General features: G+C 41.4%; 1 protein-coding gene across 1 annotated transcript; it reads right to left on the bottom strand.

Annotated features, from left to right (window-relative positions):
- Positions 1 to 4,428: 4,428 nt before the first annotated feature.
- Positions 4,429 to 60,383, bottom strand: rxfp2a (relaxin family peptide receptor 2a). Its single transcript, XM_084564433.1, has 20 exons — positions 60,210 to 60,383; positions 52,642 to 52,785; positions 47,158 to 47,241; positions 46,146 to 46,251; positions 39,643 to 39,714; positions 35,999 to 36,070; positions 35,480 to 35,551; positions 32,348 to 32,419; positions 28,042 to 28,116; positions 27,376 to 27,447; positions 22,195 to 22,266; positions 20,451 to 20,525; positions 16,554 to 16,625; positions 16,348 to 16,419; positions 16,011 to 16,240; positions 11,617 to 11,762; positions 9,558 to 9,653; positions 8,435 to 8,603; positions 7,011 to 7,229; positions 4,429 to 6,871 (listed from the first exon to the last, which is right to left on the bottom strand). Exons 1-20 carry the CDS (start codon positions 60,262 to 60,264, stop codon positions 6,606 to 6,608), a joined length of 2,241 nt encoding a protein of 746 aa, XP_084420559.1. The 5' UTR covers positions 60,265 to 60,383; the 3' UTR covers positions 4,429 to 6,605.
- Between the last annotated feature and the right edge of the window lie 205 nt (positions 60,384 to 60,588).

The following is a 60,588-nucleotide window of genomic DNA, read 5'->3' as shown; positions in this document are numbered from 1 at the left end:
CTGAGTTTAGCATTGGTTTTGGACAATATACTCGTGTTTGTTTAAATGTAGAAGTCCGGCATTACAGCATTCCTAAGACTGGTTTTAACAAGTGCAGCAACTGACGCGTTTACTTTTACTGCCATGTTTGTACTGGCATAACGCTCAGGGTGAAAGTGAAACTTTCGCTTTTATTTCACCTGCCTGTGCAGTGCGTTTATTTTTTGTGCAACAGTCCTGCACACACGTTTTGAAGCTTACATTTCAAAGATATTGTCTTCAAGTTGCAATATTCACAGTGCAGAAACACTGCACTTTGTTACAAATAAAAGAACTGCATTCCATCTAAATCTGTGTGATTGTCATTACCAAGTGCCTTAATGACAGGCTCGATTATTTGACTCACTGGAGGAGAAAAGCAATCATGACGCAGGTATTAAGAAAGCATAATGAACAAGCTTTTAAATGTTTAAAACACAATGCATGTGCAGCTCGGTTGCATCGGCCCTTGCAGCAGATTAACAGTCGCACATCCTTCACCTTCATCATCAAACCTACGCACCGGCTCTACAATGGTGCCCCCTTGAGCCCATTGTAGAAATAATCATTTGCAATCACACAATCACAATCATTACGCAGTTAATGTGGCTTTGTTTTGTTTATGTTTAAACACTATTACTCCTGACACAATATAAAAAAAAATATATATAAATAAAATAACAATCTCTGTACTTACCAGTAGCTCAGAGCCAAACGGTATTAAAACATCTCTGTGACTAAGGAGAAGGAATATGCTTTGTGACATTCCCTAATTCAAGCACAAGTATCTAACTAAACGCAACCAGAACAGCATGCCCACTGGCATTTCCATACATGTACAGAGTTGTGTTATGTAACACCATCTCTAGGGTCCCTAATATGCAGACTGACTAATGCATCAACAAACATCCTCAGAGGTCGATCAAATCCAGGCGTAAAAAAAAAACCCATTCCCTAACCAATTATCTGAACTCTTAAAACAAACACAAAAAAAAGACTAAGAAATTAATTTACTACTAAAACTCAACATCATTTAAGTCAGGGGATGGCTTAAACAGACATTAAACGATCGTGAAAGGTAAACAAGCAGACCCGTAAAATAAGCATGTATTTCTATAAATGCAACAGAACCACTGTGTGTGTGTGTGTGTTTGTGCGTTTGAGCACCGATGTCTCTACTGTACATTAGTGAACTCGTATCTGGCAGAAACACGGGGTTATGTAAGCCAGTGGGAGTGAGGTGCCGACCGGTATCTATGGAAACAATGATAGCGAGAAAAAACAGTTCACCAGCTAAGGTCCACCGGTCTGGAGCGTGTGAGGTCAAACACAGTTTCTGCTGCTTTCACGCATGCACACGAAGCTCAATAACACGTTTACAGTGAACTAACTGATCAATGACCTTGTCACACAAACCGCAAACCGTGTCTAACCAGGCAACAACAGTACCCCTAGTTTTATTTGTCCTTTCACACTACAGCCAAGTAGCCAAAAACAAAATTTTATGGCTGTTTGAATTATTTCTTGCACAGATTTAAGCTGAACTGACGTTTCATCCCACAAAGCCTTTGCATAAAGAACGACAGCTTGGTGATGCTCAATCACACGGCGCCACCGTAATTAAGCTGCCAAAAATAGATATTCGAAACTAATAGCACCATTATACTCTGGAAATGAGGAGATACAAGAGAGGGGAATAAATCTATGTAGATTAATCTGCGTCACACAGGTCGGAAGATGTCAAACACGGTGCGCAACAATTGACGATTGTAGAACTGTAGCAGACAATACACAACACAACGGTACACAGGAGTTACAGTCAGATCAACACAGGCGTCAGGAAGGAATCGAAACACGCGGTTCTCCAGTCGGTCACGGTGTTAAGAGCTGCAGGTACCGGGCTTTTGCCAAAGCGAGCCCTTCTGCACCTCAGGGTCCCGCACCTGCACCCAGAGGGCCGTAGAGTGAAGCGGCGATGAAGATACTCTTACTGCTAGTACCTGCGAGCATCAGAGTTATATGAATTAATAAAACTTTGAAGCTTTAAAAACTGGATATACTATCAAATACATGGTGGCTGATAGCAAATCTATTCAAGATACATCAGCAGAAAATAGCTGATTACCCAGTTGGTGATTTTTAGATTGTGGAAAAAGCAAATCTGATTTATATCCAATTTATCTCTGTATATATAAAATACATAAAATAACAAAGGAGAAATCACGCCCAGATAGGCTTTGTATTTGGGCAGAAAAACGGAGAAGTCGGGGGAACATCGGAGAAGCACAGTGGCTGTGACACACACGACAAGCCGTCTGTGTGTGTGTGCGTGTGTGTGTGTGAGAGTTACTTGTAGCGTGAGTCCAGACAGCGAACAATGGAGTTAACTGGGTCGCCGTTGCCGACTGACTGTGCCAAACAGCTGGAGAGATGAAGAGGGAGTGTGATTGAGTCTTGAGGGAGGAGGAGGACGAGGAGGAGAAGGAGAAGGAGGGAGGAAGGGTCAGGAACAAGGGGGAAGGGGGAGCCAGGCAGGGGGAGTTCGGGCCGGGCCGAGAGGAGAACCCTGATCATCCTAGAGAACAAACTACGTACAGCGAGTGGATTTTCATTGCAACAACATGTTAACATGGAAATATAAAGAAAAAAAAAACAATATATATATAACATGATTCAGTTTTGCAGCAAGATGACAAGAAATGAAGTGTGCTGTCTGGCTGTGCGTGTAAATAATTCATGCTCAAACACAGGCTTTCTCTCACAAAAACATTCAAGCTGACTCCCAAACATCTCAGGTGCAGAATATTAAAGTGCAGGGAGGCCACTGGACAAACAAACACCATAAATATGACACGTCGAAGGCTGTGCTTTAATCCACAAAACATCACATCTGTCAGTGATCCAAAAAGGCTCAGACACGGTCCCAGACAGACACCTGAACTGCGAGACATGCACATGGTCCACCACGATATATTTTATTTACGCCCCCCCTCCCAACATATATTCTTTAGCAGCTAGCACTGCCGGCGTGATTTCATTAAGGCTGATAGCTGGCGGCTAACATGCAGAGTGGTACATTATCTCCCACCGCCATCACGAAGCGTGTATTTACAACCAGCGTCTCTGTTATCATAAAGACTGTTGCTTAGCTAGCCTGCCTCACAAAGCAACGCGGGCATTGTCCGCTGAATGAGTGCTACCAAGGAAACCAGGAAGCACGTTTAAGGTTATTTTCTTTCCTACAACTGTCTGGTGTTGCCCACTATAACCAGCTACAGCTAACCCGGTAGCCGAGGAGCTAGTAGAAGCCCCCCCCCGTTAAAGCTATCGATGTCTTATGAAGACATTGCTCCGTTGTCTTTGTAGTCAACACGGCAACAATAAAACAGCACCAGACACGGCGCCAACGCGGCGTCAAACCGAACCGTACCTTTTCTGCGTCGAGCCCGGCGACTACAGGATCATTCCCTGGCACCAATTCTTTTGTTTATTTGGTCCGGTGGCTGTGTTTTCATCAATCCGCCTCGTCGCTCTCCTCCAGGAGTCGTGCCGCCCCGGCTGACAGCGCTACTGCTCGGGGATGACAGCGCCCCGCCCCTAGCAACCAATCGGAGGCCGAGGAGCTGGAAACGGAGGCAGAGCGCGTTTCCTATTGGTCAGAGGCCGCGTCCGTCAAGGTGTCGCTAGGGGCGCACCTCGGTCCAAGGGCAGGACACCTGCCGGGGAAGGATGCTGAGCGCCGCAGGTGCGAGCAAATCAAGCGGGGAAAGGAAGAAGCTGCAGGAAAAAATATAAAAAATAAACAGAAGGCGCAACATGATAATAGAAGCGGATAAATGGTGAGGTAAATTTAAATAATTGATAACCTCTTTAATATATTAATTAAAACTGCTTCCTTTATAAGGTGAATGCTATCTCTTGCCAGATATCGACAATAAACATTAATGAAACGCCTGTATTGTTAAATGATTCATATTTCTCAGTTGAATTAGCCACTGATGTAGATGTACCTAATTGTTGCCCCTGTTCATACAGCACCATTAAACAGCTCTGGTGAGGGTCCGAGAGCTCATAGATGTTTTATTATTATCATTATTATTCCTTGGCTAAATGACAATGTGTTTAAATGTCATTGCACTGCACAGACACGTGTTTATCTTGACACATGACTACAAAAGTTATCTCTCATGCCCCAGCTTTTTAGAAAAGCAAGTGAAAATAAACGGGAAATTTGGAAAATCCTTTCGTTCTATTCTGCTTCATGGAATAAAGTTCACCGCCGCCTGTTTTGCTGCTTTTGTTGTGTTTCTTTTTAGGTTGCAGATGGATTACTCCCCAAACAAAAAAAAGCAAAAATGTTTCAACGTTCTTCATATTTGTCATCGTCATTTTCTTTTTCTTTTTTTATTTAAGACAAAAAGCCATGTCTGTGGGGCTACACATAACTGGCCAACAAACACAGTGATATACAGTACATACACTGAGAAGACAGTCTCCTGTACCAAACTTTACACAATAAAAATATGCACATCTATACAGCATAACAGGAAATGCTAGTCCTTATTTCATCCATGGAGATTCCACTGCTTGGTATAATAAGGACTACAGTATAATAAGCTGAAATGTATACAGTCGTTAAGCCACCCATTTTTATTCATCTGTAAAGCTTTCCATTTGTTGTTCTCTTTCTTTAGTTTTTATTTTGTAATGATTGTCACTGAGCCAAAGCAGCGGTCAAATAGGAATGGTATACATCAGTATAAAACAAAATCTGTATCATCAAAACATGAACCAAAGCTAAAACAGTACAGGTGACGTCTGACATGCAGAACATAAGAAAAGTGTGTTAACCGAGTGTTTTAGTCCAGTCTGAGTCAGTCATGTAATGAGGAGGTATGAAGACGCTGCAGCATGTTGGTTTTGTTTCATTACTAGAAAGAGCTGACACTGTACATGCAGATGGAGGGTACAAAATGACATGCGACAAACGGAAAAAGAACATACAAAAAAAACTATGGCACAAATGTATACAGTCAGTGAACGGGGAGAAAGTGAAGCACAGCACGCTTTAACTTGGGCCATTTATAAAACAACTCTGCACGGTCACAAATCCATCTGGATCGAATCCACATGCACCTCTTACTTTGCAACTTCACTTCCACATTTCTGTGAGGGGGAGGCTTCAGAAAAGAAACATCACCAGGGATTGAATAAGGCCAGTAACACCTTAAAAACAAAAAAGACCATAAACGCAACAAACATCAATACAGTCGGAGAAAACAGAGTGTGACAAATCTAATGGATCATTTGGCTACCATAATAAGTGTGTATCTTGGCGTGCGTTAATAGTTTGAATTGTATCATGGAAGATATTAGAACAAGATTGACTTCAAATTTGCATTTTAATTGGTAAATGAGATGTGAAATAGTCGAGTGCTACATTTTAGACAGCCCAAGACTCCTTCACTGCTTCTTTTTTTGCAGCTGAAAGCATTTATCCTTGAACTAATTTCTCATCTCGAGGTCTGATGAGCAAGGCCTATGAGCTTTTTTCTTCAGTTTCTTCGTGGAAAACCGTGTCAGTGACTGTGAAATACAAGAGATATTTGACTCTACAGCTGCGTAATCTCAGTAAGAGGTCATTAAAGTAATGTACGCCGATCAGCCACAACACTGAAACCACTGACAGGAGCAGGAAATAACATTAACCATCTTGTGACAGTTCAGTGTTCTGCTGGGAAACTTTTGGACCTGGCATTCATTCATGTGGATGTTACTTAGACATGTACCACCCACCTAGATCAGACAAGGCACCCCCACCCCATATAGCAATGACACTCCTTGATGACATCATCCATCCCCAGCAGGATGCACAGACACAGGCACACACACGAAAACAGTTTAGGAACAACTCAAAGAAACAGCACAAGGTGTTGACCTGGCCTCCAAATTCACAAACTGATCAGAGGCCCCTCCCCTCAACCCATAGGACCCAAAGGCCCCCACTAACAACATTGTGTTGCCAGTCACCACAGGACACCCTCAGAAGGTCCATTCTCTGGTCACAACTGTTTTGGAGGCACAAGGGAGACCTACACAATATTAGGAAGTTGGTCATAATGTTATGCCTGATCAGTGTATGTATTATATAAGGACGTTTCTTATCAGACATTGTTCCATGTTCCATGTCTTCATGTCCAGTATGTGTTTGTCAAATTGATCGTCATTCATATTTTCACGTCACTGTACCCTCGTCTGGAATAATCTCAAATGTGTAGCCATATGAACATGCAAATATGGCGCCAAGTGTAGCTCAAACGGCACAGAGACTCCTCCGCTAAATGTAAGGTTGGAGGTATGATCCCTGCTTCCCCACGCCTACAAGCTGAAGTGACTTTCAGAAGACACTTAACCCCCAGAGGCGCTTTCTGTTTGTATTTGCGAGGGGAGAAAACGAAGCATCACATTTTACGAAGCATGATGACTACTCCCGCTCGCGCTGTTGTCACGTAAGGAGCCTAAAGATGGGACAAGAAATAGGCCCATGACGTGTAGTTTACAAAAGTTTACAAAATGCTGTCTCAGTCTCAGGCGTAGCGGGGGTCTGGGCCGATGAGTGACACCCGCTGGAGGTAGACCGGTGGCTGGTAGCAAGGAGGCCGTGACGAATCCATGAAGATAGTGGAGGAGGTGAGGCTTTTGCGGTCTTTCTTCAAAGTGTGTCTTCTCTGCCAGCGACAGAGTAAAACCTCCACCTGCTCTCTGAAGAAGCTTGTGGTCAAGGTGTACAGGATGGGGTTCAAGGCACTGTTGATGGGAAGGATGAAGATGACCACCCAGCTGGAGATAGTGCCTAAAGGAGCCAAAACATTTAAATTCAAGTCAGCTGTACCTTTTAAGATGTTAGTCAACAAGTTAAATTGCTACTTAGCGATTGATGACACATTACAGAAATGTCTAAATGTCTAATAACGCCGTGTTTCCTTTCTTACCAGGTATCTCCACCTCCATCAGGGAGAGGACTTTCACTAAAAATATGGGGATCCAGCAGAGGGCGTCAGAGAACACTATGAAGAAAAACCTGTTGGCCACGGCCACGTCTTTGTGCAGTCTGCTCCTCAGGTCTGTCGCGTTGAGGCCAGTTTTGTAGATGGAGTAGAACATGCTGGAGTAGGAGACGACGATCACCAGGAATGCCACCAGGTTCAGACCTGAGGAAACGTACATGCTGTTCACACAAATGAATGCAGCGGTGGAAGGACTAATGAGGAATTCAAGCAAAAAAAAACTGTGCTACCAGCAAACGCTACTGCAAGAATATAAAGCAGAAAAGTGTCCCCTGTCACTGATGTATTATATATTAATATAAAGGTATAATATTACATTATTAATCTATTAATACTGTTGCGTCAATATATGAGCATTTAAATGTCGTCGCCGGTTAGGGTGGAGTTAGTTTAGGTTATTTTATGCTGTAAATATTCATTGCAGTGGTTCCCACCTCGGGGACTGACACCGTTTAAAAGCGATGTTAGATATATTAGAGTCTATAAGATGATTAATGTGGCAGGAAGGAAGAAAAAAAGTGCAGTAGAAATTTGAACTGTATATCTGGAGCCTCGGTTCTCGTGCCTCTGGGCCTCGAAACTGTCTGACTGAAAACACGTGAGAAGATTCTAGTGGAAAGATCTCTATGGCAGAAATGCTAATGACTCAGTGTCACGTGAAAGGAGAAAAGGACCGGACACTGGATGCTTATCATTGGGTCAAAAAGGGTTGGAAAGTTTCAAATTTAATAAGTAAGATCTGGTACAAGTGCAATTTAATATAAAGTATATCTCTTTCCCTTTGAAATGTAAGTGGAGTAGAATATACAATCTTTGTGAATGCAACACACGCCTCCATTTTGACACGCATGCACTGATATGCAGATCTTCGCTGATTTTTACACACAGATGACCAACTGCGTCACAGCATGAACTCACTCACAGTTGATTTTGATCATCAACAGCGCCTGTGATTTAAATGCTGGAGCCCCTTTAGACAGACTGCCAACATAATTCATGCACCCCTGGTGCCTGACCTCCGCCCGAGATCAATGAGAACACAGAGTAATAAGAACTCAGACTAATCATGCATTGTTGATAGAGCCATGGGGTTCTGTTTTGTGCACCGTCTATGGTGCAACACTGTTCCCTGTTCTGTTAGTTCGCTGGCACGCGGCAAACAATAACAACAACGCTGCTCTTGCAAGAAGATGAAAAATTAAATCTGTGTCTCAGTCACCTACATATGCTTTTATACGCTTACAAATCACACTGAGCTATCATCTTCGCCTTCTCAAAATATTACATGTGATAATTACTGTATAATGAGCTTTCAGGACAAAAAAAAATTAACTTTTTCTTCAATTTACCCAGAAAAATCCCTGTGGAATATCCTTTGGCAGTAGGTTTTTCTTGCCTGTCAGAGTGCAGGGGAAAGCAGACGCCATTACGTCCGTAGTAGTTCCCAAAGACGTCCTCATTCATTAGGGGAACGGCGGCGATAATGAAGCCCAGCAGCCAGATAGAAGACAGGACCACCTTGCGGCAGGAACAACAAACATGCTGGTCAGACACTTTTCAAAGCCTGAAAATTAAAATGATTTGAGGGAACTGATCGCTTGTTTTTCACACTCTCACTGACGTTTCGTTAAACACTGCGTACTAAGCATTTAGCTCAGTTTAGTGTTGGCTGACAAGTAATTTCAGGTGCTGCCTCCATCCATCCAGCAGTAGGTGGTGGAGCTTTCTCACGGAGCAGAGAGGCCTAGTTTCAGTGAGATGGATGAAGCAGCATTTATAGTAAATGATAACGCAGTTAGGTTTGACTAAAAAAAATGTGCTCCTCTCTCTCTCCCTCCCTCTCTTTGCTCAAGCTCTGAATTATTCCACACAGTAAATAGGGCCCTGTTGAAGAATGAGTCCCCTGTGACGAACGTTAGATGTTAGTTAAATCGACAAAAACTAAAAATATAGCACACAAACGTTAGCTGTGGCAGCAGAAAGCAAATGAAACATGTGGTCATTAAGTTTCTCCACAAAGCATTTACGAAGTTAAGCTAAAACTCAACTTTATTTTAAAGCACTTTAAAAACAACACACTTGACCAAAGTGCTGCACAAAATGCTCAAGTGGGCTCACTTGAATCACCTTGTGTGGATTTGTTTCCACGGATTAGTTGCAAAAATGATCTAAGTCCAACATGTATCGACTTTTGCAGCCTACAAATAAAGCAAACCTTCTCTGACCTAAATCTGAAGTGCTGGCTCTCAAATGTTCTCTATTCTTGCCGTAATGACAATCTGTACTTTTTGAATTTATACATCAAAAAAAGGCCGCTGAGCATCTTTACGGGTACCATCCCAGCTCAAACTATTACAGCAGAGCTAATCCGATGCTTTCACACCGTATGGTCGTTTTATTATTTTATACACGCAACCTGTAAACTTCTTTTTTCCCTTTATTTATTCCCTTTAGTCATTAAGTATGACTCACCCCTGTTTGAAATTTGCCTGGGCGCAGATTGCTGAACGGGAACACGATGACCAGGAACTTCTCCAGGGTCAGGTAGGTCAGGAGGAGAACAGACACCTGGAGGAAGACGGTCACAGTAAATAAGAGAGGTGCTCTTAGCTTAAAGCTAAAACAAAGGCAACTCTTGTTGAGTTTTCCTGGAGGAGCATCTTCAGTTCCAAAGGTTTGGGATGTTTTTTATTACAAACATCTGTGGGTGGTGCACACTTACTTATAAATTCGCATGACTCAGGCCTGTAACGCCAAATAATTACCTGTAATTGGAGCAATCAGGTTTGGTGAGGTGGGCTCCTTTACTCCACTTCAAACCATCTGTCTTCTCTGGGTAAAAGCCAGCCTAAAGCCAGAAGAAGCTACGTGGATGAGCCGTGAAACCTCTTCAAGAAAACTCAAACAAGTAACAGTTGCTGGAGCGTGGAGCTTGGAGCTTGGAGCAAGAATACATGTTTCGTCACCCTCGTCTTTGTCTCTGCACCAAATCAAACAAACTTAACAGCTTTGTTTCATAGCGCCACCAGGGTCAAATACTTTTAAATACTTGGATTTGTGTGATTTTTGGCAAACTGATGAGGTATCTGAATTGGTATCAAGAGAGAAACATAAAGGCAACTAAAGCAGTAATGGAAGTGGCTGATCTGGGATCAGTGAAAAAGCAAAACCAGCAGGACCTGTCATGCCCTCTGCCTCCTAGGCTGTTTTTCTTTTTTCACTTTTCCGTTTCTTGTGCATAATTACAGGAGTGGAGTCACATGTGGAGACCACTACTTATACCAGGCTTCAAATCAATCTCATCACCAGGTAGCAGCCTCCATCACCTGGCAGGCATATTTAGCCAACTTCCAAGTTCCTGTTCATATTTTTGTGAGTTGAAAACACTAATATTTTCCCTGTCGTTGTTGTTGTTGCTAAACTATACCCTTCTGTTGCTGGTTTCTGGCAACCTCCTGCTTGTTTTTTTTGTTTTTTTTTCCTGTGCCTGTAAATCACAAGAACAGAAAAGGAGCAATCTCCACTCTGCTCAACAGCTTTTAAGAGAATAAACACAAGTTGAAATCAGAAATGACGCTTGATTTGTTCTGATACTGGGTTCAGTGGTTAACCTCCAACCTGACAGGATCCTGTATGTATGAAATTCATAGCAACCAACGTCCTGTTCATCACAAATCTGTGAATTTAAACGTTCAAACCATAGACTGTATAAAGATGGAAGGCGGAACTGCTTTTCAAAAATGAAGCCAAAGCAAGTAGAGCTCCCCCTGGTGGCTGGCTGCAGTATAGGTCATAAGCTCCACCCCCTCCATGTTAGTGGGTGGGACTTGGGCCAAACTAAAACACTAAAATACCCATCAAATCATTTTTTTTTTCAAGGATGGTTTCTGTCATTTTAGGTAGTTAATATAAGGTTGATGCATGTCACTAATTTGGATAAATTTCGTTTTAGTTATTTTGTTTAGTTATTTGGTGCTATAGAAACAGGATGTGACATAATGGCAACTACCAGAGCAACAACTGCTCCGTAAAGCGGTCCCCTGGGACTGTGAGAGTTGTAAAAAATTAATATAGTGTATAATCCAACATTTTTTGTAAATGGTGGAGGCAGAGCAGAACACAGTATTAATTCAACAAAAACGCCTGGAGGAAGTGTGGTCGGCTCATAGGGATATCGCGGCTCCGCATCACAAGATGACCCGATGACCCGATGACCCGATGACCCGACCACACTTCCTCCAGATAGTGTCAGTTTGGCCAGTGCAAGGAAGTGGGGACACGTTGTCCATATTTATATACAGTCTATGGTTCCAACCCACAAAACAAAATTTAATCTTGGGCGAGTTTGTGCTCCAGACATAAAGAAGAGCTTGTGTCTGAATAAAGTGAACATTGTATAGATTTAATGAAGAGCTGGAACATGCTGACCCTGACAGGCATAAGATGATTTTAAAGCTTTATAAAGGAAAAATGCATGTGGAGAGGGTTAAGAGTGGAGCTCTGTGAGTGTATGAACAGTGTTTTATCGTACCTCTGAGGAGAGCATGGCCAGGAATCCAATGGTCCGACACGCCACACTCTCCATCCACAGCAGGGCATTGCGATTGTACTGCCCGCGGAATTTCACATCAAACACGCCGACGAAGAACAAGTACACACCCATGAGGCAGTCTGCACCTGGACGATAAGACACAAATGAGTCGATTTACAGAGAGACGTGGCCTGCGTGAGTTTGCAGAATGGGGCCATCTGTCAGCTGCTGGTGCGTCCCGACAGCTTAACTGAAAATATTACTCATTAGAGGAAGAGTGTAGGACGTTATTTCTGCCAGAGTAACCACAGGTATTCACGCACATACGGACACGTATGTGCATGGATGCCTGGGTGAGTGAACGAGGAAACAGGTGAGTCACCGTGTTATTGTAAAAATTAAAGAAGCCAAGTTTCTGCTTCTTCTTCTGCGTCTTCACATCCAGAATAAATAAAACCAGAATTAAAAATAATAAATCCTTATTCTTTCTAAGGCTGAAGTTGGCATATTGTTTGGAAAGAAATATTATTAATGAAGGCTTAGAGAGCATACCGTAGGAGTGAGGCCTGGAGATATGTACAAAATTCTGAAGGAGGAAAAGGCAAAATAGAGAGAGGGGGTCGAAGAGTGACAGGGCGGCGTAATTACAAATGACACAAGACAGCTAAAGAAAATAGAACTGATGGAGAACAGAAAGCTGAGACAAGGAGCAGGAACACATTGTGCACAGTCAGGGAGAGAAGTCAAAATGTTTGTTAGACAGCAGTCAAAATGAATATATGGATTATTTTAGAAGCGCCTCCTTGAGTATTTCCACTCTGTTAAAAATTGTCTTTTGAAGTTTATTTTATACAAATATGGAGGACGGACTTGAGAAATGACTCAATTAATACATTAATATGCAATCAAAAGCTAAATGCAGGCATTAACTCATTTAGAAACTCTGGCAGGATTTATTAACTTGTAATTTCCCATTTAATCTTCCATTTTATTAGTTCATTTTTGAATGTATGTAATTAACTGAATTGTAATATTTCTTTATAAATTTCTGCTCCTCGAAGCAAATGAGCGGGCTGTTATTCAATCTGGCTGCAAATACTAATGCTGTCCGGACTATTTACCAGTTTGTGGTGGAGACTGCGGCATACATTGACACAAGGGTTGACCTTTTTGTTTTCAATAATTTGGAGGAAATGGGAAAATTAGTTATTTTTCATTTTGGCAGATACCCGCTCTGCATAATTATTTGCTGGGGAGACCAACAAGTTTCTTCTTTCGAGAATACCTCCAACCCCTTTTAAAGCTGTATTTATAATGATTTAATCTTATTATTGGCTATTTAACATTTAAAATTTAACGGAAATTAGACTCACTCGGCGTCTTTATGGTGGAGTTTCTGTTCACATGAGTGATAAAAACAAGCACGCGTGAACTTATCTGCAATTACTGAAAGATTATTTGAGTATTTGTAGTCCGATGATGGGTGGTGATGCAGTTAAATATGCAACAATGACTGCAAGAAGAACAAGGCAGCTTTGACAATAACAGGATGTTATGTGAGTGTAAGTCAGAATCCGTAACTTGTAACCCAGGAGCCTCTGAGGACATGAGTTGTGTTCTGCTTTTTATCAACATCTTTTCACTGCAAGTTATTTTTTCTCTCCTCTGTGAATCACGAAAGATCCCTCTGAATTAAAAACTACACAGCGTGAAAAGTGAACAGCATGAGCGCTCACTGCCCTAATCTCCATGCGACATTAATTACAGTATCGCTGCTCAAGATTTCAGAAGCGGTGTCCAATTCTGAGGTAATTACTGCTAAATCTCACAACCCAAGTTTCTTTTCCACTTTAATTATCCTCCTGTGACTGTGACAAACCCTGAATTCCTTTTTGAGATCTGACACGACCTTAACCATCGCCTCGCATTTATAATTTAACTCAGAGTGTGAATGCAGGGTGTTTATTCACACGGTGATGTGTTTAAAGTCTTGCACCAGCCAAACAAAAAAGTGATCCACTGGTGTCTGTTTACTGCACAGTGTGAGCGGCTCACTCTGTGCTGCCTGTCTGACAAATTATTTCAAATGTGCACTCGTGGGAGAGCTGCTTAGAGAGCCGGGCCCAGATGTCCTCAAGCATTAGGCTCATTCCCATTTTTCCCCTGCTCAATTATTGCAACCTTACAGTGTACACCGACCACTGGCAAGTCTCTAAAGGTTTCAGTTTTGCTCTTTCTGGCATCTCATTTTAACAACAAGATTTACAACGAGATTTTTATTGCCTTATAAGCCCCTTCGCTATGTTAACTTTGGAAGCTTGTCTTTGACCTATTCATGACCACCTTTCCACATTTATTTGTCTCCTGATAGACTTATTGCTTTGTATTTGTTGGGGGAAAAAAAGAGACGGAGCAGTACTTATCAAAGTAAAACAAATGTTATTTTTCTTGCGATTTATCTGCACACTGACATTTGTGGGGGCCTGTGCAAGTGACCTACAACACTGTGTACACAGTATATTTGTGTAACCAGTATGTCAGCGCTGCTAATCAGTGGCTAGTCAGCTGTGTGCTTCAAACAACGGCGATCAGAAGCGAGCGACTCATGTCGGAGTCAGAGCCAATGACCGCTGAGCAACAGCAACTTTTACTGAAATGCCTGCAACACACAAGAGAGAAAACGTCTGAGCAGATGGCATCTACGGCCGTCGGACGGAGGCAGAAGGAGAGGGAACTTTCTTTGCTCGTGTAGTTACCGATGAGCAAACGCATTCCAGATCACAGCTGTCGTGGGCCGCGTCACTGCAATGTGAAGTAACAGCTGCACACTGGGCGAAAGCATGGGGAGCTGGGATACGGGAGCTTAGATCTGGCTTTGGGTGGGGTTACAGCTCAAAACCTTGGGAAACTGTTTAGGCACTGGAGATAGATAAAGCTATCCCCAGAGGGTTTGCTGTATTTACCCACAAAAACAGAATTAGCTGATTAAGTTCTGCTATTACATTTTTTCAATGCACGGTTTTAAGTGTAAAAATTAATTGGATCCCCCTTTGCGGCATTACTATAGGCTTACTCAAGACGGAAAGCCTTCGAGAGCGTTTGGGGATATGACAAGACCCTGTGGCAGGAAAGTTTTCTCACTCATGTGCACAAGCCAAGTATACTTTACAGTGTGAAGGCTTCTTAATCAATCAGTGCAGATAATCGCTAAGTATTGCCACCAAGATGAACAAACTGTTGAATTGCTTCCCGGCGGAGAGATTAAGTGTTCTTTGAGGTATTTGGGAGAGAGACCTGGGGCTGACCTTAGAAAAACAAGCTGAATGTCAGCGAAGTCTTATGCAGGATACTTCATCCAGGTGACAAAATTGGATTGTTGCACGCTGATGTGTGCTGTCACAGCCGGCGGGACGGGGCGATTTTCTATCACATGGTCTGATCATGTCCAGAAATTAAATCTCAGTGGGATAGTGATTTTTTATTTTTCCTCTTTCCTCTTATCCACCCACCTCCCCACCCAAACATTATACAGGAGTATTAACCATTGATTTTATGACAGACAGAAGACATACACTGATCAGGCATAACATTATGACCACGTTCCTAATATTGTGTAGGTCTCCCTTGTGCCTCCAAAACAGCTGTGACTCATCAGAGAATGGACATGGGCCTTCTGAGGGTGTCCTGTGGTGTCTGGTAACAGATTGTTGTTAGTGGGGGCCTTTGTCTCCTATGGGTTGAGGAGAGGGGCCTCCGTGGATCATCACAGATACTTGATCAGTTTGGGATCTAGGGAATTTAGAGGCCAGGTCAACACTTTGTGCTGTTCTTCATGTTTTTTTAGTTGTTCCTAAACCGTTTTTGTGTGTGTGTGTGTCTGTGTCAGGCTGCATCCTGCTGGGGATGGCTGGTGCCATCAAGGAGTGTCACTGCTATGGGGTGTGGGTGCCTGGTCTGGTCTAGGTGGGTGCTACATGTCTAAGTAACAGCCACACGAATACCAGGTCCAAAGGTTTCCCAGCAGAACATTGAATTATCACAAGACGGTCAATGTTATTTACTTCTCCTGTCAGTGGTTTTAATGTTGTGGCAGATCGGTGTATTGTTCCGTGCTACAAATCTACAGATTTCCTGGACAGTGATCAGTGGCTGAGGCCATTTCTCGACATGCTTGTCATAGTGGAGGCTGCCGCTAACCTTGCCGACTGGTCCAAGGTGTTTCAACCGGTTATAAAAATTTCAGTTGCTCATAGATTGGACTTCCATTCAACCGTGACATGACTTGTCTCACCTCCGTAACACCTCTGTTGTATTTATATATTATTTATACCTGCTTATACGAGAGTCACACTTTTGCAAGAGTCTGTGGTATGTAGTAGCGTGTGGTTACTCACAGCAGAGGACCTTGATGCAGGCGGCATGCAAGGTGTTCTCAGCGCGTATCAGTGACCTCATGCCGATGACTAAGAGGTTGCCAAAGCAGGTGATGAAGGCCATGACCCAGACGGACACCCGCAGCACTACGTTAGCTAAAAGGTCCTCGAAGGATGAGATGCCGTCGGTGTTGGGCTTACAGGACCTCACATGAGGTGCGTAGGAACAGTACTGGAACGTCTTAAAGTAGCTGGCAGGGAAAACCAAACAAAAACAAGAGAATAATGTCAGCAAAAAGGAAGAAACCGAATTAATGACAGTCATGTGTGAGGATTCTTTGTGTAGCATCGTACGTACATGTGGGAGAGGTTCTTCATAGGTAGAAACATCTTCGTCTGAATATCTGGGATATCAATCCCCTCCAGCGCCCTGTGGGAAACAGCTGACATTAATTCACCAACCTTTGTGTTTGAGTGTGCATGCGTGTGCACTGCCATCTCTGGGAGTTTTAAACACAGAGACAACATTTCTGCGCGATGACAAGCGTATGCATGTGTACTTACAGAGACTGAAGATGCGTCAGGTGGTTGAAGTGGCTCGGGTGAATGTGGAGAAGGGGATTGTGGGAGATATTTCTGCAACAAAAACCAACAACGGCAAACTCAAAAAGGCCTGTCAGGATAAAATGCAACACACATGTTTTTTGGGTTTTTTTCTAACTCCGGCATCCCAAAAGATTTATATCATGTCTTCCTCATGTTTTTAAGTTAATTTTACACCGGATTACTTTTTAAAAATGTGCTGACATGGGTTTGAATCAGTATTTGATTTGAATTTATGGTGGTGTTTCTCAGCCGGGCCAAGCATAAAGAACAAGATCACATGGACGCATTGTTGCTGCGAATGTGACCTCCGGGACATTCAACCCACAAACTTCCTAAAGTGCCGCCGGATCAAACAACACCCCTGCAGATCAAGCAGATGTTGAGTTACTCTCCCACTACGAAACCACCGACACATTAAATCTGTATATTCTCACTTCATTTTAATGTGCTAACAGATATTGGAACAAATCACAGCATGACAAGGTACGACTACCAATGTTCTGAGGGTACTTTATGCCTTCAATTTCTGGTTATATACCGCAAGATATTAGTTGCACGGAGCGGCGTACATTGTCCTGACAGTCTTCTTGCCTTCTCAATGCTCCAATTCAATCTCAGCCATGGAAATAATTTCATCAGAAGAATCTTATGTCAGCAGTTGCCGTGCTTCCATAACATCCAAAAACAAACTAGTAACAACCTTAATTTTGTTTCTCTTTCCACGTCTGCACGCTCGTGGATGTGTGCAGGGAGGGACTGACGTCTTGCTTGCTGGTACACTCAATTCCGATGTGAACTTTACAGCATGTCCTCTCAGCGGGGGTCATTTGTCGCGGTTGTGCCGTGTAAAATGCCAACGAGTTTAAAAGTTTTGACAAGGCCGCTCAGCTCACGACAAGTGAAAAATGTTATTTATTCCACGGTCGCCACATTTTCTACCCAACACATCTTTCCAACAAATGATGGGTTGGAATCACTGTAGATTTATGCTGCGCTTTGATGAGCTTGCCACATCGGTGTTTACTCCAGTGAATTTTAAAGTAGGCTGACAGCTGTTGATGCTGGGCACCATCCAAACAGAAAGCACCACTCCAACCCCTCAATTACTCTTAAGCCCCACGCAGAGCACAGACCACACAAACACATAAATACGGCCTGCGTGAAAAAGCTTTTTTGTCAAGCTGGTTCAGACCGCGCTTGAAACGCGTATGATTTCCGACTTGATGTGAGGTGGGGGACTGCGTAGGTGCACAGGTGTTTTTGCATCTTTGACATTTTCGTTCACTAAAAGTATTTTGTTTTCCAGTTTGACACACCCGCCACTAATGAACAAACAGTCTGCAGCTCGTTAATTTCATAAGAGGATTATTCATGAAGCAGTCCTCTGCCTCAGCGGACGGGCAGTATCACCGGTCTTGCCCCCATCCTATCATAGAAACAGCAGCTGTTTACAAGCATCTATGTCATGAGCTCTGTCCTTTCTTGTGTCTTAATTCATGCCACGTTGTACCAAAAAGCAGCAGCACAGACAAGTTTAATGGAGTTTAACAAATGAAAGGTAAGAGTATGCGTTGACAATGGGCAGACAGATGACCTCTAAAACATCGTAATGGCCCCATAAATCTTTGTACCCAGAGGACGGAGTGTATCAGATGAGCAGCAGCCCTCCTGGACAAATGCACCACACTGCAGCAAAAGCACAAAGTGTGAGTGACATGGATGTGCTGTATTGAGAGGAACAGATCCTCCGTTCCAGATAACTTCCATTTATGTCTGCTTACCATGTACTGTATGGCAAAAAAAAAAAAACATCCTCGCGTGCTTCTGCTGCAATTTTTGGGGTGTTCTTTCTTTGTACTTTCTTTGGCCCACCCTCTGCACACATGGGCAGAAACGTCTCTCTCTTCTAATCTGTTAATTTGCATAAATGTTCATTTCAGCCAAGCGGCTCCAACTGTGATAATACAAAGACTGGATTCTCAGTGTGTGGTGCACCCGCTGCTGCACAGCATGGTGCTTGCTCTGCTCCTGTCAGGTTTGCCATTTCCTGGGTCCTTGTGTTGTGCACGCTGTCACACTAGTAAGAAAACTGCTGTAACAAAGCCATAATTTTAGTTAAACTTTCCCGTGACGAGTCAAAATGTCTCTGGTTAAAAAAACTAACTAAAGTTATATTTTGATGGGGGGAAAAAAACACATTTCTTCTGAAAATGTCCTTTCATATATAGGAAATTGAAACATCCATCACTGACAGCCCTTTCCTCCACTTTATTGCCCGTAATATTATTTTGAACAGCACAGGACACTGCAACCGTTTTCATCCTTTGGGGACCATCTGCTACAGCTGTGATAAGTCTGTTTAACTCATACGAGTGATAGAAGACGCATTCTTTACTTAATACCACAGTAACACACCACAGTGCAAAAATAGTCCTTTAAGTGAAAGCATTGCAAGTATAAGTATGTAAATAACAGGGATGTGGTAAAATAAATCATACTACGTGTCCATTGGTCTGTGATATAAATGAATTTCTGTATGATTCCCGTCATTTCGATCATTTTTATAGTCAAAATCAGCGAATTTACGTATTTCCTGTGTGAATACAGAGCTGAGCCTCACCTGGAGTTGCGCAATCTCTAGGCCTGCGCTCTCCGTATTTTATCAATATAACGGTTTTGCACATTTTTATCATGCGTCCTAATTTTCTATAGTCTAGTTAATGTATTTCATGCACGAGTGTAACACATTTAGTCTTGTTGATCTGACATTGAACCGCACAGAATAAGCACGAGATGAGGCAGCCAGTACTTCTGCCTCATGGAAGAGGGCGCTAGTGAGCCATGGGTTCACGCTGTCGCTCTTATTATTCTACGCTGAGTCAACTCTACGGCCACGGTCCTTTTATTGGGAACTTTTCTCTGTGTGAAAGCCAAAAATAGAAGATTGTATGTCTAAGGTTAAAACCTTTTCAAAACTAGACCTTCAGTCAAAACAGGAAGTGGTAAATGATTGAAGATATTTTGTTGAACAGTCTGTATTACAAATGGATCAGATTGTCAGAAGATTTAATGACTCCATATGTAATATATATTTGATTAAGGTGATGTTTTTTTCTTACTGGGTACCCATGTTGAATGAGTATGAATATACTGTGGAATTGCAACGGCTAACGCTCTTCCTCTCTTTTTCTTTCTCTTAACCACTATGGATTTGACATTGTTCCTTTGGCCAAATGTGTACCTTATGCCTATATGTGTGTAAAGAATGAGTTTGAGATATGAAACGTAACCAGTCAGTGTGGAATGGCGAATTTAAGCTATTCCCTTGGGTTCATAATTGTAAATCTGTGCCTCACCAGCCACGAACCTCGCCGCGCGTCACTGGTAAATAACTTAAAACTGGTAAGTAAATTAGGTCTTTTAGAAATTCAAATTTGAAATTAACCACAGTATTATAACAAATGTACTTGCTTTTTTTGCAATACTTATGGAGTATGCAGATTTTGCACATAGCTAGGTACAAAATACAAACCAGCGTCTGACCCCAAATGTGAACAAATATGATATGATGCGCTTAGTATGTAATCCCAGTGAGACATTGCCTGGTGGACCAGTTTGTTACAGAACTACCTTCACATTAGGTTCCAGCACAAGACAAAAAGCCCATTGTTCTGCAATACAGTCCCATGAGCTTCTTTCCATGAACATCAAGACAAAGTCACGATCTCTGATTCCTTCCTTAAACCTGGAGAAAGTGTTTTTTACCCTTAAAATACTCAATTTCCACCTAATCCGTTTCACCCTATAATCCTCACATAATGAAGAACACCTTTCCCCCGGGGCTAAGTTACTCACAGTTTAAGGAGGGACTTGGCAAGGCTTTTAAAGGTGTTTTTCGGCAGCTCCCTGATCTTGTTGCTGGACAGATTCCTAAACAGGACGGAGGGGATTAAAAACAGACAAAACACAATGAAACAAGATTCATTTACAGTACATTTATAGTTTCCCCCACGGTACCAAACATAGAGACAAGATGAAATTACAACAAGCACTGATATGTTATATTTGCAGGAAATGCACAAAAGACATGTTCAGGTATTAAAATGCGTGAAGGTGAAGGTGTCTTCATGACTGGCATTAAAATACATTTCCACCTGTCTCGAGCCAGCAGAAAACGCAGATGCTACAACAGAATTACACACAGCATATTCACAAATTTCATTGTTAAGTCTTTTTCCCATTTATTGTTCGCTTACACACAGGAAATCAGGCAGGTAGGTGGACTGTCAGGTGACACATGACGGGTTGTGTGTTCAAGCTACTAAATGAATGTGGTCAGAAGTAGCCCAGCGATCAGATCTCAAATGTGTCCTCAAGTGTGTCTTGGGTGTGTTCACACCTGTAGCCTACTTTAAAGGGGATGTACCGTTTTTTACAACCTGGACCTTATTTCTGGCATAAAATACAATTGTTTACTCACCCATATAACTTTGGTGTCATTTGGAGTCGTTCGGACGATATTTAGATCCAGTGGTGCGTTGCGTATATCCATATAGTGGGAGTGACTGGGGCACTGAAACGCAGCCTCTAAATAACGCATTATCTGCTGTGAAACCCGTTCATTTCACCAATATTTTGTTATGATACGCTAGTGCTATTCCCCGTTGAGTTTTTTGCAAGATGGCTGAATATTTTTCTGAGGTTGTGTTTATGATGGACATCCTTATCGTTTTGAGCCAGAGTATACGGATGAGGAGCTTGTTGAAAGGAGGGATGCGGAGGCAGAGAGAGGAACAGCTGGCCAAAGAACAACAAACCGCTGCACGTCCGCGAATAGATAACAGGTAACTCCAGACTCAACTGGGAATAGCACTAGCATATCATAACAAAATATTGGTGAAATGAACGAGTTTCATGGCAGATAATGCGTTATTCAGAGGCTGTGTTTCGGTGCCCCAGTCACTCCCACTATATGGATATACGCGGCGCTCCAATGGAGTTAAATATCTTCCGAAGGACTCCAAATGACACCAAAGTTATATTTATGAGTAAACAATCGTATTTTATGCCAGAAATAAGGTCCAGGTTTTAAAAAACTGTAATTTCCCTTTAAGCTGGTCGCTTGTGATAGGATCACTTAAAATGCAAGTTAATACCAAGTCTGAACAGGGCCCATAACTTACTTTTTCTTTAACTTGTATCTTGTATCTTGTATGTTTCTTTAACTTATTGTGGGTTTAAACAACAAATGATAAATCAGGCCTTTCAGTCAATGCTCTGCTTTCTTGTATCTTCTTGTATAATCAATCAAATTATGCCTCTTATTCTGGATCTTCTTTCATTTCTTTCTTTTTGTTTTGTTCATAAAAATCTGCAGCTGTTTTATAAATTAATTAAATATGACTCAGGCTTTGAAAAAATAAATTAAAAAAACATTTCTTAATCAGCAGTAAGAAACTTTCCAGAGGATTTTGAGGTTTTCAAACAGACTTTTTAATCTCCACTGAAAACCAGTGATTGTTTAGACTAATCACCTGTCATCTGATATAAAATGTGGGAAAATAATGAGCGGAATACAAATAAAGTGGCTGGTACTCACAGTTCGGCCAGCTTCCACAGAGACTGGAAGGTGTTTTCGGGGACTCTTCGGATCCTGTTGTCCATTAGTAATCTGTGGAGGGGATAGTTGGTGTCAGAAAGTGGTGCAAACTGCTGTTGTTTAACCTTCCTATTGGATACCTGCTGTGACTCATTTACTTCAGTAATTGGATATATGGCTACCAATTAATTCAGTTAAAAGTGGCTCAGAGCTGACGTAACAGCTAAGATGAAAAGACAACAGCGTCTGCCCTGTGTATGAAAGTTTTCTAACCTTCACTTACACATTCAGGTGGCGCCCCGAGCTACAAAGCAACACTAGCTAATAAATGCCTTGCTCACGGACAATTAAGGGAGAAACAAGAGAAACCTGTCAATTGCCCTGCCAAAAGTACATTTACAGTGCTTTTGAGGGATAATCTTGTCAACATGACACCTGAACAACAGAAAGGTCAACCCTCACTGACACCCTTCTCACTCTGAAGCTTAGGGCTGACATAATACGAGTGAAAAGCTCAGTGTGCTTGAAAAGGAATCTTGTCATGTTTGAACCAAGCGGACAAGCAGAATGGCTCCTTAAAGGTGAAGCCAAAGCAAGTAGAGCTCCCCCTGGTGACTGGCTGCAGTATAGGTCATAATTTCCACCTCTCCCATGTTAGTGGATGGGACTTGGGCCAAATTAAAACACGAAAATACACGCCATATAAATTTTAGGTAGTTAATATAATGGTGATGCATGCTCAAGTGTCCATTTTTCTGAGTTTTTTTTTTAATTAGTTATTTGACGCTATAGAAACAGGATGTGACATCATGATCACTCCAAGTACCCATGCCAACCAGCCACAAAGTGGTCCAGTAGGGCTGTGAGAGTGAGAAAAAATAATTAAACAAATAAGGACAGTGTATAATCCAACATTTCTTTGTAACTGGTGGAGGTAGAGCGGAGCATAGTATTAAGTAAACCAAAACGCAATGGCGTCTGGAGGAAGTGTGGTCGGGTATTTATATCGTTGCTCAGCGTGGCTCCACTCTCAGACCAAATGGCTCAGACTCTGGCTCCAAAGTCGCAAGATGGTGCTGCCCGCATCCCCAGGGAAATAGCGTCGGTTTGGCCAGTGCAACGATGTGGGGGCACATTGTCCATGTTTATATACAGTCGAGGGTTTGAACATGGGGCACAATGAATGAAATCTATATATATAAAATAAGGCATTTTCATCTAGCGGGATCAATTTCATCATGTAATTTTTCTTTTAGTCTTCTTTTAGCTTAATCGTCTTTAAGGGCGACTAAGGTAAGGGCAAATAAATGATCATTGAGAAAGACACAGCACATTTGTCTGGTTTAAATGAAAATCAGGAACAGACATTTAAAGCAAGGCAGTAATGCGCACAGAGGACATTTAGTATGACTCCTCTTCTCTGATAAAACGCAGGGGTAGACAGAATATATAACTTCTGCTAGTTTAAATATGCCTTTCACTGTTTCAAGAATGGAAAAAAAAAAAAAAAAAAAGATGGGACGACCTTTTAAAGCAGGCTCTAAATTATAGCCGACACATACATATCTCCCAAGGACTGTTATAACTTGAGCACGGAAGCTCATAAATTCACAAGACCAACTATTGTGCCGAGTACAGAGGAGTGATGGAGAGCTTCGTCACACAGTGCAAAGACATGATCCTTAAGATGAGTATCAGCAAAACTAATGAGCCTGTAGTGGATTATCTGATCTGATGGGAGAAAGTGGACTCCTATTACACATTTGTGTGCAACTCTCTTATAATCAGCCCATAATTAGTCCTATTCATACCGGTCTAGTATTACCTGGGGACCTCTAGTAATTTAAAACCCCATGTGATCTTAATATCTGATCTAATCTTGTCTATGCCAGTAGTTTATAAGGTAAAAATGATCTTGCACATATTTCTCTGAACACAACAAGTCCTGTGATAATACTAATCCAGTTTTCATCCTCTGTCTTGCTTTCTTGAGACATATAAAGGATCTGTTGTCATCTCTAAATGAAAGTCTGGACAGCAGGGGGCACATTCAGGAGGATATTGCTGCACAGCACAGAGATTCATTTAGAGAAAAAGCACGCTCACAAAGTCTGAATGGACGAAGAGATGGATGACATGCACTGCAGCATAGTCTGATGGGCCGGATTTTATATGTTGATGTATTATTATATTCATCACATCGTGGAGCTGATTTACATACAGCTATACAGCTCATGAATTCTCTCCGTGGAATCAAAACACCTTATCACATCGTGTTTTTTGAATATGTTAAATTAACATCCAAAGTAAGTAAAGCTGTCAAAAGCTGGAGTGATGTAAAAGGTACAATATTAAGAAAGTAGCAGAGCCTCATATCTGGGGATAATAGAATTATTTTTAGCCACACACAACGCAGATGTAGGGAGGCAGTTTCTACATCACATGATGTCCCCAGGTAAGACTGATCTGGTGCAAATAGGGCTTAATTCCTGAATTATGGCCTTTTTATACCTTTACATTTTCACCACCAAATTCTAATCTGTTTATCCGAGCGAACATTTGTGCCATATCTGTTAAGAATTCCTCAAGGGCTTCCTGAGATATCACACGAACAAGCGTGGAATGAAACCACGATGCCCTTAGTCACAGCTGTCAGCAGTGCACAGGCATGAAAACAAATCTGGATGACATGGAAACTACAAACAGATTGAAACCCCTTCTGCAAGACTCAAACCATATTTCTCATCAGCAGAATAGAGTACGGTGGAAGTGTTTTAAAGTACTTCTCTGACATCAGTGCTGCGTGGAAATCAGTCTCGACTAAAACCTGGCGAGTCAGATAGTGTCTCATCCATCTTGTTGTGTTTGTTAAACATTAGCCAACACACAAATCCTTCTGTTTGTTCTTGGTAACGTAATCAGCTAGTTTGAATGCCCTTTCCTCTGGCTGTTGGCTATAATTTCGGTGCAGTTTCAGATTGGGATTTCTCCTTTGATGTTCATTGTGACAAGGTTGTAAATTGAAAAGTTGAGGGGCAGCTCTTAGCATGAATCATGTTCCCTTTTCCTTTCAGGAACCTGAAAATGTCACACGGGCAATTATTTGACACAAACTTTGATTACTGTAATTCCCCTCACTTTGGACTCGCACCCTCTGTCTGCCCCCGAAAAGAAATTTGTACTCCTGTCTGGCAGTAGACCTCAGCTTAGCCCGTTCTGAGGCTTCTTGAGCTTCCTGTCTGATTAGACGTCTGTTAATACTTCAGGTAAGTTCATCTTTTATATATATATATATATACAGGCACTACATTAAGTTTTAACTTACTTTTAAGAACCTTTCGTTGTTTTAACTTACTAAAATCTGTTTCAACAGGCCACAAACTGTCAGTCTTTTGTGTTTTATGCTCTACGTTGTTAGATTATTTCCTGCATTTTTCCCTGTCTGCCACACTGCACGCCATAATTCAGGGTTTTTAATTACAGAACACATACGACTCAGACATTTGTTCTGCAACATGAAAAGATATCATCACATCAATTATCAGTTGGTGCCTAAAGGCTCGCAAGCCACTTCTGAGTCTACAGTCACTGGATGGCCAAACATTCGGAGGAGTTGCAGCTATTTGCGTCCCCGTGTGACCCACTTCTTGGTAATGCGACGGAGCGGGGCCACGCTGACGAGCGCTTGTTCTTGTTCATGTTCATTAATTAAATGAATAATAGTTGACGAGTGTGTCTGTGCGCACGCACACAAAAGGAGAGAGAGAAAGAGAGTGAAACTGAATTTGAAAAACACTTCTGAGTCCAGGTTTACTTGGTTTGTCTCGATGAACTGACAGTAACGCCAGGGATATGGAGCAGACTCAGATCTGCGTGTAGAGTTGGTGAGAAGTTTGAAATCAAAGCCCATCGTTTCTTTTTTTTTTTTTTTTTGTCTTGAAACAGAAAAGGAACATCAAAACCAGACTGGGAAGTCTTATGGACTTCGGAGATATGACGAGATCGCACAAGCAGCTCAGTGTTTAGGACACAACCTAATTTCATCAAGTTTTATTTACTTACACTGATAATATTAAACTTGAATTTGAGTGTCTCCCGCTGTGTGTTTTAAAAAGAATTTGTTTAAAAATCGATAATGCATCACACTCTGCTCTGACACTGAAGGTGTAAACCAGAGAAGTAATGGTGATACTATCACAAATAGAAACATGTACTCAGAGCAGTAAAATACCACATTTAAATGAATGAAAATGGAAAATGTTGACATAAAACTTTTCATAAAAACAATACGGCCGTCCAAATATATGATTGAAGTACTAAGGAGCTCGATTTGGGAGACCTATTCATGTGTTGATTAACAGGCATTGATTTGTATCTTGTCTATTGCAAAAACTACTTAAAGGGGAACTACTGTTTTTTACAACCTGGACCCCATTACCAGAATAAAATCGTTTACTCACCCATATACCTTTTGTGTAATTTGTATTGGTTCGGGAGATAATTAGATCAGCGTATATCCATATAGTGGGAGTGACTGGGGCACCGAAACGCAGCCTCTAAATAATGTATTATCTGCCGCAAAACTCGTTCATTTCACCAATATTTTGTTATCGTACGCTAGTGCTATTCCCCGTTGAGTCCGGAGTTACCTGTTATCATCATCCGGGGTCTGTAGATTGACCTACTAACCTCTGACCTGGATGATGTCATCTCTTAGCGTCGAGCGCACCCGCGTCAGTTGGCTTGCTTACCTGTAATTTGCTACTGCTAGTTTTTTTGCAACATGGCTAAATATTTTTCCAATTCTGAGGTTGTGGATGAACCATAGCAGTAGCAAATTAAACTCTGTACTCAACAGAGAATGGCACTAGCATATCATAACAAGATATTGGTGAAATGGAAAGAGTTTCGCAGCAGATAATGCGTTATTTAGAGGCTGCGTTTCGGTGCCCCAGTCACTCCCACTATATGGATATGCGCTGATCAAATTATCTCCAGAACCAATACAAATTACACAAAAGTTATATGGGTGAGTAAACGATCGTATTTTATGCCAGAAATAAGGTCCAGGTTGTAAAAAAACAGTAGTTCCCCTTTAAATGGAATTAAAACAACAACGACTTGTGAAAAAACTTCCTTAAAGAGTTTTGGTTTTAAACAGATCTTAAAATGGGTACTCACAGAACTTCAAGCTTGCTGCATGTCTTTAAGATAGAGTAGTTCAGCGTTTGAATCTGGTTTCCTTCAAGATCCCTGCACACAGACAAAAAATTGGGACAGGGAACAAAAAATATACGCTTAAGAAAAGAGTTCACAAGTAAATGTACAACTTTGTGAAAGTTTATTCCAAATGAGCGTAAAAGAAGGACTGAAATACAATATTTGTCTGTTTTTGTATAACAGAGGGAAAGCAGGACAATGCCATTGTTTGCTTTAGTATTTAAATTAGTTGAGCAGGAGCATGCTGCCGACACACGGACACACAGACATGAAAGCTACAAGTAGCAAGAGGTCATTATCAGTGTCAGACTCATCCGGCAGGTGCTCTCCGCTCAACAATGACCAAAAATAGCTGGTCGAGCTGACCGAACGCAGTGACATCCACTGAAAGACGCCTCCCGGCCAGGGGGATAACTCATCTGACCCTCATAATGCCAGCTGTGCAACTCCGCCACCTTAATCTACCAGTCTCATTTGGTTTTACGCAGGCACACAAGCACAAACACACATACGCACATCTGGTTAACAAAAAGACTACGAAAGAAAGCACAACACACCGACTGAACCACACACACACATGCACTACACACCTGCATACACACAAGTACACGGTCAGAGCAGACTCACAGCCAGTCCAAGGCAGGCATGTGTTGACAGAAGCTTGGATGAGGAAGCTGCTGCAGCGATGTGTCCACCATGGATCTGAGGATAGAAGGAAAACGTACAGATTCAACTCTGATCTGTGACTGATTTATTCTGACTCATAACTTGGACTTTTGATGTTTATTTTACTTAAGTAACCTCAGTGCAAATGAATAACACCAGATGTTGGATGAGCGACCACTTTACTGTGCCTAAGCCAAACAGGGATATTGTTAATTTATGGAATATTATCAAAGTGTTTTATTGCATTTTAATGAACTGTCCTCCACGTGTTGTGAGAGAAACCTTTTCAAGGATGTCCACACAGGAAACGTGGCATTGTAACATTATAGATACGTCTTTGCTGATGAACAGAGAATGAAAAGATGTTTGAAAATGAACAGTAAATAAACAGATCAGGCATAACATTATGACCACCTTCCTAATATCGTATAGGTCTCCCTTGTGCCTCCAAAACAGTTGTGACTCATCAGAGAATGGACATGGGCCTTCAGAGGGTGTCTTGTGGTGTCTGGCAACAGGATGTCGTTAGTGGGGGCCTTATGGTCCTGTGGGTTGAGGGGAGGGGCCTCTGTGGATCATCCCATAAGTTTGGGATCTAGTGAATTTGGAGGCCTCTTCATGTTTTTTGAGTTGTTCCATTTTTGTGTGTATGCCTGTGTCAGGCTGCATCCTGCTGGGGATGGCTGCTGCCATCAAAGAGTGTCAAGGGTGGGGGTACCTGGTCTGGTCTAGGTGGGTGCTACATGTCTAAGTAACATCCACATGAATGTGAGGTCCAAAAGTTTCCTAGCAGAACAATGTATTGTCACAAGATGTTCATTTGAGTTATTCACTTCTCCAGTCAAGTGGTTATAATGTGGTGGCTGATCGGTGGGGGGGGGGGGGGGGGGGTTACACATGTATATGACCAGTGATCCCTGTCCAAGAACACAGATTTATGTGTACTTTGAATGACAGGCATAGAGACAGACAGGGAAGATAAAAACCTTATGGATTCTTTGAAGGTCCTCTGCTCCACTGGTGCAGCAACTGACCGTGACTTGTTGCGGTGTACCCAATGTTCAATACACTGCTGACTGGCTTTAAACGTGACTGACAGAATCTGGATCAGTTGTAGCCAAAGCACAACCAGGCAGAACAAAAGTGACCACAACATCAGAGGATCAATACACTAACCTTTCTTCAGTGAAAGGCAGAAAAGCAACTGAATTTTCGGAACAAAGAACGCAAGACTCCAAATAGCTAATGTCCTGTCCACAGAAGACTGTCTCAGAGAACATATCGTGTCTTTAAACCCGTTTGAAAAAGGGGAAAATGATCAAGTACTTGGAATGGGCTAACACATGCCATCATTTCATCGTGGATGAAAAACAGTCCTAGAGATTTTTTGGCAGTAACAGAAGGGTGAGTGTAAGGAGACAAATAGAAGAGGCAATAATACCTGGGTGTGTCAAACCCACAGTGAAACATGGAGGGAATTATTAAGTCAGGAGTTGCACCATATCGACTCCACCTTGACCAAAAGGCAGCAGCATTACATTGTTTAGAGGCATGCTGGTCTCCTCTGTGCAAAATGATTCATAATACAGCAGGATAATGAGCCAAAAGACACCTCGGAGACCAAAGAAGACCAAAGAAAATCAATAAATGCTGACCGCCGTGGACTTTCCTCCACAGTCACGTGACCATGTCCCACTGAAGATTTATGAAAGCGCCTGAAGAATCCTCTCAAACTCTTGGATCCCACTATATGTTTAGATATTTTTCCATGCAAGGTACTATGATTTAAAATTTCTGCCAGGCATGTCTGAAGACAGAAAATGTAAAACAAAAAGAGTGCACTTCTTTTGTTATAGAACTGGCAAGCCCTAGGTGTGGACTACCAATGCAAAGAAAAAACATTTTCCAATGCACATACCGTCTAACAGCCTTTAATTTTTTGATAACCGGTGAGAACGACTGCGCTGTTTAAATTGGAATCTCATATAGCGGCATCCGTCGTGCGATAAGCATTTAAAAGACTGCGTGGGTTCACAAGATGTGGGAGGTGAGGCGAATATTTATGTTTGTATTCTAACAGCTTCTTCTAGCACTGCAGAAAGTTTGACTTTATACTTGTTTTGAATCTCATGTGTCAGCATTGTTGTCCTCTAACTTATTCTGTGTAGGGAGGCTCGTTCGAGTAGCATTTTAACGAAAACCAGCGCTGTTATCTGCTTTAAAAGAAACCCTTGTTCTGTTTGGCACCGTTTCTGAGGATCATAACTGGCTACCCCGCTATCTTAGAAGACTGTGTCCTTCAGGCTTCATTCGATTGGGAACAGTCTCTCGCGATTTCCTTCTGTAACAGTTAAAGTCAAAGCCGTGAGAGTATAAAGCTGTAAAAATGTTTGAAGTGTACAGATAAAAGAGGGAACACAAACACGTTACAGCTATAGACTGAATCGCCTTCATTTTTGTTTTACTTTTTATTTACTTTTTCAGTAAATAAAAAATAATAGTATAGTCATCGTGTTGGAAAACTGAATCACTGTCAACCATACTGTCCTATACTTATAGTTTGCCAAATCACTAATGTTGGACAATGTTGCTATGATGTCTAATGTGACCCGTTCAATGTGTAAACCAACAGCGGGCTAACTACACATAATCACGTTGCATTGAACAATTGGCTGCAATACCACCGGCAACCACTAGATGGCTGCCATTTATCATGATCGTGAGCTAACTGGCTGGGACATAAATCTTATTTAGCCGTCGACACTTGGAGAAAATGGCCTTAACGTGAAAATCTATTAGGAAACGAACCGATTTAGCGATTGGCAGCCAAATTAAAACTGCCCCCAAAAAACGGAACACGGCTTCACTGTGACTGGAATATATTTACATTCACACATACCGTCTACAAAAGTGACAGTCACTGACAGCTAGTCAAACACTGACCACTGAGATAAAGTCTTATTTTTTTTATTTGTAATTTTTATATTTTTTATTATAAAATCTGCTTCTTGTACGTTGTGAAAACACCGCCACAAAATTACAGTTTCAAAAGTATATTATGCACATACTGGATTACCAAAGAGTAATTGAACAAAAATAATTTTCTCATTTCAAGTCTCTGCAGGCTCTAAAAGGAACTGTTCGTCTGCAACGTAGTAAATGCCGATGGGACTCGTAGTTAAGGGGGCCAAACATTAAACACCTCCGATATGGTCTTTTAAACTATGCAGAGTAAAATGTCCCTAGATGCCGGAAAGTTTCGGTGCAGTCGGAGCATCTCCACCCCCGCAGTTTTGAAATTAAAAACAGCGCTTGGCAGCACTTCATATAGCTGTGAGGATGGTTACAGCAGAAACCAGGGACTGATTTCACAGATGAATGCTAAACCAACAGAAAAACATATGGCCACTCCTGTCAAACAATCACTCCTGGGAGGTACAGAGCCTCTTTGAAGAGGAAAACGGAGCGAGAACATGTTTACGAGGCTTTTAGTAGATTCGGTGGAAGGGATACCTGTTGTGGGCAGAGTTAAGAAAACACAAAGAGAGTGAGCTAAGTGGGGACAGTGTGTGCACAGGCAGGTGGGAAGCAGAGGACAGTTTCAAGGGATGGGTTGTAAACAAAGGCTATGGAAACAATATCATAATCTCACTATTGTACAAAGAACAATAGTGGGGGCTGGTCCAAGCCAGGTCAGTGAAGCAGAGACTGCACGGAGAGGGAGGAAGTCATGATGATGGGATAAAGAGAGGATAATGAGAAGACACGGACACTGCACTGCCAAATGCAAAGTCTTCCAAGTCCTCAAGCTTGTTGTCATCTTGGTTATATAAAGTTTATTTTACTTTGTGGATTGTGGTGGTTTAAATATACATTTTTCTTGACTTGAATTAATGGCATATAAAGAAACCAAAGTGAACTTCCAGGAGAAACTCACATATCTACATCCAACGCGAAACTCCTTGATAAACCACTGCACAGCTTGTGATTATCTCCGAGTGTGAAATGAGGTGTGAAATTTTGGAATAGAATTTTTTTTTAAAACAAGTAAAAAGTTAAGCAGGCATTTGACAAGCCTGGGTGCTCTTTATTTCCTCTGAGAGTTTGGGGGAAAACGATTAATGTAAATATAAAATGCTAATGTACATGAGACTTTGTATGCTAAATATGAACTTTTATATGAAAAATATATCTAAAGACTAATTGACAAACACCTACACTGAACACTTTTAGGATAGCAATTATTCTCAAAGAACAAGATACTCACAGGTAGATGAGAGACTGGAGACCAATAAAGCTGTCCTGGGACAAGATGCTTAGTGGGTTATGATCCAACATCCTGGCACACACACAAAAAAAAAACTCTTAAATTATGCCAGCTATGCAGTCACATACAGATTCTTGCCAAGAGTTAGACAAGAGGATCAATACCAATCCAATATGAAGCTTCATTCAGCCTAGCAGCACCCGTACATTTTACAAGTACACACATAACATCTTGTTTTTGTTATGCGATTTATAAGAAGCAACTGTGCTTAGCCAAGTAAGCGGTTTCACCATTTACAGATTTCAAGATATGCTAAGGTAAGCGGCTGCTAACTGTAGCCCCATATTGATCATACAGATATCCGAGTGGCGGTGTAACACACACGTCCTGTTATTATGACCTCAGACTAAACTGTAGAAATCAGGAAGTGATCAAAGCAGAAGTAACGCTATGGAAAGAAAGCAGAATCTAAAGTGCAGTCATAGTAAATACTTTTACCCAGCAGCATCAAAACAGCCAGTATATACAGTATATACTGTATTTTCATTATTACAAACAAGTTGCAACATTCTGTATTAAATTACTTGCTAATATAATCTCTATAAACAGATACCTGGATATGAATGCAGAACGCGTCAATCATCCTCAGACAATAGCCGATGGGTTCTGAGATTGCTGCTAATGCACGTATTTTTCAGTATACTGAAAAATACGAGTTGCCTTTTATCGTGAAGCAGTCACAGGAAACGCAATGTGTCTGTCAGTGACTGTTCATGTTTAGCACCTGCTTCACAGCGGGCCAATGTGAATCTTTCAGGGACTAATGGGATCAGCAGCAGCAGTGAGCTGTTAGATGAAGAGCTGCGGGGGGCAGGATGTTCGTAGACTTGTGTCATGTGCAGCATAAAATCAGATCAGGGCTGCACACAGAATAATGGGAAAAGGCCAAATATTGACTGGCTTCTCTGCTGAAACAACAACAGTTTGTTTTGCTACCTCCAGAAGTCAGTGAGTATTGCTGTTACACCAGTGACTGAAGGTGTTGTCAAATCAGACAGGATTGAAATGTTCAGGATTGTCACTTTAAAGCAGATAATCTGACTACAATGAACCATAGATTAATGCCAGACATTAATGCCTTTTAATGATTTCTGGTGATTATGTTACTAGCCGAACCCCAAGGACATGCAAATCTGACTTCAGATATTTCTGAGATAGCTACAGTAACAATAGCTTTACTGTTTTGCTTTTGTTTGAAAGTCAGAGGAGTCAAGATGGCTCGTTGCTTGTATCATTGCTGTCGGGTGGACTCCTTTAAACTGGCAGAAAGCCCAAGCTGAGTGCAGAAGACCTGCAGCCTGAAAGAGACCTTAAATTTGGTTCCATCCTTATCTCTTAACCTCATTAGATGAATACAAATGATTTTTTGTTTTATGGTGCACTTGATTATAAGGAGATTTCATGGGACTGTTAAAGTTAATCCACACAGCTGAACATAATTTAGGACTTGTCCTGGTACCAATAAATTTCGTTCTCCACCCCGCAGCTAACCCAGATGATTTTAAGCTCATCGGGGGGATTTGTTTTCAGGGCGGGATGTCAAACCACAAGGAAATTCCAGATACCCTCAAAGATACACTATATTACCAAAAGTATTCGCTCACCTGCCTTTACTCATTCTATGAACTGAAGTGCCATCCCATTCCTAACTCATAGAATTCAATATGATGTCGGTCCACCTTTTGCAGCTATTACAGCTTCAACTCTTCTGGGAAGACTGTCCACAAGGTTGAGGAGAGTGTTTATAGGAATTTTTGACCATTCTTCCAAAAGCGCATTGGTGAGGTCACACACTGATGTTGGTCGAGAAGGCCTGGCTCTCAGTCTCCGCTCTAATTCATCCCAAAGGTGTTCTATCGGGTTCAGGTCAGGACTCTGTGCAGGCCAGTCAAGTTCATCCACACCAGACTCTGTCATCCACGTCTTTATGGACCTTGCTTTGTGCACTGGTGCACAGTCATGTTGGAAGAGGAAGGGGCCCGCTCCAAACTGTTCCCACAAGTTTGGGAGCATGGAATTGTCCAAAATGTTTTGGTATCCTGAAGCATTCAATGTTCCTTTCACTGGAACTAAGGGGCCAAGCCCAGCTCCTGAAAAACAACCCCATACCATAATTCCTCCTCCACCAAATTTCACAGTTGGCACAATGCAATCTGAAATGTACCGTTCTCCTGGCAACCTCCAAACCCAGACTCGTCCATCAGATTGCCAGATGGAAAAGCGTGATTCATCACTCCAGAGAACGCGTCTCCACTGCTCTAGAGGCCAGTGGCGGCGTGCTTTACACCATTGCATCCGACGCCTTGCATTGCACTTGGTGATGTGTGGCTTGGCTGCAGCTGCTCGGCCATGGAAACCCATTCCATGAAGCTCTCTGCGTACTGTACTTGGGCTAATCTGAAGGTCACATGAAGTTTGTAGCTCTGTAGCAATTGACTGTGCAGAAAGTCGGCGACCTCTTTGCACTATGCGCTTCAGCATCCGCTGACCCCTCTCCGTCACTTTACGTGGCCTACCACTTCGTGGCTGAGTTGCTGTTTTTCCCAAACGCTTCCATTTTGTTATAATAGAGCTGACAGTTGACTGTGGAATATTTAGGAGCGAGGAAATTTCACGACTGGATTTGTTGCACAAGTGGCATCCTATGACAGTTCCACGCTGGAATTCACTGAGCTCCTGAGAGCGGCCCATTCTTTCACAAATGTCTTGTTTCACAGTCTGCATGCCTGAGTGCTTGAATTTATACACCTGGGGCCAGGCCAAGTGATTAGAACACCTGATTCTGATCATTTGAATGGGTGAGCGAATACTTTTGGTAATATAGTGTATATGGGTAAAACTGGCATTTTTATCCCAAACTTTAAAATTAAAACCAGACAAAACAGTCGAGGATCGTCCCATAGAGACACAGAATAACTGAAAAAAAACACCAGCATGTGGTTCAACAATCACAGTGTCATTCCCTCTACATTCATACAATATATAATATATAACCCCTGTGAAATGCACTGCAGTAACTCATGTACACAGTGTATGTGCACATATCTGTATCTGTGTGTATGTGTTACTCACAGCCACTCTAACTGATTCAGATCCCTGAAAACACCAGGACTGAGGGAGGATATCAAGTTCTCGCTGAGAAATCTGTTGAGAAGCAAAAACAGAGGCGACATCAGAAACATACATGCGATTTTTGTTTTAAAGTAACACACAACTGAAGCGATTAGCTGATTAACTGATTAGCTGACATATTCAACTTTGGATTTTTGAGTAGAAAAAGAAATATTAAAAGAATATGAAGTTGTTGCTTGTTTTTGTCCAGTGCACAGTCACAAATATGATCTAGTAAAACCTCCTGCCATTAATATATGTACTTGAGTTATCTGGTTTTGGCTTGACAGCTGTAGATAGAATAAATTGATTTTGGTTCTCTCTGAACTCTACTTGCAGTGTCTGACTTCTTTTAATCCTTTAATTGCTCTCATATTTATTTAGAGAGTTGTCTCAAGGAGGAACGAGGCAAGATGAAAACAAAGTTGGTAAATTAAGAGTAGAGATCAATATCATTAATGAAGTGAAGAGGATACTCACAGCCTCTTTAAACTGTGCAGGCCGCTGAAGGCGTGTTTGGATATGAACTGAAGGCTGTTGTTCTGCAGAAATCTGGGAACAAAGAGAAAGAACTTGTTCTTTTATTTGAAATTGCAGTCGCTGTGAAAAAAAGGGATTAACACCCCTAATGTTATCATCTGCTGGAGAATCATTGAAGACAAAATTAAAGACATAGACAGGATTGTCTTGAGGCACAAATCCAGGGGAAGGGTACAGAGAGATTTCTGCTGCTTTGAAGGTCCCAATGAGCACAGTGGCCTTCATCATCAAGTTCAGAACCACCAGGACTCCTGGAGCTGGCCGGCCATCTAAACTGAGCGATCGGGGGAGAAGGGCCCTAGTCAGGGAGGTGACCAAGACCCCGGTGGTCACGCTGTCAGAGCGCCAGCATTCCTCTGTTGAGAGAGGAGAACCTTCCAGAAGGACTACCATCTCTGCAGCAATCCACCAGTCAGGCCTTTACGGTAGAGTGGCCAGACGGAAGCCCCTCCTGTAAAAGGCACATGGCAGCCCATCTGGAGTTTGCCAAAAGGCACCTGAAGGACTCTCGGAGCATGAGAAACAAAATTCTCTGGTCTGATGAGACAAAGATTGAACTCTTTGGCATGAATACCAGGCGTCATCTTTGGAGGAAACCATGCACCGCTTATCACCAGGCCAATACCATCCCTACAGTGAAGCATGGTGGTAGCAGCATCATGTTGTGGGGATGTTTTTCAGTGGGAGGAACTGGGAGACAAGTCAGGATAGCCTATGGAAAGATGAATGCAGCAATGTACAAAGACATCCTGGATGAAAACTTGCTCCAGAGCGCTCTTGACCTCAGACTGGGATGACGGTTCATCTTTCAGCAGGACAGCACACAGCCAAGATATCAAAGGAGTGGCTTCAGGACAACTCTGTGAATGTTCTTGAGAGGCCCAGCCAGAACCCGATTGAACATCTCTGGAGAGATCTGAAAATGGCTGTGCACTAACGCAAAACTGCCCAAAGATAGGTGTGTCAAGATCGTGGCATCATATTCAAAAAGAATTGAGGCTCTTATTGCTGCCAAAGGTGCATCAACAAAGTATTGACCAAAGGCTGTGAATACATGTACATGTGATTTCTTAGTTTTTTATTTTTGTTTTCCATGTTGTTATTATGGGGTGTTGTGAGTAGAATTTAATCCATTTTGGAATAAGGCTGTAACATAACAAAATGTGAAAAAAGTGAAGCGCTGTGAATACTTTCTGGATGCACTGTATGCCAAGTGACGCACGACTATCAATTAAGCTTTACGTGGCTGATATATCACCATTTCAGCCTCATAAATAAAACAAAAAACAAAACAGAAATTGCACATTTTTTTTTTGTTTTGCAAGCTGATGATATGCAGTCATTCACCAGAGTCAATGATGATATCAGTCGAGTCACACTTTCACTGTTAGAATAGCCAGTAACTTTCATGCTGTGTGGCATCCTGAGAACTGAAAACAACAGCCGGTTTAACATTTACAGCGTTGTTACAGATAATTGTTCATCTTCATCATGAATGTTTCCCTTCAGGTACAAGTTAGGACTTTACATAACGAGGGAAGGTCAGTTTGTAAGTCGGTGTGGATGTTCTGACAGCCTGCAGTGTTTTATCTTCGTCACCGCTGCGTGCTGGGGGAGGTGGCATTAGGACAGCTCTGTGGATGGGGATGAAAGCGGACAGCGTGGAGGCAGTGAAAAGAGACGAGGACGAGAGGAAAGCTGAAAGCCGCCATGAACGCCTCGTCTTGTGCTCTTCTCTGTCACTGCCTCCCCACTGTCCAGTTGATGAGACATGAAAGCCATCCTGGACAAGGACCCCTCTCATCCCCTATCTGACGAGCTTAGGGAGCTCAGCAGCATGTTCAGCCGCAGACTCATCCTGCCGCAAGCCTCGACGCATTTACAAAGCTCCTTTTTGCCAATGTGCATCACAGTCCACAGCACCACATCACAGTGTACCTCCAGCCTCCCCTGACTGCACTCAAAAACCACTGTCTTATCAGAGCTATTGTAGACCTGTGCATAGTGGACAGGATACAGCTCATGAACTGAACAGTTGTCTTTTCTGCTATTCTTGCCACAGATTGTATATAATTTACCCTAGATATTGCACAAATTCATATTTATATTCATACAGTCTGCAAATACCACAGGCGCTACTCATGTATGTATATAGACTTTGAGATCTTTGATGTAAAGTGCTTTATAAATAAAATTTATTATTATTATTTATTATTATTAGATTTAGGCATACTGTACTAAGTATGCACAGTGGCGATCCTAAATTACGAGGAACCCATGCTAAGACGCATGTACGCTATATTTCCAGCCCAGACTAGCGAAATCTGTCATAGGGTACCTTGAAGGTGGCCTCTAATGGGGGTGGGGGTGAACTGTAGGGCTTGGTTTGTCTGTCCTCATGGTGCGCTCGATTGTACACACACCTGTACGATTTTTTTTCTTTTGCATTACAAAAGTGTCTTTCACCTTTATTAAAACACTAATCCACTCATCCTTATAAACACCTACATAGTTTGTAGTCGAAGGTCCAGTTGTGCACAAACGTAAAATAAGATGCCAGAAACTGTCCCTCTGCTTGCGTATCATCGTTCAACTGGATGGCTTCACTGATAAATGTAGTCTGACAGTGACTTTGAAATTAGTTTAGACTACAGTCTGCCTCATTTATTCAATCTATAATAAAAATCTTTTGAGTAATACCAGACCGTCTAGACAGTCTGAAAAGTAATGCAGTAAGTTATACGAGAAAAAAAGATAAATGTCCACTGTGTTGAAATGAAGTAATAGTTTCCACAACGCTTTAACTTCATGAACTAGGCAATTCAGCTATTACGTCAACAGCGAGCTGTCAGACAGAAAAACAGGAACACATTTAATACGATCGTATTTAACAACAATAACCATAAAGCTACCTTAATGTGATGTGGTGCCGCATTTTAACTGAGTTGTTAAGCTCATTTTGGCAATAATTTGATTGATTTTGATGCCTTGAAACGACTGAACGACAAATTAGACCGCTTAGAAGCGCTCACCATTCGGATGTGTTCTCTGCTGCACAGCACTGATTTATGTGTCACTCAGAGTAATTTGTATTAGTCATTAATATGGACACTTTTGTTTTTCATTGAAGTCCACGTGAAAAAGCTAGCGGAGCGCTGTTGGTTTCCTCATGTTTGCGCGTTTACGCTTAACAATGCAGAGGCCCCCTGCTGAAGAAGTCTGATGTGATATCTATCTATAAAATTGCTTTTCTTGTCATTGCTGGGCCAGATATTGGGCAATAGGAATCCGATGAGGACTTTAAGACTGGTCTGTGCGCATAATTTACGCTTACTCATGCACTTAATGTTGTTGTTTGCTTTGATCCACTTTAAGTAATGGAACCCTTTCCTGCATGTACCTGCTTTTACTTTTCTAAACGGTTCTGTTTTTGTGTGGCTCTCGTCATAAGCTCCCCTAAATTAAATCTCAAAAAAAACAAACAAAAAAAGAAAATACCAGCCACAGAGATGCACACTGAATGCAGAAATACATGAATTATGACTCAACTAGCCGTAAGTGTACAGCAGCATGAACATACTCACAATCTCTCGAGGGCCGAGTATTCGGAGAAAACGAAATCAGACAACACTCGGATCTCGTTGCTCTTCAGCGACCTGTAACACAACCCGTGGAGCGGCAGAGTTAGATAGATACAACACACAGTTTGCATAAAGAGGCACCTGGCGTGCGAATGCAGAGAGGCTGAAAGAAAGGACGAGAGGTCAAAAGCATTACGTGAAATAAACAGCCAAACAAAAACAACCATTTTCTCCTGAAATGGCTTTTTAAGGATTCTTGAAATCAAATCGCCGCTGCAAGAGAAGAGTAATCCGTAAGAGAGGGTAAAGCACTCGAGACATAAAAACGGGCCACTGCTCTGGAGTCTGAAAAGGTTGCTGCAAGGACAAGAACATAATCTTGTACTTATGTGCGTACCACTTATGCGTAACACTCATGGGCGGCTAGACTAGAAGGGAAGTAAACACTTTACATTACAATTACAATAAATTTAAAGACTAAAAAAAAAAAAAAAGAGCAGTTAAGGACTTATTCATCCGAGATATTCCTGATATAAGCGGCCATTATAAACACTCCCACACATAAACACCATACTGGATCTGATGAACAATATAACACAGAGGCATTAAACATATTTCATTATGCACATTAAAGATAAAAAGGGAAACAAATCTCCAGTAAGGACATGGAAGACAGCAGTTACACAATAGGCTTTTGTCCTCTGACAGTTAAAGAGATAAAGTTCCCGCACATTCAAAACCTCTGCATTGATTTATTTAAAAGAAGGCTTGACGTTTCGGTCACAAGGACATTTCTAATTAATTGGTTCTCTGCTCTGCAACAGAGACCAAATAAATGCTTTCATAGTCAGACACTAATAAATGTGAATATATCAGCCGCCGCTCCTTCCTTCATGAGATTGTAACATGCCTGAATCACCCTGGGTCGCATACTCATTGTTCATTTTCTACATATAGCGCTTCGCTAAATAAAGCACTACAGAAGGCTTCACTCAAGATAGAAACTAAACAAACAGAGGAGACAAGTTTGGAGAAACAAAACCAACAGAAAATAAATCGAAGCCTTTTACATATACTTATATATTAGTGGGGGAAGTAAGGCAGACTGACAGTGGAGGAAGAGAAATTAAAATAGGGATGGTGCAAGCTCAGCTGGAAACGAGGACACATTGTGAAAGGGAAAGAAATAGACTACTAGAGATTTAGTTCAAATGATGTACGATCTCTCAGTACCATTATCATGATGTCATGAAATATTCCCAAGTGGGGAAATCATAGTCGGCACACCTTGGAATCGGATAACTGGCGTGTTTGTACGTCATACACAGCCATAAAAGGATTATAAACTATAAAAACGAAGAGGAGGTGTTAAGGCGATGATGACTTGTGTGTTATTTAGGACGCTAAAACAAGAGTAAGTTGGTTGTTTAAGGCCAAGACATCCTGCCTCGGGAAGTGGAGGATCGCACCTCTCAGGCTTTTTATTTTAAAACTGGTCCTCTAAAAGCCCAAGCTGAGGTAACACTGACGGCATCTCAGTGGCTGTCTGACTTAACGAAGCCTCTGGAGAGTCCCAAAGCTAAGCTGTTTCTGACGCGTTAAATCTGAAATATCCCATCACGATAGTTATATCTAGAGAAGCATTACACAGTCCTGCACAAGAACTAAGAATACAACTTTATTGTCCATCAAAGTGTCTATATTATATATAACTGTGGAAATGTGGAAATACACCGATCAGCCACAACATTAAAACCACTGACAGGAGAAGTGAATAACATTGACCATCTTGTGACAGTTCAATGTTCTGCTGGGAGACTTTTGGACCTGGCATTCATGTGGTTGTTACTTAGACATGTACCACCCACCTAGACCAGACCAGGCACCCCCACCCCATAGCAATGACACTCCTTGATGGCAGCAGCCATCCCCAGCAGGATGCAGCCTGACACAGACACACACACAAAAACCATTTAGGAAAAACAGCACAAGGTGTTGACCTGGCCTCCAAATTCACTAGATCCCAAACTGATCAAGTATCTGTGGGATGTTCCACAGAGGCCCCTCCCCTCAACCCATAGGACCCAAAGGCCCCCACTAACAACATTCTGTTGCCAGACACCACAGGACACCCTCAGAAGACCCATGTGATGAGTCACAACTGTTTTGGAGGCACAAGGGAGATCTACACAATATTAGGAAGGTGGTCATAATGTTGTGCCTGATCAGTGTACAGCAAATTGTGTTTCTCTCACCATTAGCAACAGCCATAAACAAGGCAAAACACACACACACAAAATTAATAATGCCCTCGGAGTGTATTTTACAGCTGCTTGGTCATTTTACTGACTGAATTTTGGCGCAAATGATCCCTTACATATCCTGTATATACCAGACTGAGAACACACACCAGAAAAATCTCAATCAGGCCAGCGTACGTTCTCTCCAAAACATCCTGACTAACTCCCAAGCCTCCGATTAGCTTTGCCAAGGACTGGCTGAACACTGTCCGTGAAGTTCAGTTCTCTGAATGCTCACAGATACTTGACGCAACTTCCACAGAGGGGAAAGTAAAGGACATTTAATTCAAAATAGGCTCCTCCATTGCTGTCAACATTGATGAGCAGAGATTTACGCCATCCCTCTACCTTATATCCCTGAGCAAATCAATCACAGCTATTGTTGGAAAAGGCCAGCTCTGACAATATTATCTGCATATTGTAAGAGCTTAAATCTGCTGCAGTTGCAAGAACAAAGGCTGTTCAGCTAAATTAATCACTCAGCAACTAATAAGAGACACAAAGTTGTGTATATACAGGTGACATAGCAGGTTAGGAAAGTAATAAATCTGACTGGAACTCCAGTTACATATTGTCTTCTCGTCGGATCTCAAACATTGCTTCAGCCTTTCAATGTAAAATCAAAGCCGGCCCAGACAGTGCCTTAAAAGGCATCAGTCCAACAGTGAAATGTACTCTACGGCGGAATAACGACACCTCAGAGAAGACTAAACAGGAGATGAGAGATTCTGCCAGCCGCATCCAGTCATGTCTTCACTGGGGGTTGAACATTTTTGGGCTGGTGCAAGAACAAAGAAAGTTGCATATATTTTTTACGAGAGGATAAAAACCAGTAAACCTGAACCACAGGTGGAGGCCTGAATGAATTAAAGCCAAGAAAAACACATGTGAAGTGATCTGGCTTTGTAGAAATCCCAGACAAAAACAAAACTTCTTGATTTACGGTCGTTGATCGCTACCAGTAACGAATGATCTCTGCCAAAAAAGTGAAGTTCTACGAAGATCCAAGCGATCGATCAAGATTTCTTTTTTCAGTGTTGTGGTCGGCTCAAGAGAAAAAAAAAGGAAGCAAGAGGACAGGAAGTGAAGTTTGTAGGATATAACATAAAGGGCTACGGCTAAAGATAATTTTATGGGCAGATGCTCCACCAGTTTAACGGCGCAGTCATTAAATGAGGAACAACAATCAATGTAAGTCTAATTTTCAGTGAGTTTGCAAAAAATAATGAACATAAAACCAAACCTAACAAGACAATTTAAGGGTCTAACATTTAGAGGCTCAGTGGGTAATGTACTGCCTCTCGTGCAATAACACAGTAAATAGTGCGAGTGGCTTTGTTTTCACTGAGGGACCAATTCGAAAAGAAATTGATGATTCAGGTAAACAATCAGGTCTGAAAACCACCAAAAAGGAATTTCAGATACAGAGAGAGACCCAGATGAATGGTGGGACTCTTAACTCTGAAAAATATCAATCTATCACTATAAAACAACATTTCTCATGGTGCTATTAATCCTTATTTTATCTTATTATATCTGAGAGAAACACCACAGTCCACAGTCCCTGGTTGTGCAGTCTGTGAGCATTCATTCATTCATTCATCTTCTGTAACCGCTTATTCCTGTTAAGGGTCGCGGGGGTGTGCTGGAGCCTATCCCAGCTGTCACTGGGCGAGAGGCGGGGTACACCCTGGACAGGTCGCCAGTCTATCACAGGGCTAACACAGAGAGACAGACAACAATTTACACTCGCACGCACACCTACGGCCTATTTTGAATCACCAATGAACCTAATAAGCATGTATTTGGACGGTGGGAGAAAGCCGGAGTACCCGGAGAGAACCCACGCAGACACAGGGAGAACATGCAAACTCCACACAGAACGGCCCAATCGGCCCATGGATTCGAACCCGGGACCTTCTCGCTGTGGGGCATCAGTGCTAACCACCTGAGCAAAAAGAAGAATTAACATTTGAGTTGACGAAATGAGAGAGGCACATTTAAAGACAGATTTCCCGTTTTTTTTACTGATTTACGGTTAAGCCTAATCATATCTGCACATTAAATGTGGAGGTAGGCGCAGATGAGTTTAGCACGGAGACAAAAGAAAAATCTGAAATATCCTTTTCGTAAATTTACCTTAATGAAAAATATATTAAACAGATTAAAGTGACAGGATTATGTCAGACCAACCAGAAAATACAACTGGCTAACTGGGGAAACGTATCTTACCTACTGCTTTGTAGAAATTACATTATAATGACATAATTATGATAAAGCTAAGTTTGAGTTGGAGGAAAATGAGTAATATTTCTCATATAAACAGTTTAATTATCCTTTTTAATTTATACAAATGTATCACCGATTAAATTATTTTAAAAAATGCAATTAACTGTTTCAATATTTTTGGAGTACCTCGCATGAAGAGTAGAAGCATGGGGGTAGCTCAAATATTCATCAGCTCCTGTGACGCAACACAATTTGTCACGGCATCGGAAAAACAGGCGCATAAATGGCCGCGTTCCACTTAGCGGCCTCACTGTCACGGCTTAAATGGAACTGAACCGCTAAAAAAGTACGCCTGAGCTTTCCCTACTGTCTGACAAGTCAAAACGCCTGCGGTGAAAAGAGTTTCTGTTTCTGATGAGTTGCCAGAGAACAGCCGAAAAACGGATTAACTACAGCTTTAAAGTCGCAAGATGAAAACAGATAAGATAAGATTTATTTTAAATATTTAATGCTGGATTTATCCGACAGTGGGGGAAAAAGGTATTAAGGACAATGCAGACAACACAAGGAAAAGAAGACATTAAATAAATACAAGAAATAGCAAATTAAATACAAAAGTAGTTCTACATATATGCCTCCAGTAACGCTCCCTCACACAGTGCGAGTGGAGCAGTCTGCAAAAACCCAAAGACTAAAACTCTTTTACTTTCAAAGCAGCGGAATATTTTTAGCCACCAAGCCTGTCGAGCAGATCGCAGGCGCTGGTTTAGTGTCTGAGGATCCTCCTGTGGATGAAGAGGGTTTCCATGGAGACAGTAACAAGTGCCCCCCAAAACTCGGTCAAGTTCAAGAAATAACTTTTTGGGGACAATCAGCATTTATGTTCTAATGGTCTAAATACATGTTAACACTTGTTTACCACTCAAAGGGGAACTACTGTTTTTTACAACTTGGACCTTATTTCTGGCATAAAATAAGATCGTTTACTCACCCATATAACTTTTGTGTTATTTGTAGTCAGTCGGGAGATATTTATATCTGCGTATATCCATATAGTGGGAGTGACTGGGGCACCGAAACGCAGCCTCTACATAACGCATTCTCGCGACACTCGTTCACTTCACCAATATTTTGTTATTGTACGCTAGTGCTATTCCCCATTGAGTCTGGAGTTACCTGTTATCATCATCCAGGGTCTGTAGACTGACCAACAGACCCCGGATGATGTCTTCTGACCTGGATGATGTCATCTCTGAGCACCGCACTCACCCGCGATGGTCGGCTTTTTTACCTGTAATTTGCTACTGCTAGTTTTTTGCAACATGGCTGACTATTTTTCCGATTCTGAGGTTGTGGACGAACCATAGCAGTAGCAAATTACAAATAAACAAGCCAACCGTTGCGGGTGCGGCAGATAATGCGTTATTTAGAGGCTGTGTTTCGGTGCCCCAATCACTCCCACTATATTGATATATGTAGTAGTTCCCCTTTAAAGGCAAGGAACCATATATGGTAACTTCACTTATCTTGACTTTCTCCATGAAAATGAAACATTAAAATAGTAAAAAAAAAATTAAAAAAAAAAAAGTCTTCTGATGCCCTAGAATAATACTCTAGGGTTGAAATTTAGAATTTCCAAGTATTTCAGTGAGTGTCCTACAAAGGGTTAATGCATTAATATGTCATTGGAGCGTTAAAAAAAGCTGAAGTCAGCTCAAGTTTCATATGTAGGACATCTCATCCATCACAAATCAAACTTTTGGGCATCAGTTTTACTGCTCACTTTGCTCGCTTCCATTGAGAAAGAATTGTAGGCTTGTTGCTCCTTCACTGCTACTATGAATGCAGCATAAACCAACTTTTCATCCTGAAACTTAACACTTTAAATTGCGCGGACTCCAATAGAGAGACCGGGGAAACAGATTTATGACACCACAAAACAGTACAAGTTCACAATCACTGACAGAGGACACTTACAGCCAGGTGACGTTTGGAGAGAGCAGAGGGACGTCCTGCAGGTTGACCTTCACGCACGCCACATCTGTTTGTATGCAGTGACAACTCTCCGGATACTCCTGCAAGTCTACACACACATACATGTACCCACAATAAATAAAGAATACGGATTTAAAGAAGATGAAAGGTTCTGGAGGCTTCTCCTCTTTTGTTTTTGTGTGGGCTGTGTTTAGTTGCAGGAGTGGAGTCAGGAGTGAGTGGTCCTATCAGCCGCCTGCCGTCCTCAATCACTGCTCCTGACAGACTGCAGACTCTCATCCTCCACTAATCAGGTTCCAGATTAACCCTTGGGCTAACCTTTCCTAAAGCACTCCTGGTTTTTGACTCCACTCCTTCACACCCTGCCTCTGTTCCTGCTCAAACTTAGATCTTCTGCACACTCTCAGCCTCTCCTTATAAATACTCGTTAAAACCCTGATCACTGGCTTGGTGTGTTCTGTATTTGGGTTCACTTGCAAGCTTTCCATAAGTCTGTGCCTACTCCATGCAATGGTCAGTCCAGTGTTCAGCTTTTGGTATATGCTGGTATCAAAATAAACAAATAAGCCATGTTGAGTTATCAGACTCCATAATTGAAGTCCCAGTGCATTTATTTTGACTTCTTCTTTTGTCCAGAATGTGGAAATCTGTCTTCACCACGAGACATACCACTACTAGAGACACTCACAGTATTTGCATTATTTACCGGCTGATACAATCATGCTCCTTCTATCTCCTCAGATCCATCTCTCTGGTCTAGCGGTAGCGTGTTAATAAAAAGCCACGTTGGCAGGCGCAAAAAGATAGGGAGTATTTAATATTGTTGTCACAACAGGATAGTGTGTCTCCCTGCACACATCAGCTGACAGCTTACAAAACATTATCTGCCATACACTATCTGGCAATTCTCATCTGGCAAATGTTTGAACACAAGCCAAGAGCAACACATACAGTGAGGCATATACGAGCAGATAAAGTATGCACACACACTTACAGCACTCATCTAGGAAGTCCTCTTCCTCAGGACTGGCATTCTGTATTGTTTGACCGAACAAGTCCGCCCAGCCGATGTTGTCCCCTGCGAAAACCAAACAAGGAAGAAGAGTTATCTGTGCTGTAGGTAACCTCAGAGTCAGCAACACAAAGGCTTTCTGTTTTGTCAAATAATTGGATACCTTGGATGCTTTCTTGAAATGTTTTGGACTGAGACCATAGGAAGTTTTTTTTTTTTTTTAATTAATGTGCTGTCCTAAAGAAAATACTATGGTTCAGTCTTTAAGACATTTTTTTATCCAGTAATTCTGGAAACACATACAGTTTCTTACAATATATATATTTTTTTATTTATTTTTTTATACCATGATTACTATACTTTGCAATACTCTCCTATAACTTCCCCACATCAGGCTGCTTTTTATAACCAGTACTGTTTGTATATTTGTGTCTTATTCCTTTGTTGATTATTGAATTTTTCCTTGTTATTGTGTTTCTGCCTTTCTATTTTTCAAATTCCGTGGTGTATATTACACTTTCTGCTGCTGTAACGGGTGAATTTCCCCGTTGTGGGATAAATAAAGTATAATCTAATCTAATCTAAATTTGCCTGCATTTCAGGAGATTTGACAGGTGCAACAATTGGAGCAGTGAAGGGACCTGGTTCCAAAAATTGTCGAGTATAATAATCTGTCATGAGATACGCCCACCTGCCAGTTCATGAAGCACACAAGTGAAAACAAATCAGCCCCGCACTAGATCTCAGCTGAATGAAGGTTGTGGTATGCAGCGTTTGTTTAAAATAACCCAGAGAGAAGTTGATTAAACCGCGCTTTCACTTCGGCCGTGATTTGTCGAGTTGTGTTGACACACGTTTCTATTATTTTGACAGCCTTGCTTTCGTCAGAGGGTTGGGCGATATAACAGAAGCGCTTTTGTGTTTAATTCAGTCGAGTTCAACAGCACCAACAGCAAAAACTACATCCTCCTACACGATCATATAGTTTACCTAACTAATGTACCTAATGTTTTAAGCTGTGTCATCAGCACAAACACTTTACACACAATTATTCAGGCAACTCTTGTGTAGGATTGCACTCCAGTAACTCGATGACTGGTTCTAATTCTGATGGGTCAAATGAAGCACTCCCACCTCATCAGCTTGAGTATCCTACCTTCAATGCCTGTAACCTAGCAACCTGTTATCTTCAAAGAATTAGGCATCCACGTTAATGGTTTCCACTCGCAGAGGGGTTTATATTAATGAATGCCTTAATGAACCCATGATCAGCTATTAGCGTTATTTAATGACAGGTGGAAGAAACCCTGTGTGAATGCCAGCGCCAGCTACCTTTCAAACTATCTCTGATGTTACAGTACAGTTAAGGCCGGAGTCGTTGGTGATGATGAGCAGACGTGACACGTGGATATTGTCTGGGCTGTTTTTTTTTATTGAGCTGTTTCATTCTGTCATTTCCAGAAATTAAATCCAAACTTTTTTTAATTGCTGTTGTTACAGAAATGCACCTGCAAAGGGAAAGGGTATGCGCTATAAAACTGCCATTTATGAACACACATTGTGAAATATGCCAACAGCTATGTGGTTATTGCAAATATAATAATGTTAAATGGGTAAAATAATTATTTGACTGATCTTTAGACCTTGGAGAGGCTTTGACATTGTAAATTTATTGGGCCCCTAAGATGAGCAACAGCATTCATTAACCCCGACATATGTTTGAGTCTAAATCTTGCTCTCATCCGAGCGAGCAAAAAGCAAATACTCTCCTGCATAAATCAGGTCCGTAGCCTCAAAGCTGAACTGCATTGATTGCCCTCACTAGCAGTGAGTCTGAAGGACATGGTGGACTGAATAGACCTGCCACCATCCCTGGCCCGGCCTTCCGCTTGTCCCGAATTGTGACAACTAATTAACACCTTCCTGAAGGCACCGCGCCAAAACATGTTGGTCAAATTAAGAAAAAGAGTCTCTCATTCAGTCAGCGAGTGTTGCCAATTTCCCATTTAATCTAGCTCTCTAACAGTCTGTCCAGATTGAATAAAAAAATAAATAAAAAATCTCTGTGTAGGATGGAAAATATAAAAAGACGGCTGAACAGTCTTCTGTGTGATGAATCGTATTGCTTCCAATGCACCTGTTACGCCCACAGCAAAGGCTTTAATTCCTTTAATCCAGGCTTTAATCCCTCTCTGAGGTTGTGACGTTGTCAAAAATAGATAGTGTATGTTGGCGGGGCTCAGCTTTTCCTAGATACGGGAACAGACAGTAAGTAAGGGCTTCAAGGAAAAACCAATCAGGCGCTGCTGCTGTAATACATGACAACACTTGGAAGCAGCCCTGAAGGTTGCATTGAGCCCACAACTTAATCCACACTTTAAAAAGATTAGATATCTCATAAAAGGACAGATATTTAGCAGCCAAGACTGTGAGTTGTACAGTTTTGTTATGTACATATCCTTTTTAATGCATGTTATACCCAAAATCCAACAACACTCAAAACTCAGACGCCTCACAGACACAAGCCTTATCAACACTTGCTGCGAGTGGTCCTCCGAGCAAAATGTTCAACAAGCCGACATTTAACTTATAGAACGTGAGGGAACAAGGTGAGGCGTGAAGGTGATGTATTGCACACTGCGGAACAGCCTGGTGCCATTTTTTATTATTTATTTTTTTCCTGGGAGAGCTGTTTCTCTAAAAATCATTGGAGCCCTTGTTATCATGGCAGTGCTGCACAGCGTGGCAGTGAGGGCAGGCCGCCCGATGCGGTGTACGGAGAGGAGGCGAAGCAATGCGGCACGGGGATGTTTTCTAATTAGCAGCAAGGAGGCGCAATCAAAACCAGGCTGCGGCTAATTTGCCCCTCGATCTGCCGTTACCCCGCAGAAAATGAAAGGTTTTAGGAAAATGTTTATTACTTTCATGTTCACTTCACAACAAAGAAGTATGAACACCAACGTGTAACAATAATAACTCCAATAAATGTTCGAGTGTGGGTTTAGACAATGACATGCATCTCACCAATAAAAAGCAACCAGACTCCATATTTCAAAAGACGGCACATTCAGAGCCCGCCCTTGTGTCATTAAAACATAAATACTATTAGTTTTGTTTTATTTCTTTTGTTTGAGATCCAGCAAATCATTTTTAGAACAACTCTAATGACTCTAAATTAAATGATTAATTACACTGAATTAAAAACGACTTTTTGAAAATCTCACTGGCCTGGTGACGGAGACATGAAGACTGTTTTTTTCAGATTCTCCAAAGTACTTTCATATCCATTCACCGATGTATTTGATTAATTTTATCATGTGAAAATAATTTTAAAAAATGCCTAGAGCATCAAATCTAATAGATAAAGAGCTCGGTATTGAATGACTATCTGAAAGCGGGCATCAGCTCGGCTCTTGTTCACCTCCGTCTTTTTTTCCGACACTGCCCGGGCTGTCAGGGATACTCTGTCCCAGTGCCCGGCTTCCTTTCTCCATTTCACTTAGTTCACAGCTGTAGAGAGTACAGAGTGTGACAAGGAGTTTTTTTATTTATTTTTTTTTTTCCAGTGGCTTCTATACTCCAGAGATCCTGAGAGGTTACAGTCGAGCACGGCTCCAGCGGGTCTGGAGGCCCACAGGAGGAACAAAAGAACCGCTTCTGCTACCATGTTCGTGCATGTGCCACATTAGACATTGCGTAGCTTTCATAACTGTGGGCGCTCTGGCTCTAATTATTTAATAAAATCTCTTGACCAACGCCTTTGAATTTCTAGCCAAGCAGATATCATGTCATGGGATATGTTGCTGTTGCTTCTCAAAAGTAATCACAACTGGCTTTGCCAATTAATACAATGCAAAGTGAAAATCTGAAACCTCTACCTTTCTTTCTTTGCTAAACCTACCGTAACCAAGACTGTTGTGAGCATCTGCCATACATGTATTACCAACTGAGTGCTGGTGGCTTTGATTAAAGGATACCTTTGAGATCTTTGAAACTTGTTTTGCCATGAGCAGTGGGCGTCTCAAACATAAATACGCTAAAGATGAAGTCTCCCCCTGAAATCTTCCCAGATTTCAAGAAAAGCTCGATGTTTCGTTTTGCACATTTCCTACTTGTGGCTACACGATGACACCGCCCCTGTCTGTACACCACGTCTTGCAGACCATCATGTTTCCAGCGGAGATGAGATGTTATTCACCAACGTTAATTCGTTGACATGGCATCAGTGCACACAACAGCAGGGCATGGATAACAACACAAACAGCCACTAGGTAAGCCAGGAGTAAGCACAAAGTATCAACTGATTCGATTGCAGTTTTAGTGAACTTTGACATGCATTGCAAGCTGTCCCTTAGAATTACACTGTGGCCCCATTTGCGGCTGCCAGAAAAGCTATTCTTGCTCAACAGTGTGCTGACTGCTCAGATATATATCCTTAGCAGTCAGTTACACAAAATATGTTGCTTCGCTGCTGCATCATAACATTCATAGGCCCCAGTTCGCCTTTATAATAAACGAAGAACAGTATGAAGCATCTCCAGGAGGTCGCTTTAGGCTACTAAACGTTGTCAGTGAAGAACTCACTAATCCACTGACGAGTCCTCTGTGTGCAACATCTGCCAAAACTCTCCAGCATCTCTGGAAACTCTGCTTTTCTCTGGGTTTGGTGTCTCAAGCCACTACGCGCACATCGTTCATAAAATCCCAAACTCTTTCAGAAGGGTTCTGATGAAATGGGTTTTTAATTTAGAAATGAGGCTATAAATGACCCGGGCTTTCTGGCTGGGCTTTTGATGTAATTATTATATTCACAGCTGTATCCAGCGAGCTAGTTTTGGGTAGCAGAAATTACGCCTCCGTGCAGATGTCAAATCGCCGCAGTCGCTACTTTTATTTTTGGAGCAGTTTCTCACGATCAAGTCACAATCGCGCTCGCTCGTGACTTTTTCGTTTGAAAAGTCCTCCTCACCTTGGAGAAGCTTGTTCATTTGTCGGAAATGAGGCCACAGTGTGGTTCAGATGCTTGCGGAAAAAGACTCCAGATCGCACACATAACGATTATTTTTAACTTCCTATTTTTGTCAAGCACTTGTCCCTTTTTCTCTATTACTTTCACTCCTTTGCATGGAAACGATCAAACCTTCCTATCCTGCAAATAATGAAGAGGCTAATTTGTAAAAAGGAAGCCGCAAAGGCATGGGCTTTAACATTTCTGCATAACCAAAATGGATTTGTGTTGCTGTTTCCGTTTTATTTATTTACTTTTTTTTGTCTGAAGTCTGTTTGTTTTGCTGCACTGAGGAACCCTTGATAACTGGAAATAGATTTTATGAGTACCAGAGGAAATGCCAGCACTGAGCTCTTTTGGGTGGGGGTAATTGACAAACACAAACAGAAACATTTTATCATCTGAGGCATTCCATGTTTACCACCACTGTTATAGTTCACAGCCACAATCTTACTTACCACATCGACGCTCGTCAGCTCCGTTGGGACAGTCTGTGTGTCCGTTACACTGCAGAGCTTGAGGGAGGCACTCGCTCACGTTCCCGCATGGGAAATGGCCGAGGGGGCATCCAACTTCCACTTCCACTCTGCTGGTCACCAGAGCTGAAGGACAGACAGGGGGAAATGGAGGGGTTTAAATTTATTTGTATAAGAAATAAATGTATGTATTTTTTTTTTCTAAATACCTGCCTGAGGCACAGAAATACAAAATAACTAAATATATTTTTGGGGAAAAAGAGACAAGACAACAGTCAGGTTCACTGCTGTTTAAACATTTCTACACATGTTTTAATGTCATTATTGTCAAAGACACATTTAATGTTAACCAAAGTGCTGAAAAACAATGCTAGATTACTCAAACTGAATTAAATACCAAAGAATAGTTTTAAGAAGGGAGAAAACTGTGATGTGTCTAAATGTCTGTTTCCTATTATTCCATTATTTCACATTTTACCACTAAGGATAAACTGAGCTAAGTTGCTAAACAAAACCTGTGCTGAATTACGCTCCAGCTAGAAAACGAAGGTCAGCTTTCCCATGTTGTGACACTCTTCAATAACATTTAAACGTGTTCAATACAATGAGAACATGTTCAAACTGTTTACCTGGAAAAAAAATACACTAAATACAGTTTCCATAAAGCTGGAACAATCTTCTTTCCAGAAACATTCCTGTTTTTTTATTCCTGTTTATACAAATCACATTGTCGCCTCATGAGAAGAGGTAAAAAACAAATTATTCCAACTTTATGGGCAACAGTGTACTTGAAAACTATTGATACATTCTCATCCATCTTTTCATGTCCAGTATGCACTGCAACTGTGTGCAAAGCCAGTGCTACGCAGCATCTTGTGGCCGAAGTTAGCAACAACAGAAATTTATAGCTTCCTGGAACATAGTAAGTTCTCCCTGTTCTCACACCAGTGCTATTCCAATAATAAACTCTCCTACTTGGAAACGGCTAATCAGAATGGACCCGGCATGGAGCCCTGAGGCACTCCATGAAACTGACTCTAAATTATCTGATATATGCTGACAAATAAACCTGAGACCAAGAAAAATAAGTGTAAACTATTTCAAAAAGATCATTTAATATGAAACTCATTAAGATTTCCACTATCAATGAATGTATTGATTTGGATCTGGGGTGGAAACTATGCCTGCGTCACAGCTGTTTCATGAAAACTCTCTTTACTCACTTTATTATGTCAGTATAGTGAATCATCAGTAAATCAGTGACATGAAACATATGCCTATATATTAAAAAAACATAAACAATATTTATCTTGCTGCTTACTGTCTTACTTTTACTTTTTCATCTGCGCCACCATTTAATCTGTACCCATATGCCGCAAAACTCAAACTGGTGTGTCCCAACAGAGAAGTTATTTGTCTCGCAGCCATTTGGGTTCCACATAAACCTTATGATCAAAAATTTATTGTGGCGTCACTATTTTTGTTGAAAACACAAGCCGGTCACAAGACTTCTTGCTTGGCATAAAGAGGTTTTTTGACTGTTCATTTACCGCCGCATGTGATGTCGCTGGCTGGTTTTACAAGCCAGAAACAAATCCCTCATTCATTTTTTTGCCAGCAAACCTAAAGGTCATACACAGATCTCTAAGAGGGACATGCAGCATTACTCCCTTTTTTTTTTTTTTTACAGCCTTCCTCATGACACCAAATAAAAACAGAACGAATGGCTTCTTCTTTCACAAGCTGTTTTCCAGTAAACACTGAATCACTGTCTCTGTGTAAGAATTGCACTTTTACTTTTCTTCATTTAATGAGACAGTTTCTATTTTAGCTTCATTCAAAGTGATCTTCTGATGTTAAGCAACAACAAAAAAAGAAAAGAAAAAAGAAAAGGCAACACAACATTTTCAAGTTTCATTTAACTCCTGAGATCCAGCAAGGAAGAAATTTAAAGAGAAAAACAGGAAGGAACAGGAGTTTTGAACCTCAGCAAAATCTGTTCTGGCAGATAACAAAACTGTGTGTGTGTGTGGGGGGGGGGGGGGGGGGGGGGGGGCTTTTGGTTACTCAACTAATAGTGGGGTTATGAAAGTGGGACCAGTGCTCCACCAATTACTGCTGCTGATGCTCTGGAAACAAGATGTGGAGAAAATAAATCGTTAATCCACAAAATAAATGGTTAAAACTCCCATTCCTTAATGTCATTTTCAAACTCGGCGTCATTCTCCAGCACTTGTTGAATGTGTGCTCAGAAAAATATCTAAACCTGCATTTTTATGTCTTTCTCTGTATCTCCTTTCGTTTACATAGTTGTTTTTTGGGTCCTAAAGAGGAATACTTGACTCTTTTAGCTTTTAACCCTAACCTAGAGTGTTATAACAGGGCATAAGAAGACATTTTTTTACTTTTGTGAGATTTTTCAAAATCTTTCATGTAGAAAAGTGAAGTTACCGTGTATGGTTCCTTGCCCTTAAGTGGTAAACAAATGTAAACATGTATTTAGACCATTAGAACATAAATGCTGATTCAGGCAATTGTCAGCATACACAGTATGGTTCCTCACCTCATAAAGGGTTAACAGGTCTGTTACATTAGCTAGTCATTAAGTGTGTCTGCCGTTTGGCGCTGAGCAGGGAGTGCACAGTGGGCTTTTGGAGGCTTTTTGCTGAAAACACCTGCCCGTGGCTCGGTTCACCCTCAAGTGTGAGACAAGTGAGAGTGAACGAAAACGTTAAAGTTTGAGATGAAACAAACTTCAAGGCTTCGCAGAGACAAGGGAAAAAGTCTGTGAACGTTACACAGAGTTACACAGTAGGAGTGAGTAGGAACTGTCTGGATTATCACGGCACAGTGACCACTGTCGCGCAAATTTAGACGTGCTGAAATATGACCTGAGATGTGGATGGAGGTACTCAGGTCTGAAAAGAGTTTCACCAGCAGTTGGTATGTGATGTACACAAAGGCAAAGTACACAGAATGAACCTGAGAACGCAGCACGTCATTACCTCATGTCATTTTGGTGCAATACTTGATACAGCTCCTTTTGAAAATTCTCTTTATTCATGATATCCATGAATGTCATCATGTATATTCAGCTTCCTTACCACTTCAACCCTCAATTAACCCTCTAGTTGTTTTTTTCAACTTTTTGGTTAGCTACTTAAACCTGATGCAATATGTAAATATTTTTGTACCTCACCATATTTACTTTTATATAGTTTATCTTGTCTTAGCTTATTCTATTTTTTTGTATTTTGCACTGTTGTCCCCTGCTGCTGTAACACCTTAATTTCCCCACAGGGATGAATAAAGTCCTGTCTTATCTTATCTTGGTCAGTGGGAAGTGTTTCCCTCATTTGAAACATGGAAAACGACAAACTAAATATTTTAAAACAAAGATTGTCGGACCATCGTCGGCTGTGATGATCTTTACGAACTAATCTGAAGCTCTGCAATGAGCATCCAAATCAATCAGCGATCGATCCAGTCTTAATATAATATATATTATATTGGCATTGGAAATCGGATTTGAAATGAAACCCTGACAAAGGGGCAGAAGTGCTGACATTCACTTTAAGGGGCTGGCCTGAAGTTCCCACACTGTTCGCACAATTAAGACCTCAAAACTAAAAGTCAGCACTTTACCTCAACAACCCCCCACCCAACCGCACCTCTCCCCCTCAGCATCTCTGTTTTATTCCAAACGCAGAGTTCTGCAGGGCAATGCCAGCACATCAACAAATGCGAGTGAGGATGTAGTAATGATGATGAGTGGTGTTAGCGAGAGCCACCAAGCTGAATATACAAAAGAAATTCACATTACTCGTAATAAGGTCATTCATCTGCAAACAACCCAACGGAACAAAAAACACTGCAGAGAACGTCACTTTCAGAACATGTTCTTCATGGAGGATTTTAATTTTACTCCACTACATTTATCTGAAGATTTCAGTAAGTTATTCACAGCCGATTAGGACCTTAAAAGGATTTAATCAAAGACATAACACGCAATGAATTGTAAATGAAGCCACCAGACAGTGTATAAAATGACCAAAATCAGCTTGTCCTCATTCTGCTGAGCCACTATGTTTGCAGCTGTTATGATAATTCAGTCATTTAACATATTTCCCACTTAAGTGTGTAATGTATACTTTTACATTTTAGGTATATTATCAGGAAAAATTTATTTACCAAACCTTACAAGTACGGTTTGGAATACAGGACTTTACAGGAGTATTTTCAGACTGTGGTCATGCAACTCATACATAAATTAAAGGTCTGAGCACTCCTTCCACCGTTGAATCTGCTATTATTCTGCAATTGATGCAAGACTCTCCACTTAAAACATGCACTTAAACAATGCAAAGTTAAAAATTAAAATATTAAAAATCCTAATATAACACAAGAGACTGATTTAAAATGTTTTGAGTCCATTTAGAAGTTACTGTTAACAAGTGTTTAACTGAAAACCTTACCTTATTAATCATCTTGGTTTAAATACAGTCAATGGGAAACATGTGAACGTCACACAGAGGAAATATTGAAACTATTGGAATGAAAAATAAACTGTAACACTTGCTCAAACAGCTGTTGTTCTTTTCTTTGTGTAGATGTTTACTTCAGGGGTAATGTTTTAAAAGTGCGGTACTGCAGAAAGTGCTAGCATATGTCACAGCACGCTCTTTACTCAGTGTGCCATTTAGATGTTTTATGTAAACTGCATAATTTAGTATGATTAATAGTTTTCTTGTAAAGTTCTCATTTTTGTGTTTCTCACCAAAGACACATGCTATTGTATTGTTACAGTCAGTTCTAATAATCTAATTTTGAGTTCATTGCTTTCCTCATATTTAAATATCTATTTATTTTATTCCATTTTATTTTTTAAACTCATGTAATGTTTGCATGCATTGCTGACAGTCTTGCGCCCAATTCAGCATAGTAGCAGTTAAACTGCTCACTGTGCTGCAACTGGGACTGGACTGTCAGCTTCGAACATGTATGCAAATATTGCAGAGTTAAAAAAAGAAAATAAGTAGATTTTCAAATATGAGGAAAGAAATTCTGAATTTGTAAGAACTTAACAATACATCACCTTGTGTTTTTGATAAGGCACGCTAATATCTTTATAAGAAACCTTTGCATAAAACAGCAAAAAGACTAAATGGTGTATTGACACTTGGTCACACTATTAAAAAAGCAGCTTTTACCTATTTTCACTTCCAGTGCATATGGTTTCAAACTGTGCTGCTGCCTGACATTGCATCTGGTGCAAAACTGTTAATGCGCAAAGCAGGCATGAAAAATAATCCACATTATAAAAGTAAATTCAAATATGAGGAGAAAAAAAATGCAACAACAATTTCACAGCTCAATGATGCGAGAAACGCTATATGATAAAATAAGAAATGATTCTGTGATACGACAGCAGCTGCTGATCTTTTCAGTGTGTGAACGTGTTTTGCTTCTGCGGGTCCAACCTATTATTGCTTCTACTTTCCTTTCCTATGGATGGCGCAGAGAATGATCTGTAATACAACTCTCCCTCTGCACCCGGCTCTACAGAAATTAGTTTGTGAGAGACCAGGTGATTCATATTATTTTCTTTGGGATATAAACTGATATAGGCTGTTTCACTCAAGTATATATAAGGAAATATGAGTTATTAAAATTGTCTAGCAAAGCTTCCACCCACACTGAGACAATAATAGAAGAGAATCACAGTACCGGACGCTCATGAGTCTCTCCATAGACCTAAAGAGCAGATTCCATTTGACACATTCACACCTGGAGACAGAAGCCAAGAAAGACACTCCAGGCAGGCGGTCTCTGCATAACACGTAGGTTCTCATCACAGCTGGGACACTGGTACAAACTTCTACACACTGATGACACCCAAATTGACTGGATCCACTGTTTAAATTAAATGACTAGCCATAACTTAAATTAGAAGTGAATCATGCCTTTGAAGGACTTTCAGGGACTGCCAAAGACACTAAATCCTCTAAAACCCCAAACTGGAACATGTCTGAAGGTGACCAAACTAAATAAAAGGCAAAAAAAGGTGCCAATTATGACAGAGGCAAGGAATCATCAGTGCATGTTGTGCAATCTGCAGGGATTACTCTCTGAATACATGATCTTAAATGTTTGTGGAGGGGACTGAGCCGAATGCAGCGGCCTCCTACTCATTGCCATTCCTCAGTAAGTTGCAGAAAATGTCATTGCGTCTGTGACGTGACTCGATTACTCCGAGACTGAACATTTTCCTTTAAAGGTTAAAACAATGAGAGTTTACCAAAAAAATAAAAAATATTTGTTTTAAAAAAAAGCGAGGCTCTTAGATGGAGTGTTCACTGCAGGGTTGTCAATGCCATCATGTTTTCTCTGTAACTTTTTCTACTTCTGATTACATTTTCCTATAATCCATGGCCTTTGATATTTCTAGGTTTTATCAGTGTTGAATGGTGACTGTGTCCAGGGTTGTTAAAAGCAAAATAAATCAATAAAGTTTTCACATTCATTGTGAATAAATCAAATCAGTAAAGGTTTTTACCACACCGAGCACAAAGACCAAAGGCTTTGGTGTGTACGTAACATTAACTGTGTCACCAAATCACAACCGATTCCACAAAAATCCCTGATTCCCAAAGGAGACGGTCACTTATTATTTAAAACACACCAAGTGAATCACATTAAGGCAGCAACAGACAGTGTCGGTCCTGTCAGTCTCGTCTCTGTGTGTAAAAGAAGTCAACATGACACCCCATTCAACAAAGATACAATAGGAGACCTGAATATGAGTCACAGAAGGGGAGGTGGTGGAGGAACTGTGAGTGGGCATGAGTAATGTGAATGAATAAGACATGAATTTGAAATTGGATTTTTACAATGTCCTACAGCTCTGTCCCGCCCGAGCGCCTTCGAAATCCTGTCCAATACCAACATCTAAACAATGGATGAGCAATTTCAGTTTGCCATTAAAATAAAATAAAGGTCAGACATTTACTTAATATTTACCACAATTTCTATTCTGATCTCTTTCGGAGATCAGTTGTGGAGATTATCCACATTTGTTCATCTGAACCTAATCTAAAAACCATCCTAAATTCCATGAGGTGTGCTTCTTCTCCCTTTGTGGGGAAAGTGGTCACACTGAAATTAACAACCTCTCAGCCTATTTCATGCCTTTCCACCTCCATCTGCGCAGGAGAGCAGACACTGCCTCATTCATTATCCGTTTACAGCCTCTTCCACCAGGAATGCCAATGTTCATTCACAAAATCACCATGAACATGTTGCCTGACCTCAAATGAAAACCCTTGCTCTTGCTCTTCTCATGCATGTGCAGAAACATCACCTTGAGATTAAAATGACCTTTTAGGCTGTAATATAAAACAAAATGAATGATTTTGAACAGCATCAGGAACTGTGATATGTGGAATAAATATTACAAAGAAAGTGAGCTAGAAATACTTCATGTCCAACGATAAGCATGCTTTATTTTCTTTCTTCATCATGCAACCTTGCACCTCTGCATTTTTCTTTACCTTGAATCTGAGCGTGTGCCAGGTGGATGAGTAAAACGATGACAGGTACGTCCATCCCGACGATCAGAAGTTTCCCTGCGCTCAAGACGCTCCGGCTGAAGAAGAGAGCCTCCGGCTGAAACGCGTTTTCCACGGTGAAGACCTGCCTGTCGACAGATAAATCAGCACAAGTCCCAGTCCCTCCGATGCCTCAGCGCGTATCCGACGTCGCGCGTTTAGAATCGACCGAAACAATAAACTAATGCGCCGAAGGAACAAGTTGAACCTGCAAAGTGAAAAACAGAGCCGGTGCGCAGAGACAGCGGCATTATGACATCCCGAAAGCACACTGGACTTCCCGGAGCTCACTGAAGTCTCCTCTCTCTCTCTCTCTCTCTCT

Source organism: Chelon labrosus (genome assembly GCF_963514085.1).
Source record: "Chelon labrosus genome assembly, chromosome: 17".
In the NCBI taxonomy this organism is placed as follows: domain Eukaryota; kingdom Metazoa; phylum Chordata; class Actinopteri; order Mugiliformes; family Mugilidae; genus Chelon; species Chelon labrosus.
The sequence above is the reverse complement of the archived record's forward strand: the minus strand, read 5'-3'. Positions and strand labels throughout refer to the sequence as shown.

What these genes read in the sequence shown, in the direction of transcription:
- rxfp2a (XM_084564433.1), bottom strand. Translation starts at nt 60,264, where the DNA reads ATGGACGTACCTGTCATCGTTTTACTCATCCACCTGGCACACGCTCAG. An exon ending in GGACTTCCTAGATGAGTGCT is followed by an intron (nt 46,252 to 47,157) that starts GTAAGTGTGTGT and finishes ATGTGTGTGTAG; the next exon opens with ACTTGCAGGAGTATCCGGAG. An exon ending in GCCAAGTCCCTCCTTAAACT is followed by an intron (nt 16,626 to 20,450) that starts GTGAGTAACTTA and finishes TTTTTGTTGCAG; the next exon opens with AAATATCTCCCACAATCCCC.